The 72,089-nt window shown below is 45.3% G+C and overlaps 3 protein-coding genes and 2 long non-coding RNA genes across 5 annotated transcripts; 4 read left to right on the forward strand and 1 right to left on the reverse strand.

The window, feature by feature from the left end:
• The first annotated feature begins 7,684 nt into the window (after positions 1-7,684).
• On the forward strand, positions 7,685-11,248 carry LOC131119978 (uncharacterized). The gene is made up of 2 exons (XM_058064911.1): positions 7,685-7,904; positions 9,646-11,248. The coding sequence occupies exon 2, from the start codon at positions 9,646-9,648 to the stop codon at positions 11,245-11,247; it is 1,602 nt and encodes a 533-aa protein (XP_057920894.1). The 5' UTR covers positions 7,685-7,904; the 3' UTR covers position 11,248.
• Positions 11,249-11,574: 326 nt separating this feature from the next.
• LOC131119977 (uncharacterized) lies at positions 11,575-13,832 on the forward strand. The gene has a single exon (XM_058064910.1). It carries the CDS (start codon positions 11,683-11,685, stop codon positions 13,753-13,755), a length of 2,073 nt encoding a protein of 690 aa, XP_057920893.1. The 5' UTR covers positions 11,575-11,682; the 3' UTR covers positions 13,756-13,832.
• A 12,868-nt stretch (positions 13,833-26,700) lies between these two features.
• Positions 26,701-28,238, forward strand: LOC131113253 (uncharacterized). The gene is made up of 3 exons (XR_009121476.1): positions 26,701-27,598; positions 27,720-27,807; positions 28,175-28,238. It is a non-coding gene; the product is annotated as an uncharacterized LOC131113253 (long non-coding RNA).
• Positions 28,239-30,018: 1,780 nt separating this feature from the next.
• Positions 30,019-30,743, reverse strand: LOC131119196 (uncharacterized). The gene is made up of 3 exons (XR_009126324.1): positions 30,391-30,743; positions 30,167-30,273; positions 30,019-30,078 (listed from the first exon to the last, which is right to left on the reverse strand). It is a non-coding gene; the product is annotated as an uncharacterized LOC131119196 (long non-coding RNA).
• Positions 30,744-33,916: 3,173 nt separating this feature from the next.
• Positions 33,917-41,989, forward strand: LOC131119207 (uncharacterized). The gene is made up of 2 exons (XM_058064694.1): positions 33,917-34,930; positions 36,710-41,989. Exons 1-2 carry the CDS (start codon positions 34,766-34,768, stop codon positions 41,942-41,944), a joined length of 5,400 nt encoding a protein of 1,799 aa, XP_057920677.1. The 5' UTR covers positions 33,917-34,765; the 3' UTR covers positions 41,945-41,989.
• Positions 41,990-72,089: the final 30,100 nt, after the last annotated feature.

Here is a 72,089-nt window from a genome sequence, read left to right on the forward strand (position 1 = left end):
TACATGGAGATCCACATGTACAATATCAAATGTTATTGTTAATGTATTATATATTATATTATTATATGATATTATTATTATTATATTATTGAAACGTAAAACTATAGAAACAATAAAATATAGTCTAGCTTCAGAATAATACTGATATTGAAAAGTAAAATCACAGAAATACTTACACACATCAGCCGGCATTTGGTTCTCAGAGCTTGCACCTGAGGGTTTGTGGCTCTGGGCGATTTCGCCGGGGAAGAAGAGTTTGCCATTCTAGAAACAAAAAGAGATGCATAATATGTGTCCACATTTACTTAAACATGAATTGCATTCATGGTCAAAATATGGGGAAAAATAGGAAAGCGCTTACCTTTCAGCTTGTTGGAATTTGACCACCTGTTCTTAGGTCAGTGATTCCTGTGGGTGTCGTGTTGGAGGCAAGAGATGACAACAAACTTGTCAGTTATATGGTTTACTCTCAGACCAGTCAGATTACACGGAGCTCCGGGCTCATAAGTCTTCCCCTAACACCTGCAGAGACGTAGGCTTTACTTACAGGTCAGAACAAATGAGTACAGCTAACTGTCCCTGCCCGGCTTTTATTATGCTAAGAAATGTCGGTAGATCTCTGGCGTATCACAGGTGGCCCCCCTCCTTTCCTCGGCCGATGTCTTCTCACCAACTCAAGGCGGGTCCTATGTGTCCTGTGATTTGCCCAAGGCTACTTGGTTGTACTTGATTAAATGTAGTGCATAGTTATATGAGTGAGACACAAAGAATAGGAGACAAACATACATGAGACGCAAAGAATAGGAGACAAACATATATGAGACGCAAAGAATAGGAGACAAACATACATGAGACGCAAAGAATAGGAGACAAACATATATGAAATCCTTCAAGCTGCGTTCACGGTGATGGACAGAGGTAGGAAAAAAATGATCGAATGACCTCTTTTATACGTGATTCTACGACGATGTGATGGGCGTGGAATTCTTGGACACTGGACAGTTGTCATGTATTATTGGATGCTCCACATGTGGGCATGGCACAGCGGCAAACTGTTGTATTTGATTCTGGCGTTGTTTGAAGGTTCAAACGATGCATTCATGGCCCTTTGATCATCTGTTGGAATCTCAGAATGAAACACCTGTGCAGGCCGTCCGTTGCAGCAAAGACACCCGACAGTGTATAAATGGACATTTTGTCATACTGTCGAGACAGTTACATCGATATTACTGCTGCGAAGTAAGTACGTGATTATTTTCCTTTCTAATTAATTTATGTCTCAAATGAAGTGCATTTTACACGAATGCACGTAATGTTTGAGCAAATGTGGGTATATAACATGTGATGTATTTCTTTATAGAATGGCACATTTCTCGTCTCCTGCAAGGTTTATCAGCATAGATGACCCCGAGGTGGACTCCATCAGGAGCCAGTGCCAGGTGTTGAGTGTAAGTATTTGTAATTGCAATCGTAAATGTTTGTATTGTATTGACTGTTAACATGATAAAAATAAGAAACAATGTTATTTATATTGCATAACAAGATCGTGGTATTATATAAGAGCCAAATACGATGTCACTTGAATGAAGTGAGCATGTACCATTTTTGCATATGTGTATAAATTGTAGTAATGTATGAATCTTACAAAAATGTTGTTACTAAAACCAATTGCAAACAGTGTACTGTTACACAGTTAAGTATCATGCTCATTTGTTAATGTCTTCAGGTAAAGGTTGTAATAAGCTATTTAAAACACTGTCGTTAATGATAGCGTCTAGTATTGCAAATAATCTAATTTTTATTGTATTTGTGCAGTATTCATGCAGAGATCGCAGTGTGCCCAGGGTTGAATTAAATCAACAATGTGTGGAGGTGAGCCATGACATTATGGCCTATGTGACCAGGGAGATGGAGCAGAAGGAACGGGAGGAACTCGTGAGCAGGAGACAAAGGGCTGAAATTGCCAAATATAAATTTGGTCTCCAACAAGCTCTGCTAAGAGCTGAGGTGGCTGAGGCAACGTGTCTTTTTGTTGAAGATGGTGAGAAAGTTCATGCATAAATTTATTGTTTTCAATTTCTGATCTATTAATGTGGATTTGTGTATATCACTAAAACTTGTGATGTTTTCAATATACAGAAAAAAGAGAATGTGGCACCCAAACCGGAGAAGAGGAGACAAGTGCCTCCCCCTAGATGTAAAGTGTGTATTTTTGTAAATTTTTTCATCGGTGTTTGTAAATTTGTTGGAAGTTATCGAAATAAATTATATATTAGACAATTTCTCTTGTTTTTTTTGCTCATCAACTACTACACAAACCTGCACACATAATATTCCACCTTTTAAAGGGAGACACTGGTGCCCACGTAATTCTGTAGAAATGGAAGTAAACACACACACACACATATATATATATACAGTGTAATGGTGTTCCAAAACTACAATTTCAGCAAGTAGAAAATGAGATTATTGTTGAACAAAACAAATATGCAATATTTACTTGATGTCTTTAATGTCATAATGGACTATCAAATATAGAAAATATATAAAAATGAGTATCTAAAATGTATTTTCTCTTTAATCTACTTCAGTACTTCCTGTCAATATATGAAACAAGAGTGAATGCAGAGTTTCAGCACACCTGAAGATACACAGGTGCGTAGTAAGCAGGTGTAGCCAACAAAGTGTTCAAAAAGAGGTTCCTGCACACTGTGTTGCTCTCATTCATTAGTTTATTTAGGTAACGTTTCAGTCCGTTTGACCTTCATCAGAAATATTAGCTAGACCTAATATGTCTGATGAAGGTAGACCTAATATGCTAGACTTAATATGTCTGATGAAGGTAGACCTAGTATGCTAGACCTAATATGTCTGATGAAGGTCCAACGGACCGAAACGTTACCTAACTAAAGTAATGAATGAGAGCCACACAGTGTGCGGGAACCTCTTGTTGTATATAATATATAATATATGAAACAAACCATGAAATTTTTTTTGACAAAAATATAAAATATAATATATCTACTAACAGAGTCTGAGAAATCTCTATTTGAAATATATAACCTCAGGGTACATCAACATGAGCATATGAGTATATGGCTGAAATGGATGCAGCATGTGGCTCAAATGCACAAAGAAGGACATTTTGATGACATTCTGACACTTATGGAAACATCAACACATGAACTTCTACACTTAGGGGGCTGTATGTAAGATTGTGGCTATTGTGGCTGTTGCTGTGCCTGCTCATCACATCTGTACTTGAATTGTTGCTCTGACATCGCTTTTCCTTGCTGGAAACAAGGACATCAGTTTTGGTGTCCTTTCACCTCCCTTCTGGCACCTTCCTCTCCTGAAAGAGAGATATGAAAGAAGAGACAAAAGAACCAGTGACAACAAAAAGTGAAGTGCATACTTAAGTATAACTGTGAAACATACAGTAGTTGTTTACAGTCCTTAATGTGTTTAACACAAAAGATCCAAATACTCACCTGTGAGACATTAAACAAGGTAGGCCACCTGTGCTTCATGTCACTGATGCTCATTTGTATGTCGTATGTTCCTCTATGTGCAAAAATTCTGCACATAAAGTCCTTAATGACTGGGCTGTCTCTCTTCTTTAATTGGTGATTAGTTGGTTTTGGTTCAGCTCCTGGAGGATAGCGAGGAAGAATACCACTTCACCACTGTTCCATGTTTTAAGGGAGCAAGGACATCTTAAATGAAGACAGGGTACTTACAGCCACATCCATAAATACTGTGCTTGACTTGGTAATGCTTGAGAAGCTCCCCTTTTGAAGTATCCTCCAATGTGCAGCGCCTACATTGCCAGGCCACGAGCCGCCACCTTAGAAAGGAGCATAAACAGTGTTAGGATGGTTTGTTTTTGAAAGGTTTTCATAAATCCAGATCCAGTAGTACTTTCTGGAACACCTCAAGACTGTATTAGAGGGACGTTGGGTACCTCTTAAGATCCTTAAGAGTGCAGAGGATAGTGCTGCCCTCAATCACTATGCCGACATCAACTGACCCATCTTTCCGCAACAGGTAAATCGCCATCACTTCATCTGCCATCTGCTCTTGAATGCTGGTTGATCCATCCCCAGCATCCTGCAGACATTGTAAAGGCAGCTGTTAAATGCTCACGTTAAACGTGCATCTCACAAGACAAGTAGCACCTCCTGTCTTCTAATGTCCACAGCTGCTTTACACCATACAAAAAACAGCTCCATCTTGGTGTGCAGTAAAGATAAATTAACTGTAAATATAAATGTACTGCTGCTGTGCACTTCGAGATTACATTTGGCCAAACCTTGAAAATCATGAAAAGTACAGTAGTATACCAACCTCAAAGTCCTTGAAAAGGGCACTAGCATGTTCAGCAAGATAGTCAATAAGGAATCGGATGACAACGTCCCTTGTCTGCTCACGTTGGATTCCATCTGCCGGACAGAAACATTGAAGCAGTGCTTTGATTCACAGGAAAAACTTAAGTCTCAAACATTTCAATAGAATTTGCATGAGAGGGAAGTTTGTAAGTAGTGATGTCAGCAAAAAAACTAAAACCTAAAAATTTGCCAGGCGCATGCATATAAGTGGATATTGTGGTGCGGTGTGCAAAGGATGTGAGAGATTGAGGCACAGAAAATTAAGGAAGAAAAACCAAAAACTGTTTAAAAGGGGCTGTATGTAAGATTGTGGCTATTGTGGCTGTTGCTGGAGTGAAATAAAAAACAATCTGTATTGCAACTAGCAGCAGGAACGAAGCGGTAGCATCTGTTGTCACAGTGATATCTGGTTCAGGCTTCTGTGGCTTAAGCGGGTAGGATGGACGACTATTTTGCTTCTTACTTTCAGTCACAGTAACTAAAAGCAGAGGTCATGTCACTCAGGTGCTGTGCTGGTTATTGTTTCACTTTCACCGCCCTGACATTGTGTCTGTGCGCTGTGCACCTACAGAAGGCTTGTTGTCACATCTTTATTTCAAATGAATATGTTTTCTTAGTCTCTGATGACAGACATATTGTGCGATATTTTATTTACTTGATGTGCATTTTGTACATACGTACAGCTCCTTTGAGAAAGAATGGAGGAAAGGATGAGTAATAAATAGGAGGGAGAGTCAGAAAAGATAAATGTCAGCTGTATGATGTGAACAGAGAATGGAGAGAAATGTGAATGAGACAGGTGGAATGATGACTATTGCAGGTAAGGTACAAATTTAATAGGTGGAGGATGGTTTTAATACCTGAAGTAGAATGTTCGTCTGTGCTTGAATTGTTGCTCTGACATCGCTTTTCCTTGCTGGAAACAAGGGCATCAGTTTTGGTGTCCTTTCACCTCCCTTCTGGCACCTTCCTCTCCTGAAAGAGAGATATGAAAGAAGAGACAAAAGAACCAGTGACAACAAAAAGTGAAGTGCATACTTAAGTATAACTGTGAAACATACAGTAGTTGTTTACAGTCCTTAAAGATCCAAATACTCACCTGTGAGACATTAAACAAGGTAGGCCACCTGTGTTTCATGTCACTGATGCTCATTTGTATGTCGTATGTTCCTTTATGTGCAAAAAATTCTGCACATAAAGTCCTTAATGACTGGGCTGTCTCTCTTCTTTAATTGGTGATTAGTTGGTTTTGGTTCAGCTCCTGGAGGATAGCGAGGAAGAATACCACTTCACCACTGTTCCATGTTTTAAGGGAGCAAGGACATCTTAAATGAAGACAGGGTACTTACAGCCACATCCATAAATACTGTGCTTGACTTGATAATGCTTGAGAAGCTCCCCTTCTGAAGTATCCTCCAATGTGCAGCGCCTACATTGCCAGGCCACGGGCCGCCACCTTAAAAAGGAGCATAAACAGTGTTAGGATGGTTTGTTTTTAAAAGTGCTGTCCAATTTCATGTACATCGTTTTTGGATTGCGTTTTAAATCCACAGTTCTAAAGAAAGAATTATAATGCACATTCATTCATGCATTCATTTTCGATTGCTCATCCTCACAAGGGTCGCGAGGGGTGCTGGAGCCTATCCCAGCTGTCTTCGGGCGTGATGCAGGGTACACCCTGGACTGGTGGCCAGCCAATCCCAGGGCACATATAGACAAACAACCATTACCACCCACATTCATACCTATGGACAATTTGAAGTGGCCAATTAACTTAGCATGTTTTTGGAATGTGGGAGGAAACCGTAGTACCCGGAGAAAACCCACGCATGCACGGGGAGAACATGCAAACTCCACACAGAGATGGCCGAGTGTAGAATTGAACTGGCATCTTTTAGCTGTGAGGTCTGCACGCTAATCACTCGCCTGCCAAAAATGCACATTGACATTTGAAGGAAGACGGGGTCGCTATTAGTTTAAAAATTGCAAGTGCTCTACTTACCGATGTATTGTCGTCCATATAACTTGCCGTGTTTCGATACCTTCGGGCTGTTGTTGTGTTGCCGGAAACTGTACCATAGACCTCTCATAACTCCACCCCTTTGGCCGCGAAGGGGGCACGTCATGACGGTCTTTGTCACCAAGCTTAAGCGCTGGACTTAAGCATTTATTTATGTAAGCGATTAAATGATTTTCAGAGGTTTTACTAAGTTAGTAAACTTTATTATTGTTATATTTAATAAGGCTCTGGGTCATTTTCTGAGTGTAGTGTTTTGTACATCATTCTAATCGGTCAGATCCGTTCGACAACCATTTGTTTACGTTTTATTCTGAAGCAGTGCGTTGCGGTGTGTGGAATGCATTGGAACATTTTGCTCTTTATGGAAAAGTGGTTGGCTCTTAAAAGAGCCGTTGTGGTGAATCTACTGCAGATTTGCAGCGATTTCTCGGCGGAAGTTGAGATAGAGCGTCTCATTTCCCCTCTCGTTGAGATGGCAACCGTCGGCAAGCAAGTCGTGGACAGAGACGTTCGAGTGCGGGATGCGCTTCATGCCGCGTTGTCGTAGGAAGCCGCCAAGGACTCGGTTAATCCTTTTCCTCGCATTGTCCAGTCCACGTCCTGTGGGTGCCGTCTGGTAACGCCAGTTCCAACGAGGCAAGATATCCGAAAACATCACCACTGTGCCGGGTAGCAAGTGGATGATGTAGTTGAGATCCGCCATCATTTTAAGGAGAAGCCGGCGGCAATTTTGGCCGCCGAAGCCAAAACTATTGCCGCCAAGGTGGATGAGCAGCAACTGTGGAGGTGTCGCTCCCGTTTGCAGCTTCTGGTGTATAAAAGGCACCAGATGCTCCCACCTCCTGCCGCCTTGTCCATGCCAGGTGACTTGGCAAGGGAGGCCGAAATTCGGATCTCGGCGGTGCAGCCTGACGTGTCTTTCCAGCCGGGTCACAATGGAGCTGCCGATGAGCCACAACTTTGTCCTCTGCGTCCCGTTCATCGTTATGCCGATAGTCGCACTTGCAGCTTATTTATACAGTGAGCACGCAATGCCATTGGTTAGTTTTCCCTCCGTTCGTCCACGTAAACATTGTTTGGTTTAATGCGCCCAATTTCAAATTACATTCATTCCGCCAATAGCTGATCGATTGATAGGTGTGAGGCACGATTGGTCAATTTAAAAAATATTGACCCGCCCAACTTTCACATTACATTCAATCAGACGATCGCTGATAGGTTGTTTGTTTGGTGACTTACGATTGGTCATTTATCCAAAGGTGGAGCCTGACAGGTTGGTTTTGTGAGCTACGATTGGTCAGTTCTTCCACGGTGTGGTGCATGGTGCTATAAATGCTGCTTCGCGTGCCCGCTCCCCCCCTTTCTGCTCGACCGAACAGAAAACTTTTCGAGAGAACGCTTTTTGCATTGCCTCAGACAAAGACAAAGACAAAGGACCTACATTCGACGGAAACTGCAGTTTGCCGTTGTGTTGGACTTCATCTGCTGACATAGAGGTGAGTTTTTTTTTTTAATAGACTTAGTAAACTGAAATATATTCATTTGTAAGAATGAGCGCCATCGCAGGAATGCACGTCCGGTTGGAGCTTAACTCCATTTTGTTTTTTCTTCGGCTTTTTCTCCACATGTGTATAATTTTATGTGTTTTTATCTTGTGGTTGGTGTCGCCGCAAGGTAACTGCATGTTTGGGATACACTAACGGTCGGAACTTAACTCAATATAGCTCAAGTTATATTCGGTGGTGCTGCACGTAGGCCGCTTGTTCAGGATACACGAACGGTCGGAGCTTAACGCTGTATAGCGAAAATTATATTCGTTGTTGCCGCACCGTTAGCGGGCAAATTGGCGGCACTGATGACAAAGGCCCCGAAATGGCGGCGTCGTAAATGGCGTCGTTGATGCCACAGGCCCCAAAATGGCGGTCGCCCCCCCCGCGCCATCTTATCGCAGCGGGCGGGGAGAAAATAAATTCTCACGGATGTTAAAAGTATGGGAGTATTTTACACCTAAAGGTAACGATTTTGTGACCTGTGCTAAATGGAGATAGGGTACCATAAAAGCACCATTAAGCACCTGGGATTTGCTTGTGTGGAGAAGCCACCGCACCGTAGGTTTTCAACTTGTTTAGCTTTCTCTGTTTCCAATGATTTTAACCCCGTCATTCATCTAAACCACTACCGCGTTGCGGAGAAGACGTCCACCTTACGTTTTCTTCATTTTTCTTGTTTCCAATGATTAATCCCGTCATTCAGCCAAAGGGCCACACCCAAGTGTGCATGTGCCCACTCAAACGCACACAATATGAGGGGGGTGGGGGAAGATAGTGCTCTTGCAGTAAAACACACAGCTGGTGTTTATTTATTTATGTTGTTTTCTGCATAATAGTTGTATTTATTGACAAAGTTTGATTTATCATTTTATCTCTGTGTGGAGTTTGCATTTATTCTGTGCGTGTGTTTCACCGTGTACCCCCTCCCCCACTGGCGACTCCAAATTGTCCATAGGCATTAATGTGACTGTCAATGGTTGTCTCTGTGACCCATGCTTGGCTGGTGAGCAGGGTGTAGTCCACCTCTTACCAGAATACAGCGGGGGTAGGCTCCAGCATTCCCACGACCCTTGTGAGGATAAGCAGCACAGAAAATAAATGGATTTATTCATTCATTTTCTACCGCTGCTGCAGGAGTCTATCCCAGTTGTATTCAGGCGAGAGGCGGGTACATCCTGGTTGTCAACCAATCACAGGGCACATAGAGACAACCATTTATACTCACTTTCATTTGACCCCCACCCCACACACACACTCCATATTGTCTGTGGCCATGAATGTTACTGTGAATGGTTGTCTATGTGCCCTGTGTTTTGCTGGTGACCGGGATGTAGTCCACCTCTCGCCTGAATATAGCTGGGGTAGGCTCCAGCATGCCGGCGACCCGTGAGGATAGGCAGTACGTAAAATGTATGGCTATGTTCATTCATTTTCTACTGCTGCTGCTGGAGTCTATCCCAGTTGTATTCGGGCGAGAGGGGTACATCCTGGTTGCCAGCCAATCACAGGGCACATATAGACAACCATTCACACCCACTTTCTTGCCTATGGACAATATGGCATCGCCAATGGGGGGCACGGAGAAAACCCACGCACACACGGGGTAACCAGAGAGCATGGAAAAGAGCATTTAGAAGCTTAAGTATATGGCGTGTGAACTGACATTGATTTCATTGTTTTCTTTTAGATGCCACGAAAGAAGGGTTTCCGTATGCGACGCACACCCAGGGCTGCCCAAGCTGTTGACTGTGCAGTTGCAACAAAAGGTAGGGAAGAAGTATCTTCACTGTCACCAGTGGAGGTACCAACAGGTGGGTTACAAAAGGTGGTCAAAGGGTCATTTCATCAAGGCAATACAAGGTTTAAGTATGCAGCAACACAGTGTATGGCGATTGCTTTTTGTGCCACTGCTTTACACAGTATTAAAAATGTCTTGTTGTGGGATACTGCTGATCTTGACATGGCTGTTGTTGAAGGTGATCAGTTGTATGCTACTCTAAGGGAACGTCACGTAATTAGTCACCCATCACACTTTTTGTGTGCCACAGAATTGCCCAAACAGGAGGTGATTGCTGGACACAAATTTGAGTTTTGTGTGAAGGATGATTATGCTTTAGGTGATGTCAATGTAGTTTCTGGCTATTATATTGAAAACGGGATTCATGTCACTTTGCATGATGCTTTGCACACAATGTTTGGCAAGTACAGCACATGCATTCTTACAGTTTGTCAAAGTAGTTGTGCCATCGTTTGTGATGCTGGTCAGTATTGTCTGGTGGATTCGCACTCGCGTAGCTGTAATGGCATGGTGTGCAGTGATGGAACCAGTGTTGTTCTGTGTTTTGGTGGTCTTGATGCCCTTGCTAATCACATTAGCAATTTGGCTGCAGGGTTTGGTGGAGCAGAGAAACTTTTTGAAATAGCTGGTGTTGTTGTGACTGTTGTGGCTGACAGGAAACGTCACTTGGAGATGATGACTGGTGATGATGGCAAAAAGTTTAAAATGGCTGACATTTCTAGTACATGTCCATCTGATGTTGAGGTCATCAGTGTTGTTACCACACAGCATGCCTTTTGTCCAATGCTTCAAAATGACTCCAAAGATGTGTGCCAACTTTTGAATATAGATTGTGAAGTCAAAACTGTGCCTGTCAATTTGCGTGTTGGACCCTTGGGAGCTCCCTGTAAAAAGGAGAGCATTGTTGCTGACGGCAACTGTTTTTTCCGTGCCATATCACAAGCGGTGAGTGGCACACAGAAAAATCACAGGAGAATTAGACTCCATGTGGTTAAACATATGGAAAAGCACTGTGAAGATTATGAGAAGCTACTCAGGAGTGAGTACAGTTGTTTGACAGAGTATATTAGTGTTTCCAAAATGAAATATGTCAATAGCTGGGCAACTGAGGTGGAAATTCAGGCTGCAGCGGATAGTTTAGGAATAAATATCTTTACTTTTTACGGTGGTCGTTGGTTGAGATATAGTTCAACGTCAGAATCCAGTCGTGGGATTTATTTGGACAACTCGAGTGGTAATCACTACGAGTGTGTGACATGTGTCAATGAGGGTCAGTTAGGAAGTTGCTTTGGCATTTGTCAGAATGGTACATCTCAGGTCAGTCAGTATGGTACCAGGTCACATCGGCATCAAGTAATTTGCGCTGATAGTGAAGTAGCAGTTGGTTTGAATGATGTTGTTGAAACAGGCAAAGAAAAACATCAGTCCATGGTTCCACGTGTAAGCCCGTCCAAATATCTAAAAAGGAAAAGGGCCCTGGACAACAGATGACGAGGAGTGTTGAAAAGTATAGAAATGATGTCATTCATAAAAATAGAGTTAAAACATCTAGCATCTATAAGTATAGGAATGACAGCTTGCATCGGGACAGGGTCAAGATGTGTAGTGTGAGTAAGTATAGAAGTGACAGCTTGCATCGGGACAGGGTCAAGATGTATAGTGCGAGTAAGTATAGAAGTGACAGCTTGCATCGGGCCAGGGTCATTATGCAGGGCGTCAAAAAATATAAAATGGATACAAGGCACCGGGCCAGTGTCAAACTAGCCAGTATGAAGAAATATCACAGTAATTTAGAACGCAAAATGCGTGTCATTGAAGATGTGAAGGCACGAAGGCATGCTGCAAAGTTGCGAGAGGAAGAATTTGATGTTGTTGTTGAGAATTTTTTAGAGAAAGTCTGCTGTCTGCTGTGTGTGCCATAGGTTGATGTTTAAACATCAGGTCCTGCAGTGTCACAGAGAGCATTACAGCAAAAGTGCAAGTGCTTCTCTTGTGAACACGTGCATTAATGAGGATTATTTGCACAAATGTAGTGCAGAGTGCACGGTGCCTTGTTTGTTGTTGGAGTCTGGTAGAGGGCAGCTGTGGGTTTGCTACACTTGCCATTACAAGATTAGCAAAGGGGAATTCCCACCTGAATGTGTGGCAAATAATTTGGGGGTGGACCCGATTCCTCCTGAGCTGGCTTGCTTAAACAGCTTAGAGCAACACTTAATTGCACTAAATATCCCCTTCATGAAAATGCTAGCTTTGCCTAAAGGGGGGCAAAATGGTGTCCATGGGCCTGTGACTTGTGTTCCGGCCAATGTTGTAGAAACGACAAATTTGTTGCCACGGTCAAATATGGAAGGCTCTATGCTCCGTGTCAAACTCAAAAGGAAGCTGACTTACAAAGGACACTACGAGTACCATTTTGTTGACAGCATGCACATTCGTGAAGCCTTGAGGTATCTGAAAGAGTCTAATGTGCATTATGAAGATATAGAGTACAACGAGGAGTGGGTCAATGACTTTTGTAGGGAACCTGATGCCTCTCAGGTGGAGGACAGTGTTCCTGCAGTAGATGTCACACCGCCTCTAGATGCAGAAGATGAGCTTCTTCATGATAGACAGCAACACTGCATGTTTCAGGACACATGTTTAATGCCAGTTGACATTGGTCAGGAAGCGCTAGATCAGTATTACGACAATATATTGAATGTGGCTCCGGCAGAAGGCAATAATCCTGTGAGGTTGCTTTCTGACCATTCGAATGAAGCTAAATGTTTCCCAGTGTTGTTTCCACGCGGCCGTTTCACGTTTCATGACACTCGACAATATAGGCTGACGGCGTCGCGATATTTCAATAATCGTATCATGCATGCTGATAAGCGGTTTGGGCAGAATGTGGAATACATATTCTATGCTCAGTACTTGTGTGAACTTGTGCAGGTGGTGTCGAGCATTTCCATTGCTTTACGCAAAGGAATTGCTGGTTTGGTGGCAAAAATGGCCAAGGATTTGTTGACCAACGATGAGTCGTTAAAGACATTGTTGGAATGTGACCAGGGCTATCATTTTCTGAAGCCCATCAGAGGCACTCCAGCCTTTTGGCAGAGTACGCAGCGCGATATTTTGGCTTGTGTGCGTCAGCTTGGTGTTCCCACGTGGTTTTGCTCTTTTTCGTCTGCTGATTTACGGTGGCAAAACTTGGTAGACTGTGTTTTGAGGCAAGAGGGTAGAACGCAAACGGCTGCAGAGTTGGAGTGGGCTGACAGGTGTGATTTGTTGAGACGGAATCCTGTGACTGCTGCACGGATGTTTGATTTCCGGTGGCATGTCTTTCTCAGAGAGGTGATAATGTCTTCGAGCCAACCGATTGGCAAAGTTGTAGACTATTTTTACCGGGTGGAATTTCAGCAGCGTGGTTCCCCGCATGTACATTGTTTGTTCTGGGTCGAGAATGCCCCACGTATTGAAGTGAACTCAGATGAAGAAGTCACAAAGTTTATTGATAGATATGTTACTTGTGAATTGCAGCCACAGGATGAAGGATTGACAGAGACAGTGTCTTCCGTACAGCAGCATTCTAAGAGACACTCTAAAACGTGCAAAAAGAAAAACACAGTGTGTCGTTTCGGTTTTCCCAAACCTGTGTCAGGACGAACATTTATTAGCCATCAGTTTGACGGACAGGGACAAAAAACATGCACTTGTCAGGTTAGCCAATCAACCGGTGTTAAAACATGCACATGTCCAAAAGCATCCCAAAATGCCGTAAACATGAAAGCAGAAGAGGCATCGGAAATCATAAAATCCATTAAAACAGCCCTGGCTGACGAGAACCACGCATATCAAAGCGTGGAACATTTGTTCCATAGTCTCGGTATAACACAAAATACTTTTGAGGCCGCACATCGCCGCTTGGGTCGTCGTACGGAAGTCATAATGAAGCGTCAAATCAATGAGGTTTGGATCAATCCATACAGCAAACCTCTGCTTAAAATGCTGGAATGCTAATATGGACATCCAGTATGTCGTTGATGCGTATGCGTGCGCGGTTTATATAATCTCGTATATTTCCAAAGCTGAGAGGGAGATTGGATTGCTGCTGAGTAATGCCCAGAAAGAAGCATCCAAACAGGCAAACGTCAGTGCCAAAGAGGCCTTAAAAAGTCTTGGCAGTGTGTACCTGCACAATAGAGACGTGTGTGCACAAGAGGCCGTTTACCGGGGGACAAATATGCATCTTAAGGAATGCTCGCGCAAAGTAGTTTTTGTTCCAACAGGGGACAATGTGGTCAAAATGAGTTTGCCTGTGAGTGTTTTGCGTCAAAAAGCTTCATCGGCCGAATTAACAACGGAAGACATGTGGATGACCAGCATTGTCGACCGTTATAAAAACAGACCAAACGACGACACGTTTAATGACATGTGCTTGGCACAATTTGCTTCGGAATACCGCATCATTAGCAAAAACGAAAGGTCGGCATCCAAAATAGAACTTAAAAACAACTACGGACATGTGACAAAACGTACACGGACCAAACCTGCCGTCGTACGCTCTGCGCGCTTTTCAGAAACCAAAAACCCAGAGTTGTATTATCGTAGCCTTTTGCAGTTGTATCTGCCATACCGAGTGGATTTGCAGTTAAGACCTGCCAACTGCCCAACATTTGAAGAATTTTATGACAATGGTGCGGTCCGATTAAATGATGGGTCGATGCATTCTGTTCGATTCATAGTGGAAACAAATAAACAACATTTCGACAGCGACGGGGATGAACTGGACAGCATCCAAAGATCTATTGATCACAGCGGTGTTGCTGAGGATGCGTGGTGTCTGCTGTGTCCAGAGCAAGAATTGGAAAGGCTACAATGCGAAGAAGAACGCCGGAAAAAACAACAGTTGGTCGAAGAAGAGGCAGAAGTAATACCTGACTTGGCAAATGAAAATAGAACCGCTCTAAACTTACAAAAGCAAAAGTCAATGAGTCGAAATGATGGCTTGGCATTAATCCGCTCCCTAAATAATACTCAAATGGACATTTTTTACAAAATTAGACAGTGGTGCCTTGATAAAGTAGGTGGGAGAAAACCCGAGCCTTTACACTTATTCATCACAGGTGGTGCCGGGACAGGAAAAAGCCACCTAATTAAAGCCATCCAATATGAGGCTACCAGGTTGTTGTCAACAATGTGTCGGCAACCGGACAATATTTCTGTCTGTCTAGCTGCACCAACAGGGATTGCTGCTTACAATTTGAATGCCACAACAATACACAGCACATTGAGCATCGGCAAGGATACCCGTTTGCCTTACACACCACTGGGTGAGGAAACGGTGAATTCCTTGCGTGCCAAGTTTGCGGACCTCCAAATTTTGATTATTGATGAAATATCGATGGTTGATCACAAGTTGTTGACGTACATTCATGGTAGGCTCCGACAAATTAAGCAAACCGGTGACTATGCTGCATTTGGCAACGTCAGCATCATCGCCGTCGGGGATTTTTACCAGTTACCGCCAGTCAAAGGAAAGCCTCTTTATGTCGAAGACGCCACTTTCAACTTGTGGACAAATCTTTTCAGTGTTGTCGAACTGACAACGATAGTCCGGCAAAAAGATAATCAGTTTGCAGCATTGCTAAATAGACTCCGCAAACATCCAAAAGGCGCGGCGTTGTTGGAAACAGACATAGAACTTTTGAAACAGCGCGAAACGGGTGAGGTCAGCTCCGCATTACATGTGTTTCCAACCAATCAACAAGTGAACGAATACAATCTAAAACAGCTTTTCAGGATCTGTCCGGAGTACACAACAATAAAAGCTGAGGATTTCAGCCAAAACAAAAAATCCGGTAAATTAGAAAGAAAAGTAGGGCACCACAGCAAAGTTTACAACACGTGTTTAGAGGAAACTCTGCACATCGCTAAAGATGCACGTGTAATGCTTTGCAAAAACATTGATATTGACGACGGCTTAGTTAACGGGGTTAGTGGCACTGTCTCTGATGTTCTTTTCCAAAAAAATGACACATTTCCGAGTAAGATCTATATAAAGTTTGATGATGCCAAAGTAGGTCAACAAAGGCGCGCACAAACTGCTGAGTCTGTCACGCTAAAAGACAGTACATTTATTCTGCCAGAGGAAGAAAAAGTAACTAAAAGTGGTGGCATGCGTCGCCAGTTCCCTCTGAAGCTCGCTTGGGCTTGCACGGTACATAAAGTCCAGGGTGTTACCGTGAGCAATGTAGTTGTGTCTCTAGACAGGGTGTTTTCCGCAGGGCAGGCGTATGTTGCATTGAGTCGGGTCACAGCTTTAGACGGTTTGATTATTGAAAAGTTTAATGCCGAAAAGATTTACTGTAATGATGCCATTAAGAATGCTGTAGGTAGGATGCCAGCATTTTTGACAGAAAGTGAACCAACACAAACAAATGTACAACCACCACATTTCACAATTTATTTGATGAATGTCCAAAATTTGACAAAACATGCGTCAGATTTGGCAGCATGTACACAGCACCTGCAGCCTAACTGCATCGCTGTGACAGAAACGTGGCTGCCAACGGCATGTACACCCAGCAGTGTAACCATTCCTGGGTATCATTTCCATAGCCAACCACGATGTTTGTCTTACTCCAGCAGTAACCCTGCTTTGGTAGAATTACAAGGGCAACAGCATGGCGGAGTTGGCATGTACATTGCAGACCACCTGCACTGTAGTGTTGTCTCCGCCCCAAACTTCAACTTGGAAGTTTTACTGGTGAACTGCTCCTCACCCAGTGTGTTAATAGCAGTTGTGTATCGACCACCCTCCTATCCAATGGCGTTGTTTCAAGGTCACCTTGGCACGCTGCTGGATTGGTTGCACCAGAAGTACGCCAGCATTGTCGTACTGGGAGATTTTAATGAAAATTTGTTAAAATCTTCCACTATCAGCACATTCATGGCTAGGAAAGGGTTCTGCCAGTCAGTCAAACATCCTACCACAGAAAAGGGTACACTAATTGACCATGTATATGTCAAAACATCACACTTTGATGTAGAATCGGTTGTGATGCCCACTTATTTCAGTGATCATGAAGGGATTTTGTGCTCTTTTAAACACTAAATTTAAAACGCACACACACGCACATACACATTCCACTTCAGCGTTCTTCTGGCAGTCTTATGGTGTAAGTGTAGTGTATAGTGTAAAATAGGTTTAGGTTCAACCAGTGGACAATTTACAATCCACGAGTTTACTTGCCCACGAGAACGGTGGATTGTATTTGTCAATCACTGAATGAACGTGTAAGTGTAGTGTATAGTGTAAAATAGGTTTAGGTTCAACCAGTGGACAATTTACAATCCACGAGTTTACTTGCCCACGAGAACGGTGGATTGTATTTGTCAACCACGGACTAAAAGTGAAATCACTGGTCATAGTTAAGATCCCAGTTTCTGTCAAACCAGTAAATTAACATGTAAATATTGTAAACATGTAAATATTGTAAACATGTAAATATTGTAAACATGTAAATATTGTAAACATGTAAATATTGTAACATCTGCTTGTATTTTAAATAATGTAAATATGTATATATGTAAATATGTATATATGTAAATATGTATATATGTAAATATGTATATATGTAAATATGTAAATGTGTATATATGTAAATAGTACCTGATGAAATGATCCCAGTGCTGCCTCACTCACCTGTCCTCTTGTCTTGATAGTTACCGCCTGTCTGCCTTAAAGTTAAATACTAAAGGGATTCAAACCTTTTTCAACAGTTATTTTTCTAACCAAATTGTATTAGTCAATCATTGGCGCAAAATTCAACCACTGCCCAAAATTAAGAATCAAAGGGATTAAAACTAAGACTTTTCTGAACACGTTGGTATTTTTCTAACCAGTGGACATTTTCCAATCCGCGAGTTTACTCTTCCGAGAACGGTGGATTGTGTTTGTCAATCACTGGCGAAAAATACGTTTTTTCAGACACGGTAATGCAAACAATGAGGGCAATGTAAATATGTAAATGAATATGTGAATATGTGAATATGTTAATATGTGAATATGTGAATATGTGAATATGTGAATATGTAAATATGCAAATATGTAAATATGTAAATATGTAAATATGTAAATATGTAAATATGTAAATATGTAAAAATGTAAAAATGTAAAAATGTAAAAATGTAAATATGTGAATGTATATTGTGACTAACCTCTGCTCTTGTCTTTCCAGTTGCCGGCTGTCTTCAGTTCCACGCACATGATCTTTATATTAAACATAGTAGCAGTAGAAGTACATGCGTAGATTTAACATAGTAGCAGTGGAAGTACATGCGTAGATTTAACATAGTAGCAGTAGAATAGCATAGAAGTAAAACTAATCCCATAAGTGCATCATACCAACTATTATAATAGCAATGTAGTCGTTTGCATGCATGTGAGTTTTCATCAACAGGACAAGACCCCTCTGACGGTGTGAGTGTCCTCTGACAACTGCTGCATGTGGTAAGATATGGAGCTGTTTTCACTATTCATATTGGTCAAATTCTGTTCATGTGTGAAACACTTGACTTTTTTGCCACTTGACATTATACTCGCATGTGATTTCTCCCGATACGTAAACCGGGCTCCAGACCACAAGTTAAACTTTGCTTAGTAAATAAAATACATCTTGAAATGTTGCCAGTCACATAAAAACAATTTCTTTTTGACCAACTAGCTTTAATTAGCTAGAAGTTGGAAACACCTCCACTATGCTAAATGGGGCACAGAATCTTAGATGAGTTTATGTTCTGCAGGGGAAAAATGTTAACCTGTTAACCAAAATGTATGGGGGCCTTGTGCTTGTGCTACTAAAATTATACATAGAATGCCATGGTACTTGTAGTAAAAAAACCTTCCTCATGCTGTCTTTGACTTTTTATATGATCATAGCAAGTTTACTAACACATTTGCTTTCACTCTTTCTCTGACCTGTAGTGAATGCTGGCTGCTTCCAGAGGAGCTCCCACCGTTGCACCTTGACATCCACCCATTGATGACTAGATAGGATACTGGTGATTCCGGGAACTGGTCATCGTGGGACTGCAACTGCTGATCCTTTCCTCCACCCATTCTTAATCCTCTGTCCTTTCTTCACCACTGTCTACCTACCATCTCTCCATGTCATCCCTCTCAACCCAACCGGTCGAGACAGAAGGCCGCCCCATAGAGCCTGGGTTCTGTCCAAGGTTTCTCAAAGAGTTTTTCCTTGCCTCCGTTGCCAAGTGCTTGCTCGTGTGGGGTTCAGTTGGTTCTCTTTCTAGATAACTTCCATATGATGATTAGAATTGGCACTAAATAAAATAAATTGGCTTGACATAACTGCTTTTGTCATTTCTGCATGTTTAGTACATAACCCCACACGTGTTCATTCATAGTTTAGACAATCTACAATGTCAACTTGGTCTCTGCTGCTATCCTGCAAAACACTCCACCCACTTTGACCCTGGGTAGACCACAGAGATGCTTCACAGACCAAGGACCCAACCAGCAATCATGCTGGTGGACTCCATGTCCACCAGCATGGCACATCAAGATATAGCTGGGATTGGTTCCAGCACACCTATGACCCATGTGGAGGATGAACAGCATAGAAGGATGGTATAATGATGAATGTCAGCATAATTGTGTCCATAATTGACTGTGTGGCAGGGTGCTATGACAGATATTGACAACTCTTTCGAAGGTGGGTATGTGGTCATGTCCTGTTTGATGTCACAACTCCCTAAAAGTCTTGGGACAGACACACTATGTAGAATGTAGTTCTACTTCTCCGGAGGTTGGTGGCGCTATACAGTCTAAGGTGGGTACATGGTCATGTCCTGTCTGTGCCACCATAGAAAAAATCAGACCATATAGGATGGAGTTATACAATTCAAACAGTTGGTGGCGCTATATGTACACAGACTGATTTGGAGACGATCCGACCAAGTTGCGGCAGATATACATTTCAACCAGTTGGTGGCGCTATAGAGTATGTACACACAGTATAACAAACTAGAGATTGACCCAACACCAAAAAAAATTTCAAGACAATCTGACCATGAATCAGGAAGTTACGGCAGATGTACATCTCTGCCTGTTGGTGGCGCTATACAGTATGTACACACACAGTCATAGACCAGAGTGTACCCCAGACCACCAGAAAAAAATTTGAGGCATATCCGACCATGTGGAAGGAAGTTACAGCTGATATGCATTTCCACCAGTTGGTAGCGCTATACAGTCTATGTACACACAGTATAACAGACCAGAGATTGACCCAACACACCAAAAAAAATTTCAAGAGAATCTGACCATGACTCAGGAAGTTACGGCAGATATACATTTCCACCAGTTGGGGGCGCTGTGTTTTGAACATGGGTTCTGGAGCGTTAGGTGCGTCCTGTCATGATAGACGTCTCCACCGAAAATCATAGTGATACGTGCCACGGGTGGCGAGGGATAATGAATTGAAACTTCTAGGTGGCGCTAGTGTGTCAATTTAGATTGGTGTCACATGGGAGCACCACCAGGGCGCTCAGGCCTGGATTCTGACCTTACGTGTAAGATTTCAGCAGCCTGTGACCTTCTGCGGGCAAAATATGAGCCTTCGATGGTCAATGGCGAAGGCTGACCATTCGCCGTGGCCACGCCCACCACATGTGCTTTACACACATCACAGTCCATCGACTGACATCATCAGTCTGTCAGTCAAACTGTGTATTGACTTTGATGTACATTGCTTCAAGGCAAGGCCAGACACCAGGCAGGGCCAGATAAGGTAAAAGTTAAGGTTAAAGTAAAAGTTTGGTGGCGTGCCACGCCCACATCCTAAGTAGCAGCTCAAAATCCTTCGCAATTTAACGTGGGCCATCCGTCTAGTGTCCGTTGATGCTACAACGGACTCATTCGGTCAAACCCCCTAGGAGGAGTTCGTCGAGATACGACCCCTACATCCTCCCCCAAATGGCCGCCGCCACCTAAAATGGCTGACTTCCTGTTGGATTTTGAACATGGGTTCTTTAGACTTTTTTGTGCGTCCTGTCACGAGTGATGTCTCCTCCGAAAATCATGCCCATACGTGCAACGGGAGGCGAGGGATAATTATTTTAAAACTTGTAGGTGGCGCTAGTGAGTCAATTTGGCTTGGTTTCAAATGGGGGCCCCACCAGGGCCCTCAGGCCTGGAATCTGCACCCCCCTTATGAGTTTTCAAGCACATGCGACCTTCTGCGGGCGAATGATGACCCTTTCTTTGTAAATGGCGAGGCCTGAGCATTCGCCGCCAGGCCACGCCCACCACGTGCGCTTTTCCTGCATCATGCTCCATCAACAGGCTTCACCAGGCTGTCAGGCAGTGACCTTGTGACCTTGATGTTAATCTGATGAATCTCCTGGCTGAAAAGGCCTCATGTAGATGACACGCATTTAGCCTGTCGCCAATAGGTGGCGCTGCGACGAAATCAGGAAGTGACCTACGGGGACCTTCGGGGCGGGGCCATGATCACATGTACCAAGTATGATGAAGATCTGACCACGTGGAGCCAAGTTATTCACGTCTACAGTTACGCTCAGCGTGCAAGGCCCGGGCAGATGAAAAAGGGCAAATTTTGGGGGCGTGCCACGCCCACATCGTACGGAATATCCCAAAATCCTTCGCAATTTAACGTCGGCCATCCGTCTAGGGTCCGTTGATGCAACAACGGACTCATTCGGTCAAACCCCCTAGGAGGAGTTCGTCGAGATACGACCCCTACTCCTGGCCCGAAAAAGGCCGCCGCCATCCAAAATGGCCGACTTCCTGTTCATTTTGCAATATGGGTTCTTGAGACTTTTTGGTCCGTCCTGTCACGATAGACGTCTCCACCAAGTTTCGTGACGATCGATGAAACTGGTGGCGGGGGCCAATTTTTTTTTTTATTCAAGGTGGCGCTAGAGAGCCAATTTTGGAACATTATATTTGAAACCCATAAAATATCAAATTTTTCGCCAGACCTGATGCGCTTGGCAAATTTGGTGAGTTTTCGGGCATATTAAGGCCCTCAAAATGGCGCCCAAAGGCGCGGAAGAATAATAATAATTAAAACTGCAAGCAGTGATGAGCGGGCTCGAGCACCCCGACGCGCTCGGGGGTACGCGCGGGTCGGGGGCGCGCGCGCGACCGGACTGGCACGCGGACGCGCCGTACGAAAAACTGCAGCGATGGGATAAGCGGTAGGGGAGTCACGGCACTTGCAATTTTCCGCCAGGAGGGGGCGACGCCGAAGGCGAGGCGGGTGCGAGGTCACGTCCGACGCCCCGAACCGCCATAAAAAAATCCGCGACGACCGTGCGGTTGGTACTTGCGGCGGATATACGTTTCCGCCTGTGGGTGGCGCTATACAGTCTATGCGCCCACACGGTAACGGACCGGAGGGTACCCCGAACCACCCGAAAAAATTAGGTGCCGATCCGACCGTGCGGAAGAAAGTTACGGCTGATATACATTTCCACCAGTTGGTGGCGCTATAGCGTATGTACACACACTGTCATAGACCAGAGGATACCCCGAACCACTGGAAAAAAATTTGGGCAGATCCGACTATGTGGGAGGAAGTTAAGGCAGATATACATTTTGACCAGTTGGTGGCGCTATAGAGTCTATATACACACCCGGTCACAGAGTGGAGGGTGACCCAACCCAGCCAAAAAAATGCGGAGACGATCCGACCATGCATAAGGAAGTTACGGCCGATATACATTTTCGCCAGTTGGTGGCGCTATACAGTCTATGTACACACACAGTCATAGACCAGAGGGTACCCCAAACCACCAGAAAAAATTTGGGGCCGATCCGACTATGTGGAAGGAAGTTACAGCTGATGTACATTTCCACCAGTTGGTGGCGCTATAAAGTCTATGTACACACAGTATAACATACCAGAGATTGACCCAACACACCAAAAAAAATGTCAAGAAAATCTGACAATGAATCAGGAAGTTACGGCAGATATACATTTCCACCAGTTGGAGGCGCTATAGCGTATGTACACACACTGTCATAGACCAGAGGGTACCCCGAACCACCAGAAAAAAATTCGGGCAGATCCGACCATGTGGGAGAAAGTTACGGCAGATATACTTTTCCACCAGTTGGTGGCGCTATAGAGTCTATATACACACACAGTCACAGACTGGAGGGTGACCGAACCCACCCAAAAAAATTTGGAGACGATCCGACCATGTGGAAGGAAGTTACAGGTGATATACATTTCCACCAGTTGGTGGCGCTATACAGTCTATGTACACACAGTATAACAGACCAGAGATTGACCCAACACACCAAAAAAAATTTCAAGACAATCTGACCATGAATCAAGAAGTTACGGCAGATATACATTTCCACCAGTTGGTGGCGCTATAGAGTATATATACATACACAGTCACAGACTGGAGGGTGACCGAACCCACCCAAAAAAAATTGGAGACAATCCGACCATGTATAAGGAAGTTACGGCAGATATACATTTCCACCAGTTGGTGGCGCTGTGTTTTGAACATTGGTTCTGGAGCGTTAGGTACGTCTTGTCATGATAGACGTCTCCACCGAAAATCATAGCGATACGTGCAACAGGTGGCGAGGGATAATGAATTGAAACTTCTAGGTGGCGCTAGTGTGTCAATTTAGATTGGTGTCACATGGGAGCACCACCAGGGTGCTCAGGCCTGGATTCTGACCTTACGTGTAAGATTTCAGCAGCCTGTGACCTTCTGCGGGCGAATGATGACCCTTAATTTGTAAACGGCGAGGCCTGAGCATTCGCCACCAGGCCACGCCCACCACGTGCGCTTTTCCTGCATCATTCTCCATCAACAGGCTTCACCAGGCTGTCAGGCAGTGACCTTGTGACCTCGGTGTTCATCTGATGAATCTCCTGCCAGAAAAGGCCTCATGTAGATAACACGCCTTTAGCCTGTCGCCAATAGGTGGCGCTGCGACGAAATCAGGAAGTGACCTACAGGGACCTTCGGGGCGGGGCCATGATCACATGTACCAAGTATGATGAAGATCTGACCACGTGGAGCCAAGTTATTCACGTCTACAGTTACGCTCAGCGTGCAAGGCCCGGGCAGTTGAAAAAGGGCAAAATTTGGGGGCGTGCCACGCCCACATCGTACGGAATATCCCAAAATCCTTCGCAATTTAACGTCGGCCATCCGTCTCGTGTCCGTTGAAGCAACAACGGACTCATTCGGTCAAACCCCCTAGGAGGAGTTCGTCGAGATACGACCCCAACTTCTGGCCCGAAAAAGGCCGCCGCCATCCAAAATGGCCGACTTCCTGTTCGTTTTCCAATATGGGTTCTTGAGACTTTTTGGTCTGTCCTGTCACGATAGACATCTCCACCAAGTTTCGTGACGATCGGTGAAACTGGTGGCGGGGGCTAATTTTTTTTAAAATTCAAGGTGGCGCTAGAAAGCCAATTTTGGAACATTATATTTGAAACCCATAAAATATAAAATTTTTCGCCAGACCTGATGCGCTCGGCAAATTTGGTGAGTTTTCGGGCATGTTAAGGCCCTCAAAATGGCGCTCAAAGGCGCGGAAGAATAATAATAATAAAAAGAAACGCAACGATTACAATAGGGCTTTCGCACTGGTCAGTGCTCGAGCCCTAATTAAAACTGCAAGCAGTGATGAGCGGGCTCGAGCACCCCGACGCGGTCGGGGGTACGCGCGGGTCGGGGGTACGCGCGGGTCGGGGGCGCGCGCGTGACCGGACGGGCGTGCGGACGCGCCGTACGAAAAACCGTGGCGATCGGATAAGCGGTAAGGGAGTTACACACACTGTCATAGACCAGAGGGTACCCCGAACCACCAGAAAAAAATTTGGGCAGATCCGACCATGTGGGAGGAAGTTACGGCAAATATACATTTCCACCAGTTGGTGGCGCTATAGAGTCTATGGACACGCAGATTCAAAGAGTGGTGGGTGACCCGACCAACCAAAAAAAATTTAGAGACGATCCGACCATGTGGAAGCAAGCTATGGCTATATACATTTCCGCCAGTTGATGGCGCTATAGAGTGTATGTACACACACAGTAATAGACCAGAGGCTACCCCAAACCACCAGAAAAAATTTGGGACCGATCCGACCATGTGGAAGGAAGTTACGGCAGATATACATTTTCACCAGTTGGTGGCGCTATAGAGTCTATGTACACACAGTATAACAGACCAGAGATTGACCCAACCCAGCCAAAAAAATGTGGAGACGATCCGACCATGCATAAGGAAGTTACGGCAGATGTACATTTCCACCAGTTGGTGGCGCTATAGAATCTATATATACACACACAGTCACAGACTGGAGGGTGACCGAACCCACCCAAAAAAATTTGGAGACGATCCGACATTGTGGAAGGAAGTTACAGGTGATATACATTTCCACCAGTTGGTGGCGCTGTGTTTTGAACATGGGTTCTGGAGCGTTAGGTGCGTCCTGTCATGATAGACGTCTCCACCGAAAATCATAGTGATACGTGCAACGGGTGGCGAGGGATAATGAATTGAAACTTCTAGGTGGCGCTAGTGTGTCAATTTAGATTGGTGTCACATGGGAGCACCACCAGGGCGCTCAGGCCTGGATTCTGACCTTACGTGTAAGATTTCAGCAGCCTGTGACCTTCTGCGGGCAAAATATGAGCCTTCGATGGTCAATGGCGAAGGCTGACCATTCGCCGTGGCCACGCCCACCACATGTGCTTTACACACATCACAGTCCATCGACTGACATCATCAGTCTGTCAGTCAAACTGTGTATTGACTTTGATGTACATTGCTTCAAGGCAAGGCCAGACACCAGGCAGGGCCAGATAAGGTAAAAGTTAAGGTTAAAGTAAAAGTTTGGTGGCGTGCCACGCCCACATCCTAAGTAGCAGCCCAAAATCCTTCGCAATTTAACGTGGGCCAGCCGTCTAGTGTCCGTTGATGCTACAACGGACTCATTCGGTCAAACCCCCTAGGAGGAGTTCGTCGAGATACGACCCCTACATCCTCCCCCAAATGGCCGCCGCCACCTAAAATGGCCGACTCACATGTACCAAGTATGATGAAGTCATACTTGTGCGCCAGTTGGTGGCGCTATAGAGTCTATGTACACGCAGTATAACAGACCAGAGATTGGGTCACCCGGGCAAAAAAAAATTGAGAACATATGCTACTTAAACCTTATTAAGTGTGTGAAATAGAAAAAAAGACTGGGTTTGTCAAATTAACCATGTTGTGGAATATCTAATGATGGATGCAAGCTAAAAACATTTAAACAAAGTCATGTACAAACAAAATAAAAAGTTTAATTATGTAAATTGAAATAACCATCAAAGTGAACAAATACAAAAGGCAAGAACACTATGATTTATCATTCAACAAACTTTTTTCCTGTTTATCCTCACAAGGGTTGCGGGGGCATGTACATATAGTCAAACAACCATTCACACACATTCATACCTATGGACAATTTGGAGTGGCCAATTAACCTAGCATGTTTTTGGAATGGGGGGGTGGTTATTTCTGCCTTGGTCTCTTCTCCGGACGGGGTTTTTCGGGACATCTTCGCTGTCTTCCTGTTGTCGTTTCGTCGCCAGTCTGAGTCTCTGAGTCCCGCATGTCTGTTTATAGGAGAATTGATGAAATAACAGATGAGTGACATCTACTGGTGAAACGCTGGAACAACCATTGCATGAACGGCCATCAATCACGTAAATAATATCATCAGAATCATATGTTTTACTACACATAAAATGACAATATTGCAACATCAACACAATACATAAAATTTAATCTATTAAATATGAAATATCTCACCATTTCGTTCTTTCCCCTCCGCTGCGTCAACTCGTTGGTTGGCCTCTGCCAAGGCTTCTTTGAGTTGACTGATGGTGTTTTTTTGTTTTTTTAATAGTTCAGCCCTTCTTTGCCTCTCGTCGACCTGTCTGGCAGCGAAACCCAGAAAAGTCTCGGCCAGCACGCAGCTTTGCGAAAATAGGTCCTCGCGGGACACACACTGGTCCTGGGACGAGTACTGTTAAAACAAACATATTATTAACAGTCATTGATAGTAACGCATGGTAACATGCAACACAATGTTTCATATGACAAAATGAAGTGTACATGGAGATCCACATGTACAATATCAAATGTTATTGTTAATATTATTGAACCGTAAAACTATAGAAACAATAAAATATAGTCTAGCTTCAGAATAATAATGATATTGAAAAGTAAAATCACAGAAATACTTACACACATCAGCCGGCATTTGGTTCTCAGAGCTTGCACCTGAGGGTTTGTGGCTCTGGGCGATTTCGCCGGGGAAGAAAAGTTTGCCATTCTAGAAACAAAAAGAGATGCATAATATGTGACGATGTCCACATTTACTTAAACATGAATTGCATTCATGGTCAAAATATGGGGAAAAATAGGAAAGCGCTTACCTTTCAGCTGCGTTCACGGTGATAGACAGAGGTAGGAAAAAAATGATCGAATGACCTCTTTTATACGTGATTCTACGACGATGTGATGGGCGTGGAATTCTTGGACACTGGACAGTTGTCATGTATTATTGGATGCTCCAAATGTGGGCATGGCACAGCGGCAAACTGTTGTATTTGATTCTGGCGTTGTTTGAAGGTTCAAACGATGCATTCATGGCCCTTTGATCATCTGTTGGAATCTCAGAATGAAACACCTGTGCAGGCCGTCCGTTGCAGCAAAGACACCCGACAGTGTATAAATGGACATTTTGTCATACTGTCGAGACAGTTACATCGATATTACTGCTGCGAAGTAAGTACTTGATTATTTTCCTTTCTAATTAATTTATGTCTCAAATGAAGTGCATTTTACACGAATGCACGTAATGTTTGAGCAAATGTGGGTATATAACATGTGATGTATTTCTTTATAGAATGGCACATTTCTCGTCTCCTGCAAGGTTTATCAGCATAGATGACCCCGAGGTGGACTCCATCAGGAGCCAGTGCCAGGTGTTGAGTGTAAGTATTTGTAATTGCAATCGTAAATGTTTGTATTGTATTGACTGTTAACATGATAAAAATAAGAAACAATGTTATTTATATTGCATAACAAGATCGTGGTATTATATAAGAGCCAAATACGATGTCACTTGAATGAAGTGAGCATGTACCATTTTTGCATATGTGTATAAATTGTAGTAATGTATGAATCTTACAAAAATGTTGTTACTAAAACCAATTGCAAACAGTGTACTGTTACACAGTTAAGTATCATGCTCATTTGTTAATGTCTTCAGGTAAAGGTTGTAATAAGCTATTTAAAACACTGTCGTTAATGATAGCGTCTAGTATTGCAAATAATCTAATTTTTATTGTATTTGTGCAGTATTCATGCAGAGATCGCAGTGTGCCCAGGGTTGAATTAAATCAACAATGTGTGGAGGTGAGCCGTGACATTATGGCCTATGTGACCAGGGAGATGGAGCAGAAGGAACGGGAGGAACTCGTGAGCAGGAGACAAAGGGCTGAAATTGCCAAATATAAATTTGGTCTCCAACAAGCTCTGCTAAGAGCTGAGGTGGCTGAGGCAACGTGTCTTTTTGTTGAAGATGGTGAGAAAGTTCATGCATAAATTTATTGTTTTCAATTTCTGATCTATTAATGTGGATTTGTGTGTATCACTAAAACTTGTGATGTTTTCAATATACAGAAAAAAGAGAATGTGGCACCCAAACCGGAGAAGAGGAGACAAGTGCCTCCCCCTAGATGTAAAGTGTGTATTTGTGTACATTTTTTCATCGGTGTTTGTAAATTTGTTGGAAGTTATCGAAATAAATTATATATTAGACAATTTCTCTTGTTTTTTTTGCTCATCAACTACTACACAAACCTGCACACATAATATTCCACCTTTTAAAGGGAGACACTGGTGCCCACGTAATTCTGTAGAAATGGAAGTAAACACACACACACACATATATATATACAGTGTAATGGTGTTCCAAAACTACAATTTCAGCAAGTAGAAAATGAGATTATTGTTGAACAAAACAAATATGCAATATTTACTTGATGTCTTTAATGTCATAATGGACTATCAAATATAGAAAATATATAAAAATGAGTATCTAAAATGTATTTTCTCTTTAATCTACTTCAGTACTTCCTGTCAATATATGAAACAAGAGTGAATGCAGAGTTTCAGCACACCTGAAGATACACAGGTGCGTAGGAAGCAGGTGTAGCCAACAAAGTGTTCAAAAAGAGGTTCCTGCACACTGTGTTGCTCTCATTCATTAGTTTATTTAGGTAACGTTTCAGTCCGTTTGACCTTCATCAGAAATATTAGCTAGACCTAATATGTCTGATGAAGGTAGACCTAATATGCTAGACTTAATATGTCTGATGAAGGTAGCCCTAGTATGCTAGACTTAATATGTCTGATGAAGGTAGACCTAATATGCTAGACTTAATATGTCTGATGAAGGTAGACCTAATATGCTAGACTTAATATGTCTGATGAAGATCCAACGGACCGAAACGTTACCTAACTAAAGTAATGAATGAGAGCCACACAGTGTGTGGGAACCTCTTGTTGTATATAATATATGAAACAAACCATGAAAAATTTTTTGACAAAAATATAAAATATAATATATCTACTAACAGAGTCTGAGAAATCTCTATTTGAAATATATAACCTCAGGGTACATCAACATGAGCATATGAGTATATGGCTGAAATGGATGCAGCATGTGGCTCAAATGCACAAAGAAGGACATTTTGATGACATTCTGACACTTATGGAAACATCAACACATGAACTCCTACACTTAGGGGGCTGTATGTAAGATTGTGGCTATTGTGGCTGTTGCTGTGTCTGCTCATCACATCTGTGCTTGAATTGTTGCTCTGACATCGCTTTTCCTTGCTGGAAACAAGGACATCAGTTTTGGTGTCCTTTCACCTCCCTTCTGGCACCTTCCTCTCCTGAAAGAGAGATATGAAAGAAGAGACAAAAGAACCAGTGACAACAAAAAGTGAAGTGCATACTTAAGTATAACTGTGAAACATACAGTAGTTGTTTACAGTCCATAATGTGTTTAACACAAAAGATCCAAATACTCACCTGTGAGACATTAAACAAGGTAGGCCACCTGTGTTTCATGTCACTGATGCTCATTTGTATGTCGTATGTTCCTCTATGTGCAAAATTTCTGCACATAAAGTCCTTAATGACTGGGCTGTCTCTCTTCTTTAATTGGTGATTAGTTGGTTTTGGTTCAGCTCCTGGAGGATAGCGAGGATGAATACCACTTCACCACTGTTCCATGTTTTAAGGGAGCAAGGACATCTTAAATGAAGACAGGGTACTTACAGCCACATCCATAAATACTGTGCTTGACTTGGTAATGCTTGAGAAGCTCCCCTTTTGAAGTATCCTCCAATGTGCAGCGCCTACATTGCCAGGCCACGGGCCGCCACCTTAAAAAGGAGCATAAACAGTGTCAGGATGGTTTGTTTTTGAAAGGTTTTCATAAATCCAGATCCAGTAGTACTTTCTGGAACACCTCAAGACTGTATTAGAGGGGCGTTGGGTACCTCTTAAGATCCTTAAGAGTGCAGAGGATAGTGCTGCCCTCAATCACTATGCCGACATCAACTGACCCATCTTTCCGCAACAGGTAAATCGCCATCACTTCATCTGCCATCTGCTCTTGAATGCTGGTTGATCCATCCCCAGCATCCTGCAGACATTGTAAAGGCAGCTGTTAAATGCTCACGTTAAACGTGCATCTCACAAGACAAGTAGCACCTCCTGTCTTCTAATGTCCACAGCTGCTTTACACCATACAAAAAACAGCTCCATCTTGGTGTGCAGTAAAGATAAATTAACTGTAAATATAAATGTACTGCTGCTGTGCACTTCGAGATTACATTTGGCCAAACCTTGAAAATCATGAAAAGTACAGTCGTATACCAACCTCAAAGTCCTTGAAAAGGGCACTGGCATGTTCAGCAAGATAGTCAATAAGGAATCGGATGACAACGTCCCTTGTCTGCTCACGTTGGATTCCATCTGCCGGACAGAAACATTGAAGCAGTGCTTTGATTCACAGGAAAAACTTAAGTCTCAAACATTTCAATAGAATTTGCATGAGAGGGAAGTTTGTAAGTAGTGATGTCAGCAAAAAAACTAAAACCTAAAAATTTGCCAGGCGCATGAATATAAGTGGATATTGTGGTGCGGTGTGCAAAGGATGTGAGAGATTGAGGCACAGAAAATTAAGGAAGAAAAACCAAAAACTGTTTAAAAGGGGCTGTATGTAAGATTGTGGCTATTGTGGCTGTTGCTGGAGTGAAATAAAAAACAATCTGTATTGCAACTAGCAGCAGGAACGAAGCGGTAGCATCTGTTGTCACAGTGATATCTGGTTCAGGCTTCTGTGGCTTAAGCGGGTAGGATGGACGACTATTTTGCTTCTTACTTTCAGTCACAGTAACTAAAAGCAGAGGTCATGTCACTCAGGTGCTGTGCTGGTTATTGTTTCACTTTCACCGCCCTGACATTGTGTCTGTGTGCTGTGCACCTACAGAAGGCTTGTTGTCACATCTTTATTTCAAATGAATATGTTTTCTTAGTCTCTGATGACAGACATATTGTGCGATATTTTATTTACTTGATGTGCATTTTGTACATACGTACAGCTCCTTTGAGAAAGAATGGAGGAAAGGATGAGTAATAAATAGGAGGGAGAGTCAGAAAAGATAAATGTCAGCTGTATGATGTGAACAGAGAATGGAGAGAAATGTGAATGAGACAGGTGGAATGATGACTATTGCAGGTAAGGTACAAATTTAATAGGTGGAGGATGGTTTTAATACCTGAAGTAGAATGTTCGTCTGTGCTTGAATTGTTGCTCTGACATCGCTTTTCCTTGCTGGAAACAAGGACATCAGTTTTGGTGTCCTTTCACCTCCCTTCTGGCACCTTCCTCTCCTGAAAGAGAGATATGAAAGAAGAGACAAAAGAACCAGTGACAACAAAAAGTGAAGTGCATACTTAAGTATAACTGTGAAACATACAGTAGTTGTTTACAGTCCTTAATGTGTTTAACACAAAAGATCCAAATACTCACCTGTGAGACATTAAACAAGGTAGGCCACCTGTGTTTCATGTCACTGATGCTCATTTGTATGTCGTATGTTCCTTTATGTGCAAAAAATTCTGCACATAAAGTCCTTAATGACTGGGCTGTCTCTCTTCTTTAATTGGTGATTAGTTGGTTTTGGTTCAGCTCCTGGAGGATAGCGAGGAAGAATACCACTTCACCACTGTTCCATGTTTTAAGGGAGCAAGGACATCTTAAATGAAGACAGGGTACTTACAGCCACATCCATAAATACTGTGCTTGACTTGATAATGCTTGAGAAGCTCCCCTTTTGAAGTATCCTCCAATGTGCAGCGCCTACATTGCCAGGCCACGGGCCGCCACCTTAAAAAGGAGCATAAACAGTGTCAGGATGGTTTGTTTTCAAAAGTGCTGTCCAATTTCATGTACATCGTTTTTGGATTGCGTTTTAAATCCACAGTTCTAAAGAAAGAATTATAATGCACATTCATTCATGCATTCATTTTCGATTGCTCATCCTCACAAGGGTCGCGAGGGGTGCTGGAGCCTATCCCAGCTGTCTTCGGGCGTGATGCAGGGTACACCCTGGACTGGTGGCCAGCCAATCCCAGGGCACATATAGACAAACAACCATTACCACCCACATTCATACCTATGGACAATTTGAAGTGGCCAATTAACTTAGCATGTTTTTGGAATGTGGGAGGAAACCGTAGTACCCGGAGAAAACCCACGCATGCACGGGGAGAACATGCAAACTCCACACAGAGATGGCCGAGTGTAGAATTGAACTGGCATCTTTTAGCTGTGAGGTCTGCACGCTAATCACTCGCCTGCCAAAAATGCACATTGACATTAATTATATCTCCAAATATAATTACAGGAAAACATGCAGTAATTCATAATTCGAATTAATATTTCGTATATAAAACCATGAATAAATAATTTGAATGAATACTGTTGCCCATCTCTGTGTGGAGTTTGCATGTTCTCCCCGTGCATGCGTGGGTTTTCTCCGGGTACTCCGGTTTCCTCCCACATTCCAAAAACATGCAAATTTAATTCCAAGTAGACTCCAGCACCCCCCGCGACCTTCGTGGGGGTGAGCGGTAGAAAACGAATGTTGAATACTCTTGTACTATAATTGTAATGAGCTCCGGAAGTACCTCGGCTGTTCCCACAAGAGCTTCCCATCGGAGCATATCGACATCACGTCATGTTACAAAAAAAATGTAAAACTAAGCAAAACACGGCGTACACACATAAAGAGAGCGCGGTTAAAAGCTTAACTTTTTCGGTTCGATGGTCCGTTACCTGTTAAAGTATGTTCGCCCAACGAACCATGTTAGCTGAGCAATTTGGTGGCTAGCAAACATAGCTAAAGTTAGCTTATGCACAACAGAATAGCGGTGACATTAAAAAACAACACCCAGCGTATTTGAAGGAAGACGGGGTCGCTATTAGTTTAAAAATTGCAAGTGCTGTACTTACCGATGTATTGTCGTCCATATAACTTGCCGTGTTTCGATACCTTCGGGCTGTTGTTGTGTTGCCGGAAACTGTACCATAGACCTCTCATAACTCCACCCCTTTGGCCGCGAAGGGGGCACGTCATGACGGTCTACGTCACCAAGCTTAAGCGCTGGACTTAAGCATTTATTTATGTAAGCGATTAAATGATTTTCAGAGGTTTTACTAAGTTAGTAAACTTTATTATTGTTATATTTAATAAGGCTCTGGGTCATTTTCTGAGTGTAGTGTTTTGTACATCATTCTAATCGGTCAGATCCGTTCGACAACCATTTGTTTACGTTTTATTCTGAAGCAGTGCGTTGCGGTGTGTGGAATGCATTGGAACATTTTGCTCTTTATGGAAAAGTGGTTGGCTCTTAAAAGAGCCGTTGTGGTGAATCTACTGCAGATTTGCAGCGATTTCTCGGCGGAAGTTGAGATATAGCGTCTCATTTCCCCTCTCGTTGAGATGGCAACCGTCGGCAAGCAAGTCGTGGACAGAGACGTTCGAGTGCGGGATGCGCTTCATGCCGCGTTGTCGTAGGAAGCCGCCAAGGACTCGGTTAATCCTTTTCCTCGCATTGTCCAGTCCACGTCCTGTGGGTGCCGTCTGGTAACGCCAGTTCCAACGAGGCAAGATATCCGAAAACATCACCACTGTGCCGGGTAGCAAGTGGATGATGTAGTCGAGATCCGCCATCATTTTAAGGAGAAGCCGGCGGCAATTTTGGCCGCCGAAGCCAAAACTATTGCCGCCAAGGTGGATGAGCAGCAACTGTGGAGGTGTCGCTCCCGTTTGCAGCTTCTGGTGTATAAAAGGCACCAGATGCTCCCACCTCCTGCCGCCTTGTCCATGCCAGGTGACTTGGCAAGGGAGGCCGAAATTCGGATCTCGGCGGTGCAGCCTGACGTGTCTTTCCAGCCGGGTCACAATGGAGCTGCCGATGAGCCACAACGTTGTCCTCTGCGTCCCGTTCATCGTTATGCCGATAGTCGCACTTGCAGCTTATTTATACAGTGAGCACGCAATGCCATTGGTTAGTTTTCCCTCCGTTCGTCCACGTAAACATTGTTTGGTTTAATGCGCCCAATTTCAAATTACATTCATTCCGCCAATAGCTGATCGATTGATAGGTGAGTGAGGCACGATTGGTCAATTTAAAAAATATTGACCCGCCCAACTTTCACATTACATTCAATCAGACGATCGCTGATAGGTTGTTTGTTTGGTGACTTACGATTGGTCATTTATCCAAAGGCGGAGCCTGACAGGTTGGTTTTGTGAGCTACGATTGGTCAGTTCTTCCACGGTGTGGTGCATGGTGCTATAAATGCTGCTTCGCGTGCCCGCTCCCCCCCCTTTCTGCTCGAGCGAACAGAAAACTTTTCGAGAGAACGCTTTTTGCATTGCCTCAGACAAAGACAAAGACAAAGGACCTACATTCGACGGAAACTGCAGTTTGCCGTTGTGTTGGACTTCATCTGCTGACATAGAGGTGAGTTTTTTTAAATAGACTTAGTAAACTGAAATATATTCATTTGTAAGAATGAGCGCCATTGCAGGATTGCACGTCCGGTTGGAGCTTAACTCCATTTTGTTTTTTCTTCGGCTTTTTCTCCACATGTGTATAATTTTATGTGTTTTTATCTTGTCGTTGGTGTCGCCGCAAGGTAACTGCATGTTTGGGATACACTAACGGTCGGAACTTAACTCAATATAGCTCAAGTTATATTCGGTGGTGCTGCACGTAGGCCGCTTGTTCAGGATACACGAACGGTCGGAGCTTAACGCTGTATAGCGAAAATTATATTCGTTGTTGCCGCACCTTAAACGAGCCGTTAGCGGGCAAATTGGCGGCACTGATGACAAAGGCCCCGAAATGGCGGCGTCGTAAATGGCGTCGTTGATGCCACAGGCCCCAAAATGGCGGTCGCCCCCCCCCCCCCCCCCCCCCCCCCCCGCGCCATCTTATCGCAGCAGGCGGGGAGAAAATAAATTCTCACGGATGTTAAAAGTATGGGAGTATTTTACACCTAAAGGTAACGATTTTGTGACCTGTGCTAAATGGAGATAGGGTACCATAAAAGCACCATTAAGCACCTGGGATTTGCTTGTGTGGAGAAGCCACCGCACCGTAGGTTTTCAACTTGTTTAGCTTTCTCTGTTTCCAATGATTTTAACCCCGTCATTCATCTAAACCACTACCGCGTTGCGGAGAAGACGTCCACCTTACGTTTTCTTCATTTTTCTTGTTTCCAATGATTAATCCCGTCATTCAGCCAAAGGGCCACACCCAAGTGTGCATGTGCCCACTCAAACGCACACAATATGAGGGGGGTGGGGGAAGATAGTGCTCTTGCAGTAAAACACACAGCTGGTGTTTATTTATTTATGTTGTTTTCTGCATAATAGTTGTATTTATTGACAAAGTTTGATTTATCATTTTATCTCTGTGTGGAGTTTGCATTTATTCTGTGCGTGTGTTTCACCGTGTACCCCCTCCCCCACTGGCGACTCCAAATTGTCCATAGGCATTAATGTGACTGTCAATGGTTGTCTCTGTGACCCATGCTTGGCTGGTGAGCAGGGTGTAGTCCACCTCTTGCCAGAATACAGCGGGGGTAGGCTCCAGCATTCCCACGACCCTTGTGAGGATAAGCAGCACAGAAAATAAATGGATTTATTCATTCATTTTCTACCGCTGCTGCAGGAGTCTATCCCAGTTGTATTCAGGCGAGAGGCGGGTACATCCTGGTTGTCAACCAATCACAGGGCACATAGAGACAACCATTTATACTCACTTTCATTTGACCCCCACCCCACACACACACTCCATATTGTCTGTGGCCATGAATGTGACTGTGAATGGTTGTCTATGTGCCCTGTGTTTTGCTGGTGACCGGGATGTAGTCCACCTCTCGCCTGAATATAGCTGGGGTAGGCTCCAGCATGCCGGCGACCCGTGAGGATAGGCAGTACGTAAAATGTATGGCTATGTTCATTCATTTTCTACTGCTGCTGCTGGAGTCTATCCCAGTTGTATTCGGGCGAGAGGGGTACATCCTGGTTGCCAGCCAATCACAGGGCACATATAGACATAGACATATAGACCATTCACACCCACTTTCTTGCCTATGGACAATATGGCATCGCCAATGGGGGGCACGGAGAAAACCCACGCACACACGGGGTAACCAGAGAGCATGGAAAAGAGCATTTAGAAGCTTAAGTACATGGCATGTGAACTGACATTGATTTCATTGTTTTCTTTTAGATGCCACGAAAGAAGGGTTTCCGTATGCGACGCACACCCAAGGCTGCCCAAGCTGTTGACTGTGCAGTTGCAACAAAAGGTAGGGAAGAAGTATCTTCACTGTCACCAGTGGAGGTACCAACAGGTGGGTTACAAAAGGTGGTCAAAGGGTCATTTCATCAAGGCAATACAAGGTTTAAGTATGCAGGAACACAGTGTATGGCGATTGCCTTTTGTGCCACTGCTTTACACAGTATTAAAAATGTCTTGTTGTGGGATACTGCTGATCTTGACATGGCTGTTGTTGAAGGTGATCAGTTGTATGCTACTCTAAGGGAACGTCACTTAATAAGTCACCCATCCCACTTTTTGTGTGCCACAGAATTGCCCAAACAGGAGGTGATTGCTGGACACAAATTTGAGTTTTGTGTGAAGGATGATTATGCTTTAGGTGATGTCAATGTAGTTTCCAGCTATTATATTGAAAACGGGATTCATGTCACTTTGCATGATGCTTTGCACACAATGTTTGGCAAGTACAGCACATGCATTCTTACAGTTTGTCAAAGTAGTTGTGCCATCATTTGTGATGCTGGTCAGTATTGTCTGGTGGATTCGCACTCGCGTAGCTGTAATGGCATGGTGTGCAGTGATGGAACCAGTGTTGTTCTGTGTTTTGGTGGTCTTGATGCCCTTGCTAATCACATTAGCAATTTGGCTGCAGGGTTTGGTGGAGCAGAGAAACTTTTTGAAATAGCTGGTGTTGTTGTGACTGTTGTGGCTGACAGGAAACGTCACTTGGAGATGATGACTGGTGATGATGGCAAAAAGTTTAAAATGGCTGACATTTCTAGTACATGTGCATCTGATGTTGAGGTCATCAGTGTTGTTACCACACAGCATGCCTTTTGTCCAATGCTTCAAAATGACTCCAAAGATGTGTGCCAACTTCTGAATATAGATTGTGAAGTCAAAACTGTGCCTGTCAATTTGCGTGTTGGACCCTTGGGAGCTCCCTGTAAAAAGGAGAGCATTGTTGCTGACGGCAACTGTTTTTTCCGTGCCATATCACAAGCGGTGAGTGGCACACAGAAAAATCACAGGAGAATTAGACTCCATGTGGTTAAACATATGGAAAAGCACTGTGGAGATTATGAGAAGCTTCTCAGGAGTGAGTACAGTTGTTTGACAGAGTATATTAGTGTTTCCAAAATGAAATATGTCAATAGCTGGGCAACTGAGGTGGAAATTCAGGCTGCAGCGGATAGTTTAGGAATAAATATCTTTACTTTTTACGGTGGTCGTTGGTTGAGATATAGTTCAAGGTCAGAATCCAGTCGTGGGATTTATTTGGACAACTCGAGTGGTAATCACTACGAGTGTGTGACATGTGTCAATGAGGGTCAGTTAGGAAGTTGCTTTGGCATTTGTCAGAATGGTACATCTCAGGTCAGTCAGTATGGTACCAGGTCACATCGGCATCAAGTAATTTGCGCTGATAGTGAAGTAGCAGTTGGTTTGAATGATGTTGTTGAAACAGGCAAAGAAAAACATCAGTCCATGGTTCCACGTGTAAGCCCGTCCAAATATCTAAAAAGGAAAAGGGCCCTGGACAACAGATGTAAATATGTCGCTGACATGAGCATAAGGGAGACAAAGAAGGTAATGACTATGAAGAATTACAGAGAACAAGCAGTCTTTAGGCAGAGAAAGAAGACGAGGAGTGTTGAAAAGTATAGAAATGATGTCATTCATAAAAATAGAGTTAAAACATCTAGCATCTATAAGTATAGGAATGACAGCTTGCATCGGGACAGGGTCAAGATGTGTAGTGTGAGTAAGTATAGACGTGACAGCTTGCATCGGGACAGGGTCAAGATGTGTAGTGTGAGTAAGTATAGAAGTGACAGCTTGCATCGGGACAGGGTCAAGTTGTGTAGTGTGAGTAAGTATAGAAGTGACAGCTTGCATCGGGACAGGGTCAAGATGTATAGTGCGAGTAAGTATAGAAGTGACAGCTTGCATCGGGCCAGGGTCGTTATGCAGGGCGTCAAAAAATATAAAATGGATACAAGGCACCGGGCCAGTGTCAAACTAGCCAGTATGAAGAAATATCACAGTAATTTAGAACGCAAAATGCGTGTCATTGCAGATGTGAAGGCACGAAGGCATGCTGCAAAGTTGCGAGAGGAAGAATTTGATGTTGTTGTTGAGAATTTTTTAGAGAAAGTGAAGAATGGGCCCCAATTTGTCTGCTGTGTGTGCCATAGGTTGATGTTTAAACATCAGGTCCTGCAGTGTCACAGAGAGCATTACAGCAAAAGTGCAAGTGCTTCTCTTGTGAACACGTGCATTAATGAGGATTATTTGCACAAATGTAGTGCAGAGTGCACGGTGCCTTGTTTGTTGTTGGAGTCTGGTAGAGGGCAGCTGTGGGTTTGCTACACTTGCCATTACAAGATTAGCAAAGGGGAATTCCCACCTGAATGTGTGGCAAATAATTTGGGGGTGGACCCGATTCCTCCTGAGCTGGCTTGCTTAAACAGCTTAGAGCAACACTTAATTGCACTAAATATCCCCTTCATGAAAATGCTAGCTTTGCCTAAAGGGGGGCAAAATGGTGTCCATGGGCCTGTGACTTGTGTTCCAGCCAATGTTGTAGAAACGACAAATTTGTTGCCACGGTCCAATATGGAAGGCTCTATGCTCCGTGTCAAACTCAAAAGGAAGCTGACTTACAAAGGACACTACGAGTACCATTTTGTTGACAGCATGCACATTCGTGAAGCCTTGAGGTATCTGAAAGAGTCTAATGTGCATTATGAAGATATAGAGTACAACGAGGAGTGGGTCAATGACTTTTGTAGGGAACCTGATGCCTCTCAGGTGGAGGACAGTGTTCCTGCAGTAGATGTCACACCGCCTCTAGATGCAGAAGATGAGCTTCTCCATGATAGACAGCAACACTGCATGTTTCAGGACACATGTTTAATGCCAGTTGACATTGGTCAGGAAGCGCTAGATCAGTATTACGACAATATATTGAATGTGGCTCCGGCAGAAGGCAATAATCCTGTGAGGTTGCTTTCTGACCATTCGAATGAAGCTAGGTGTTTCCCAGTGTTGTTTCCACGCGGCCGTTTCACGTTTCATGACACTCGACAATATAGGCTGACGGCGTCGCGATATTTCAATAATCGTATCATGCATGCTGATAAGCGGTTTGGGCAGAATGTGGAATACATATTCTATGCTCAGTACTTGTGTGAACTTGTGCAGGTGGTGTCGAGCATTTCCATTGCTTTACGCAAAGGAATTGCTGGTTTGGTGGCAAAAATGGCCAAGGATTTGTTGACCAACGATGAGTCGTTAAAGACATTGTTGGAATGTGATCAGGGCTATCGTTTTCTGAAGCCCATCAGAGGCACTCCAGCCTTTTGGCAGAGTACGCAGCGTGATATTTTGGCTTGTGTGCGTCAGCTTGGTGTTCCCACGTGGTTTTGCTCTTTTTCGTCTGCTGATTTACGGTGGCAAAACTTGGTAGACTGTGTTTTGAGGCAAGAGGGTAGAACGCAAACGGCTGCAGAGTTGGAGTGGGCTGACAGGTGTGATTTGTTGAGACGGAATCCTGTGACTGCTGCACGGATGTTTGATTTCCGGTGGCATGTCTTTCTCAGAGAGGTGATAATGTCTTCGAGCCAACCGATTGGCAAAGTTGTAGACTATTTTTACCGGGTGGAATTTCAGCAGCGTGGTTCCCCGCATGTACATTGTTTGTTCTGGGTCGAGAATGCCCCACGTATTGAAGTGAACTCAGATGAAGAAGTCACAAAGTTTATTGATAGATATGTTACTTGTGAATTGCAGCCACAGGATGAAGGATTGACAGAGACAGTGTCTTCCGTACAGCAGCATTCAAAGAGACACTCTAAAACATGCAAAAAGAAAAACACAGTGTGTCGTTTCGGTTTTCCCAAACCTGTGTCAGGACGAACATTTATTAGCCATCAGTTTGACGGACAGGGACAAAAAACATGCACTTGTCAGGTTAGCCAATCAACCGGTGTTAAAACATGCACATGTCCAAAAGCATCCCAAAATGCCGTAAACATGAAAGCAGAAGAGGCGTCGAAAATCATAAAATCCATTAAAACAGCCCTGGCTGACGAGAACCACGCATATCAAAGCGTGGAACATTTGTTCCATAGTCTCGGTATAACACAAAATACTTTTGAGGCCGCACATCGCCGCGTGGGTCGTCGTACGGAAGTCATAATGAAGCGTCAAATCAATGAGGTTTGGATCAATCCATACAGCAAACCTCTGCTTAAATGCTGGAATGCTAATATGGACATCCAGTATGTCGTTGATGCGTATGCGTGCGTGGTTTATATAATCTCGTATATTTCCAAAGCTGAGAGGGAGATTGGATTGCTGCTGAGTAATGCCCAGAAAGAAGCATCCAAACAGGCAAACGTCAGTGCCAAAGAGGCCTTAAAAAGTCTTGGCAGTGTGTACCTGCACAATAGAGACGTGTGTGCACAAGAGGCCGTTTACCGGGTGACAAATATGCATCTTAAGGAATGCTCGCGCAAAGTAGTTTTTGTTCCAACAGGGGACAATGTGGTCAAAATGAGTTTGCCTGTGAGTGTTTTGCGTCAAAAAGCTTCATCGGCCGAATTAACAACGGAAGACATGTGGATGACCAGCATTGTCGACCGTTATAAAAACAGACCAAATGACGACACGTTTAATGACATGTGCTTGGCACAATTTGCTTCGGAATACCGCATCATTAGCAAAAACGAAAGGTCGGCATCCAAAATAGAACTTAAAAACAACTACGGACATGTGACAAAACGTACACGGACCAAACCTGCCGTCGTACGCTCTGCGCGCTTTTCAGAAACCAAAAACCCAGAGTTGTATTATCGTAGCCTTTTGCAGTTGTATCTGCCATACCGAGTGGATTTGCAGTTAAGACCTGCCAACTGCCCAACATTTGAAGAATTTTATGACAATGGTGCGGTCCGATTAAATGATGGGTCGATGCATTCTGTTCGATCCATAGTGGAAACAAATAACATTTCGACAGCGACGGGGATGAACTGGACAGCATCCAAAGATCTATTGATCACAGCGGTGTTGCTGAGGATGCGTGGTGTCTGCTGTGTCCAGAGCAAGAATTGGAAAGGCTACAATGCGAAGAAGAACGCCGGAAAAAACAACAGTTGGTCGAAGAAGAGGCAGAAGTAATACCTGACTTGGCAAATGAAAATAGAACCGCTCTGAACTTACAAAAGCAAAAGTCAATGAGTCGAAATGATGGCTTGGCATTAATCCGCTCCCTAAATAATACTCAAATGGACATTTTTTACAAAATTAGACAGTGGTGCCTTGATAAAGTAGGTGGGAGAAAACCCGAGCCTTTACACTTATTCATCACAGGTGGTGCCGGGACAGGAAAAAGCCACCTAATTAAAGCCATCCAATATGAGGCTACCAGGTTGTTGTCAACAATGTGTCGGCAACCGGACAATATTTCTGTCTGTCTAGCTGCACCAACAGGGATTGCTGCTTACAATTTGAATGCCACAACAATACACAGCACATTGAGCATCGGCAAGGATACCCGTTTGCCTTACACACCACTGGGTGAGGAAACGGTGAATTCCTTGCGTGCCAAGTTTGCGGACCTCCAAATTTTGATTATTGATGAAATATCGATGGTTGATCACAAGTTGTTGACGTACATTCATGGTAGGCTCCGACAAATTAAGCAAACCGGTGACTATGCTGCATTTGGCAACGTCAGCATCATCGCCGTCGGGGATTTTTACCAGTTACCGCCAGTCAAAGGAAAGCCTCTTTATGTCGAAGACGCCACTTTCAACTTGTGGACAAATCTTTTCAGTGTTGTCGAACTGACAACGATAGTCCGGCAAAAAGATAATCAGTTTGCAGCATTGCTAAATAGACTCCGCAAACATCCAAAAGGCGCGGCGTTGTTGGAAACAGACATAGAACTTTTGAAACAGCGCGAAACGGGTGAGGTCAGCTCCGCATTACATGTGTTTCCAACCAATCAACAAGTGAACGAATACAATCTAAAACAGCTTTTCAGGATCTGTCCGGAGTACACAACAATAAAAGCTGAGGATTTCAGCCAAAACAAAAAATCCGGTAAATTAGAAAGAAAAGTAGGGCACCACAGCAAAGTTTACAACACGTGTTTAGAGGAAACTCTGCACATCGCTAAAGATGCACGTGTAATGCTTTGCAAAAACATCGATATTGACGACGGCTTAGTTAACGGGGTTAGTGGCACTGTCTCTGATGTTCTTTTCCAAAAGGATGACACATTTCCGAGTAAGATCTATATAAAGTTTGATGATGCCAAAGTAGGTCAACAAAGGCGCGCACAAACTGCTGAGTCTGTCACGCTAAAAGACAGTACATTTATTCTGCCAGAGGAAGAAAAAGTAACTAAAAGTGGTGGCATGCGTCGCCAGTTCCCTCTGAAGCTCGCTTGGGCTTGCACGGTACATAAAGTCCAGGGTGTTACCGTGAGCAATGTAGTTGTGTCTCTAGACAGGGTGTTTTCCGCAGGGCAGGCGTATGTTGCATTGAGTCGGGTCACAGCTTTAGACGGTTTGATTATTGAAAAGTTTAATGCCGAAAAGATTTACTGTAATGATGCCATTAAGAATGCTGTAGGTAGGATGCCAGCATTTTTGACAGAAAGTGAACCAACACAAACAAATGTACAACCACCACATTTCACAATTTATTTGATGAATGTCCAAAATTTGACAAAACATGCGTCAGATTTGGCAGCATGTACACAGCACCTGCAGCCTAACTGCATCGCTGTGACAGAAACGTGGCTGCCAACGGCATGTACACCCAGCAGTGTAACCATTCCTGGGTATCATTTCCATAGCCAACCACGATGTTTGTCTTACTCCAGCAGTAACCCTGCTTTGGTAGAATTACAAGGGCAACAGCATGGCGGAGTTGGCATGTACATTGCAGACCACCTGCACTGTAGTGTTGTCTCCGCCCCAAACTTCAACTTGGAAGTTTTACTGGTGAACTGCTCCTCACCCAGTGTGTTAATAGCAGTTGTGTATCGACCACCCTCCTATCCAATGGCGTTGTTTCAAGGTCACCTTGGCACGCTGCTGGATTGGTTGCACCAGAAGTACGCCAGCATTGTCGTACTGGGAGATTTTAATGAAAATTTGTTAAAATCTTCCACTATCAGCACATTCATGGCTAGGAAAGGGTTCTGCCAGTCAGTCAAACATCCTACCACAGAAAAGGGTACACTAATTGACCATGTATATGTCAAAACATCACACTTTGATGTAGAATCGGTTGTGATGCCCACTTATTTCAGTGATCATGAAGGGATTTTGTGCTCTTTTAAACACTAAATTTAAAACGCACACACATACACATTCCACTTCAACATTCTTCTGGCAGTCTTATGGTGTAAGTGTAGTGTATAGTGTAAAATAGGTTTAGGTTCAACCAGTGGACAATTTACAATCCACGAGTTTACTTGCCCACGAGAACGGTGGATTGTATTTGTCAATCACTGAATGAACGTGAAAGTGTAGTGTATAGTGTAAAATAGGTTTAGGTTCAACCAGTGGACAATTTACAATCCACGAGTTTACTTGCCCACGAGAACGGTGGATTGTATTTGTCAATCACGGAATAAAAGTGAAATCACTGGTCATAGTTAAGATCCCAGTTTCTGTCAAACCAGTAAATTAACATGTACATAATGTAAACATGTAAATATTGTAAACATGTAAATATTGTAAACATGTAAATATTGTAACATCTGCATGTATTTTAAATAGTGTAAATGTGTATATATGTAAATATGTATATATGTAAATATGTATATATGTAAATATGTATATATGTAAATATGTAAATGTGTATATATGTAAATAGTACCTGATGAAATGATCCCAGTGCTGCCTCACTCACCTGTCCTCTTGTCTTGATAGTTACCGCCTGTCTGCCTTAAAGTAAAATACTAAAGGGATTCAAACCTTTTTCAACAGTTATTTTTCTAACCAAATTGTATTAGTCAAGCACTGGCGCAAAATTCAACCACTGCCCAAAATTAAGAATCAAAGGGATTAAAACTAAGACTTTTCTGAACACGTTGGTATTTTTCTAACCAGTGGACATTTTCCAATCCGCGAGTTTACTCTTCCGAGAACGGTGGATTGTGTTTGTCAATCACTGGCGAAAAATACGTTTTTTCAGACACGGTAATGCAAACAATGAGGGCAATGTAAATATGTAAATGAATATGTGAATATGTGAATATGTGAATATGTAAAAATGTAAAAATGTAAATATGTAAATATGTAAACATGTAAACATGTAAATATGTAAATATGTAAATATGTGAATGTATATTGTGACTAACCTCTGCTCTTGTCTTTCCAGTTGCCGGCTGTCTTCAGTTCCACGCACATGATCTTTATATTAAACATAGTAGCAGTAGAAGTGCATGCGTAGATTTAACATAGTAGCAGTAGAAGTACATGCGTAGATTTAACATAGTAGCAGTAGAATAGCATAGAAGTAAAACTAATCCCATAAGTGCATCATACCAACTATTATAATAGCAATGTAGTCGTTTGCATGCATGTGAGTTTTCATCAACAGGACAAGACCCCTCTGACGGTGTGAGTGTCCTCTGACAACTGCTGCATGTGGTAAGATATGGAGCTGTTTTCACTATTCATATTGGTCAAATTCTGTTCATGTGTTAGGGTTAGGGTTCATGTGATTTCTCCCGATACGTAAACCGGGCTCCAGACCACAAGTTAAACTTTGCTTAGTAAATAAAATACATCTTGAAATGTTGCCAGTCACATAAAAACAATTTCTTTTTGACCAACTAGCTTTAATTAGCTGGAAGTTGGAAACACCTCCACTATGCTAAATGGGGCACAGAATCTTAGATGAGTTTATGTTCTGCAGGGGAAAAATGTTAACCTGTTAACCAAAATGTATGGGGGCCTTGTGCTTGTGCTACTAAAATTATACATAGAATGCCATGGTACTTGTAGTAAAAAAAACCTTCCTCATGCTGTCTTCTTTGACTTTTTATATGATCATAGCAAGTTTACTAACACATTTGCTTTCACTCTTTCTCTGACCTGTAGTGAATGCTGGCTGCTTCCAGAGGAGCACCCACCGTTGCACCTTGACATCCACCCATTGATGACTAGATAGGATACTGGTGATTCCGGGAACTGGTCATCGTGGGACTGCAACTGCTGATCCTTTCCTCCACCCATTCTTAACCCTCTGTTCTTTCTTCACCGCTGTCTACCTACCATCTCTCCATGTCATCCCTCTCAACCCAACCGGTCGAGACAGAAGGCCGCCCCATAGAGCCTGGGTTCTGTCCAAGGTTTCTCAAAGAGTTTTTCCTTGCCTCCGTTGCCAAGTGCTTGCTCGTGTGGGGTTCAGTTGGTTCTCTTTCTAGATAACTTCCATATGATGATTAGAATTGGCACTAAATAAAATAAATTGGCTTGACATAACTGCTTTTGTCATTTCTGCATGTTTAGTACATAACCCCACACGTGTTCATTCATAGTTTAGACAATCTACAATGTCAACTCGGTCTCTGCTGCTATCCTGCAAAACACTCCACCCACTTTGACCCTGGGTAGACCACAGAGATGCTTCACAGACCAAGGACCCAACCAGCAATCGTGATGGAGTCCACCAGCATGGCACATCAAGATATAGCTGGGATTGGTTCCAGCACACCTATGACCCATGTGGAGGATGAACAGCATAGAAGGATGGTATAATGATGAATGTCAGCATAATTGTGTCCATAATTGACTGTGTGGCAGGGTGCTATGACAGATATTGACAACTCTTTCAAAGGTGGGTATGTGCTCATGTCCTGTTTGATGTCACAACTCCCTAAAAGTCTTGGGACAGACAGACTATGTAGAATGTAGTTCTACTTTTCCGGAGGTTGGTGGCGCTATACAGTCTAAGGTGGGTACATGGTCATGTCCTGTCTGCCACCATAGAAAAAATCAGACCATATAGGATGGAGTTATACAATTCAAACAGTTGGTGGCGCTATATGTACACAGACTGATTTGGAGACGATCCGACCATGTGGAAGGAAGTTGCGGCAGATATACATTTCAACCAGTTGGTGGCGCTATAGTGTATGTACACACAGTATAACAAACTAGAGATTGACCCAACACACCAAAAAAAATTTCAAGACAATCTGACCATGAATCAGGAAGTTACGGCAGATGTACATCTCTGCCTGTTGGTGGCGCTATACAGTATGTGCACACACAGTCATAGACCAGAGTGTACCCCAGACCACCAGAAAAAATTTGAGGCATATCCGACCATGTGGAAGGAAGTTACAGCTGATATACATTTCCACCAGTTGGTGGTGCTATACAGTCTATGTACACACAGTATAACAGACCAGCGATTGACCCAGCACACCAAAAAAAAATTTCAAGAGAATCTGATCTTGACTCAGGAAGTTACGGCAGATATACATTTCCACCAGTTGGTGGCGCTGTGTTTTGAACATGGGTTCTGGAGCGTTAGGTGCGTCCTGTCATGATAGACGTCTCCACCGAAAATCATAGTGATACGTGCAACGGGTGGCGAGGGATAATGAATTGAAACTTCTAGGTGGCGCTAGTGTGTCAATTTAGATTGGTGTCACATGGGAGCACCACCAGGGCGCTCAGGCCTGGATTCTGACCTTACGTGTAAGATTTCAGCAGCCTGTGACCTTCTGCGGGCGAAATATGAGCCTTCGATGGTCAATGGCGAAGGCTGACCATTCGCCGTGGCCACGCCCACCACATGTGCTTTACACACATCACAGTCCATCGACTGACATCATCAGTCTGTCAGTCAAAATGTGTATTGACTTTGATGTACATTGCTTCAAGGCAAGGCCAGACACCAGGTAGGGCCAGATAAGGTAAAAGTTAAGGTTAAGGTAAAAGTTTGGTGGCGTGCCACGCCCACATCCTAAGTAGCAGCCCAAAATCCTTCGCAATTTAACGTGGGCCATCCGTCTAGTGTCCGTTGATGCTACAACGGACTCATTTAGTCAAACCCCCTCGGAGGAGTTCGTCGAGATACGACCTCTACTGCCGCCCCCAAATGGCCGCCGCCACCTAAAATGGCCGACTTCCTGTTGGTTTTTGAACATGGGTTCTTGAGACTTTTTTGTGCGTCCTGTCACGAGTGATGTCTCTTCCGAAAATCATGCCCATACGTGCAACGGGAGGCGAGGGATAATTATTTTAAAACTTCTAGGTGGCGCTAGTGAGTCAATTTGGCTTGGTTTCAAATGGGGGCCCCACCAGGGCCCTCAGGCCTGGAATCTGCCCCCCCGTATGAGTTTTCAAGCACATGCGACCTTCTGCGGGCGAATGATGACCCTTTCTTTGTAAACGGCGAGGCCTGAGCATTCGCCGCCAGGCCACGCCCACCACGTGCGCTTTTCCTGCATCATGGTCCATCAACAGGCTTCACCAGGCTGTCAGGCAGTGACCTTGTGACCTCGGTGTTCATCTGATGAATCTCCTGGCAGAAAAGGCCTCATGTAGATCACACGCATTTAGCCTGTCGCCAATAGGTGGCGCTGCGACGAAATCAGGAAGTGACCTACGGGGACCTTCGGGGCGGGGCCATGATCACATGTACCAAGTATGATGAAGATCTGACCACGTGGAGCCAAGTTATTCACGTCTACAGTTACGCTCAGCGTGCAAGGCCCAGGCAGATGAAAAAGGGCAAAATTTGGGGGCGTGCCACGCCCACATCGTACGGAATATCCCAAAATCCTTCGCAATTTAACGTCGGCCATCCGTCTAGTGTCCGTTGATGCTACAACGGACTCATTCGGTCAAACCCCCTAGGAGGAGTTCGTCGAGATACGACCCCAACTTCTGGGCCGAAAAAGGCCGCCGCCATCCAAAATGGCCGACTTCCTGTTCGTTTTGCAATATGGGTTCTTGAGACTTTTTGGTTCGTCCTGTCACGATAGACGTCTCCACCAAGTTTCGTGACGATCGATGAAACTGGTGGCGGGGGCCAATTTTTTTTTAATTTCAAGGTGGCGCTAGAGAGCCAATTTTGGAACATTATATTTGAAACCCATAAAATATCAAATTTTTTGCCAGACCTGATGCGCTCGGCAAATTTGGTGAGTTTTCGGGCATGTTAAGGCCCTCAAAATGGCGCTCAAAGGCGCGGAAGAATAATAATAATAATAAGAAAAAGAAACGGAACGATTACAATAGGGCTTTCGCACTGGTCAGTGCTCGAGCCCTAATTAAAACTGCAAGCAGTGATGAGCGGGCTCGAGCACCCTGACGCGGTCGGGGGTACGCGCTGGTCGGGGGCGCGCGCGTGTCCGGACGGGCGCGCGGACGCGCCGTACGAAAAACCGCGGCGATGGGATAAGCGGTAAGGGAGTTACGGCACTTGCAATTTTCCGCCAGGAGGGGGCGACGCCAGCGGCGAGGCGGGTGCGCGGTCACGTCCCGTCCGACGCCCCGAACCGCCATAAAAAAATTTGCGACAATCGGACCGTGCGGTAGGTACTTCCGGCGGATATTCGTTTCCGCCTGTGGGTGGCGCTATACAGTCTATGCGCCCACACGGTAACGGATCGGAGGGTACACCGAAGCACCAGAAAAAATTAGGTGCCGATCCGACCGTGCGGAAGGAAGTTACGGCAGATATACATTTCCACCAGTTGGTGGCGCTATAGCGTATGTACACACACTGTCATAGACCAGACGGTACCCCGAACCACCGGAAAAAAATTCGGGCAGATTCGACCATGTGGGAGGAAGTTACGGCTATATACATTTCCACCAATTGGTGGCGCTATAGAGTCTATGTACACACACAGTCATAGACCAGAGGGTACCCCAAACCACCAGAAAAAAATTGGGACCGATCCGACCATGTGGAAGGAAGTTACAGCTGATATACATTTCCACCAGTTGGTGGCGCTATAGCGTATGTACACACACTGTCATAGACCAGAGGGTACCCCGAACCACCAGAAAAAAATTTGGCCAGATCCGACCATGTGGGACAAAGTTATGGCAGATATACATTTCCACCAGTTGGTGGCGCTATACAGTCTATGTACACACACAGTCATAGACCAGAGGGTACCCCAACCGCCAGAAAAAATTTGGTGCCGATCCGACCATGTGGAAGGAAGTTACGGCAGCTATACATTTTCACCAGTTGGTGGCGCTATAGAGTCTATGTACACACACAGTCATAGACCAGAGGGTACCCCAAACCACCAGAAAAAATTTGGGGCCGATCCGACCATGTGGAAGAAAGTTACAGCTGATATACATTTCCACCAGTTGGTGGCGCTATACAGTCTATGTAAACACAGTATAACAGACCAGAGATTGACCCAACACACCAAAAAAAAATTCAAGACAATCTGACCATGAATCAGGAAGTTACCGCAGATATACATTTCCACCAGTTGGTGGCGCTGTGTTTTGAACATGGGTTCTGGAGCGTTAGGTGCGTCCTGTCATGATAGACGTCTCCACCGAAAATCATAGTGATACGTGCCACGGGTGGCGAGGGATAATGAATTGAAACTTCTAGGTGGCGCTAGTGTGTCAATTTAGATTGGTGTCACATGGGAGCACCACCAGGGCGCTCAGGCCTGGATTATGACCTTACGTGTAAGATTTCAGCAGCCTGTGACCTTCTGCGGGCAAAATATGAGCCTTCGATGGTCAATGGCGAAGGCTGACCATTCGCCGTGGCCACGCCCACCACATGTGCTTTATACACATCACAGTCCATCGACTGACATCATCAGTCTGTCAGTCAAACTGTGTATTGACTTTGATGTACATTGCTTCAAGGCAAGGCCAGACACCAGGCAGGGTCAGATAAGGTAAAAGTTAAGGATAAAGTAAAAGTTTGGTGGCGTGCCACGCCCACATCCTATGGAGCAGCCCAAAATCCTTCGCAATTTAACGTGGGCCATCCGTCTAGTGTCTGTTGATGCTACAACGGACTCATTCGGTCAAACCCCCTAGGAGGAGTTCGTCGAGATACGACCCCTACATCCTCCCCCAAATGGCCGCCGCCACCTAAAATGGCCGACTTCCTGTTGGTTTTTGAACATGGGTTCTTGAGACTTTTTTGTGCGTCCTGTCACGAGTGATGTCTCCTCCGAAAATCATGCCCATACGTGCAACGGGAGGCGAGGGATAATTATTTTAAAACTTGTAGGTGGCGCTAGTGAGTCAATTTGGCTTGGTTTCAAATGGGGGCCCCACCAGGGCCCTCAGGCCTGGAATCTGCCCCCCCTTATGAGTTTTCAAGCACATGCGACCTTCTGCGGGCGAATGATGACCCTTTCTTTGTAAACGGCGAGGCCTGAGCATTCGCCGCCAGGCCACGCCCACCACGTGCGCTTTTCCTGCATCATGCTCCATCAACAGGCTTCACCAGGCTGTCAGGCAGTGACCTTGTGACCTCGGTGTTCATCTGATGAATCTCCTGCCAGAAAAAGCCTCATGTAGATGACACGCCTTTAGCCTGTCGCCAATAGGTGGCGCTGCGACGAAATCAGGAAGTGACCTACGGGGACCTTCGGGGCGGGGCCATGATCACATGTACCAAGTATGATGAAGATCTGACCATGTGGAGGCAAGTTATTCACGTCTACAGTTACGCTCGGCGTGCAAGGCCCGGGCAGATGAAAAAGGGCAAAATTTGGGGGCGTGCCACGCCCACATCGTACGGAATATCCCAAAATCCTTCGCAATTTAACGTCGGCCAGCCGTCTAGTGTCCGTTGATGCAACAACGGACTCATTCGGTCAAACCCCCTAGGAGGAGTTCGTCGAGATACGACCCCAACTTCTGGCCCGAAAAAGGCCGGCGCCATCCAAAATGGCCGACTTCCTGTTCGTTTTACAATATGGGTTCTTGAGACTTTTTGGTCCGTCCTGTCACGATAGACGTCTCCACAAAGTTTCGTGACGATAGGTGAAACTGGTGTCGGGGGCCAATTTTTTCAAAAATAAAAGGTGGCGCTAGAGAGTCAATTTTGGAACATTGTTTTCGGGACCCCCACCAGATCGAAATTTTCGGCAGACCTGACGCGCTTGCAAAATTTGGTGAGTTTTCGGGCATGTTCAGGCCCTCAAAATGGCCGTCGAATCTGCAGAATAATAATAATAATAATAATAATAATAATAATAATAATAAACATTACGATTACAATAGGGCTTTCGCACTGGTCAGTGCTCGAGCCCTAAAAAGAAACGGAACGATTACAATAGGGCTTTCGCACTGGTCAGTGCTCGAGCCCTAATTAAAACTGCAAGCAGTGATGAGCGGGCTCGAGCACCCCGACGCGGTCGGGGGTACGCGCGGGACGGGGGTACGCGCGGGTCGGGGGCGCGCGCGTGTCCGGACGGGCGCGCGGACGCGCCGTTCGAAAAACTGTGGCGATGGGATAAGCGGTAAGGGAGTTACGGCACTTGCAATTTTCCGCCAGGAGGGGGCGACGCCGGCGGCGAGGCGGGTGCGCGGTCACGTCCCGTCCGACGCCCCGAACCGCCATAAGAAAATTAGCGACGATCGGACCGTGCGGTAGGTACTTGCGGCGGATATACCTTTCCGCCTGTGGGTGGCGCTATACAGTCTATGCGCCCACACGGTAACGGACCGGAGGGTACCCCGAACCACCAGAAAAAATTAGGTGCCGATCCGACCGTGCGGAAGGAAGTTACGGCTGATATACATTTCCACCAGTTGGTGGCGCTATAGCGTATGTACACACACTGTCATAGACCAGAGGGTACCCCGAACCACCGGAAAAAAATTCGGGCAGATCCGACCATGTGGGAGGAAGTTACGGCAGATATACATTTCCACCAGTTGGTGGCGCTATAGAGTCTATGGACACGCAGATTGAAAGAGTGGAGGGTGACCCGACCGACCAAAAAAAATTTTAGAGACTATCCGACCATGTGGAAGGAAGTTACAGCTATATACATTTCCACCAGTTGGTGGCGCTATAGAGTCTATGTACACACACAGTCATAGACCAGACGGTACCCCAAACCACCAGAAAAAATTTGGGACCGATCCGACCATGTGGAAGGAAGTTACGGCAGATATACATTTTCACCAGTTGGTGGCGCTATAGAGTCTATGTACACACACAGTCATAGACCAGAGGGTACCCCAAACCACCAGAAAAAATTTGGGGCCGATCCGACCATGTGGAAGGAAGTTACAGCTGATATACAATTCTACCAGTTGGTGGCGCTATAGCGTATGTACACACACTGTCATAGACCAGAGGGTACCCCGAACCACCGGGAAAAAATTTGGGCATATCCGACCATGTGGGAGGAAGTTACGGCAGATATACATTTCCACCAGTTGGTGGCGCTATAGAGTCTATGGACACGCAGATTCAAAGAGTGGAGGGTGACCCGACTGACCAAAAAAAATTTAGAGACGATCAGACCATGTGGAAGGAAGTTACAGCTATATACATTTCCACCAGTTGGTGGCGCTATAGAGTCTATGTACACACACAGTCATAGACCAGAGGGTACCCCAAACCACCAAAAAAAATTTAGAGACGATCCGACCATGTGGAAGGAAGTTACAGCTGATATACATTTCCACCAATTGGTGGCGCTATACAGTCTATGTACACACAGTATAACAGACCAGAGATTGACCCAACACACCAAAAAAAAAATTCAAGACAATCTGACCATGAATCAGGAAGTTACGGCATATATACATTTCCACCAGTTGGTGGCGCTGTGTTTTGAACATGGGTTCTGGAGCGTTAGGTGCGTCCTGTCATGATAGACGTCTCCACCGAAAATCATAGTGATATGTGCAACGGGTGGCGAGGGATAATGAATTGAAACTTCTAGGTGGCGCTAGTGTGTCAATTTAGATTGGTGTCACATGGGAGCACCACCAGGGCGCTCAGGCCTGGATTCTGACCTTACGTGTAAGATTTCAGCAGCCTGTGACCTTCTGCGGGCAAAATATGAGCCTTCGATGGTCAATGGCGAAGGCTGACCATTCGCCATGGCCACGCCCACCACATGTGCTTTACACACATCACAGTCCATCGACTGACATCATCAGTCTGTCAGTCAAACTGTGTATTGACTTTGATGTACATTGCTTCAAGGCAAGGCCAGACACCAGGCAGGGCCAGATAAGGTAAAAGTTAAGGTTAAAGTAAAGGTTTGGTGGCGTGCCACGCCCACATCCTAAGTAGCAGCCCAAAATCCTTCGCAATTTAACGTGGGCCATCCGTCTAGTGTCCGTTGATGCTACAAGGGACTCATTCGGTCAAACCCCCTAGGAGGAGTTCGTCGAGATACGACCCCAACTTCTGGCCCGAAAAAGGCCGGCGCCATCCAAAATGGCCGACTTCCTGTTCGTTTTGCAATATGGGTTCTTGAGACTTTTTGGTCCGTCCTGTCACGATAGACGTCTCCACCAAGTTTCGTGACGATCGGTGAAACTGGTGGCGGGGGCCAATTTTTTTTAAATTTCAAGGTGGCGCTAGAGAGCCAATTTTGGAACATTATATTTGAAACCCATAAAATATCAAATTTTTCGCCAGACCTGATGCGCTCGCAAAATTTGGTGAGTTTTCGGGCATGTTAAGGCCCTCAAAATGGCGCTCAAAGGCGGAGAAGAATAATAATAATAATAATAATTAAAACTGCAAGCAGTGATGAGCGGGCTCGAGCACCCCGACGCGGTCGGGGGTACGCGCGGGTCGGGGGTACGCGCGGGTCGGGGGCGCGCGCGTGTCCGGACGGGCGCGCGGACGAGCCGTACGAAAAACCGCGGCGATGGGATAAGCGGTAAGGGAGTTACGGCACTTGCAATTTTCTGCCAGGAGGGGGCGACACCGGCGGCGAGGCGGATGTGCGGTCACGTCCCGTCCGACGCCCCGAACCGCCATAAAAAAATTTGCGACGATCGGACCGTGCGGTAGGTACTTGTGGCGGATATACGTTTCCGCCTGTTGGTGGCGCTATACAGTCTATGCGCCCACACGGTAACGGACCGGAGGGTACCCCGAACCACCAGAAAAAATTTGGGACTGATCCGACCATGTGGAAGGAAGTTACAGCTGATATACATTTCCACCAGTTGGTGGCGCTATAGCGTATGTACACACACAGTCATAGACCAGAGGGTACCCCGAACCACCAGAAAGAAATTCGGGCAGATCCAACCATGTGGGAGGAAGTTACGGCAGATATACATTTCCACCAGTTGGTGGCGCTAGAGAGTCTATGTACACACACAGTCATAGACCAGAGGGTACCCCAAACCACCAGAAAAAAATTGGGACCGATCCGACCATGTGGAAGGAAGTTACGGCACATATACATTTTCACCAGTTGGTGGCGCTATAGAGTGTATGTACACACCCAGTCACAGAGTGGGGGGTGACCCAACTCAGCAAAAAAAATTTGGGACCGATCCGACCATGTGGAAGGAAGTTACAGCTGATATACATTTCCACCAGTTGGTGGCGCTATAGCGTATGTACACACACAGTCATAGACCAGAGGATACCTTGAACCACCAGAAAAAAATTTGGGCAGATCCGACCATGTGGGAGAAAGTTACGGCAGATATACATTTCCACCAGTTGGTGGCGCTATACAGTCTATGTATACACACTGTCATAGACCAGAGGGTACCCCAAACCGCCAGAAAAAATTTGGTGCCGATCCGACCATGCGGAAGGAAGTTACGGCAGATATACATTTCCACCAGTTGGTGGCGCTATAGCATATGTACACACACTGTCATAGACCAGAGGGTACCCCGAACCACCAGAAAAAAATTCGGGCAGATCCGACCATGTGGGAGGAAGTTATGGCAGATATACATTTCCACCAGTTGGTGGCGCTATACAGTCTATGTACACACACAGTCATAGATCAGAGGGTACCCCAGACCACCAGAAAAAATTTGGGCCTGATTTGACCATGTGGAAGGAAGTTACGGCTATATACATTTCCACCAGTTGGTGGCGCTATAGAGTCTATGTACACACACAGTCATAGACCAGAGGGTACCCCAGACCACCAGAAAAAATTTGGAGATGATCCGACCATGTGGAAGGAAGTTACAGGTGATGTACATTTCCACCAGTTGGTGGCGCTATACAGTCTATGTACACACAGTATAACAGACCAGAGATTGACCCAACACACCAAAAAAAATTTCAAGACAATCTGACCATGAATCAGGAAGTTACGGCAGATATACATTTCCACCAGTTGGTGGCGCTGTGTTTTGAACATGGGTTCTGGAGCGTTAGGTGCGTCCTGTCATGATAGACGTCTCCACCGAAAATCATAGTGATACGTGCAACGGGTGGCGAGGGATAATGAATTGAAACTTCTAGGTGGCGCTAGTGAGTCAATTTGGCTTGGTTTCAAATGGGGGCCCCACCAGGGCCCTCAGGCCTGGAATCTGCCCCCCCTTATGAGTTTTCAAGCACATGCGACCTTCTGCGGGCGAATGATGACCCTTTCTTTGTAAACGGCGAGGCCTGAGCATTCGCCGCCAGGCCACGCCCACCACGTGCGCTTTTCCTGCATCATGGTCCATCAACAGGCTTCACCAGGCTGTCAGGCAGTGACCTTGTGACCTCGGTGTTCATCTGATGAATCTCCTGGCAGAAAAGGCCTCATGTAGATGACACGCCTTTAGCCTGTCGCCGATAGGTGGCGCTGCGACGAAATCAGGAAGTGACCTACGGGGACGTTCGGGGCGGGGCCATGATCACATGTACCAAGTATGATGAAGATCTGACCACGTGGAGCCAAGTTATTCACGTCTACAGTTACGCTCAGCGTGCAAGGCCCGGACAGATGAAAAAGGGCAAAATTTGGGGGCGTGCCACGCCCACATCGTATGGAATATCCCAAAATCCTTCGCAATTTAACGTCGGCCATCCGTCTAGTGTCCGTTGATGCAAGAACGGACTCATTCGGTCAAACCCCCTAGGAGGAGTTCGTCGAGATACGACCCCAACTTCTGGCCCGAAAAAGGCCGGCGCCATCCAAAATGGCCGACTTCCTGTTCGTTTTCCAATATGGGTTTTTGAGACTTTTTGGTCCGTCCTGTCACGCTAGACGTCTCCACCAAGTTTCGTGACGATCGGTGAAACTGGTGGCGGGGGCCAATTTTTTTTAAATTTCAAGGTGGCGCTAGAGAGCCAATTTTGGAACATTATATTTGAAACCCATAAAATATCAAATTTTTCGCCAGACCTGATGCGCTCGCCAAATTTGGTGAGTTTTCGGGCATGTTAAGGCCCTCAAAATGGCGCTCAAAGGCGGAGAAGAATAATAATAATTAAAACTGCAAGCAGTGATGAGCGGGCTCGAGCACCCCGACGCGGTCGGGGGTACGCGTGGGTCGGGGGTACGCGTGGGTCGGGGGTACGCGTGGGTCGGGGGCGCGCGCGTGTCCGGACGGGCGCGCGGACGCGCCGTACGAAAAACCGCGGCGATGGGATAAGCGGTAAGGGAGTTACGGCACTTGCAATTTTCCGCCAGGAGGGGGCGACGCCGGCGGCGAGGCGGGTGCGCGGTCACGTCCCGTCCGGCGCCCCGAACCGCCATAAAAAAATTTGCGACGATCGGACCGTGCGGTAGGTACTTGCGGCGGATATACGTTTCCGCCTGTGGGTGGCGCTATCCAGTCTATGCGCCCACACGGTAATGGACCGGAGGGTACCCCGAACCACCAGAAAAAATTAGGTGCCAATCCGACCGTGCGGAAGGAAGTTACGGCTGATATACATTTCCACCAGTTGGTGGCGCTATAGGGTATGTACACACACTGTCATAGACCAGAGGGTACCCCGAACCGCCAGAAAAAAATTCGGGCAGATCCGACCATGTGGGAGGAAGTTACGGCAGATATACATTTTCACCAGTTGGTGGCGCTATAGAGTCTATGGACACGCAGATTCAAAGAGTGGAGGGTGACCCGATCGACCAAAAAAAAATTTAGAGACGATCCGACCATGTGGAAGGAAGTTACGGCTATATACATTTCCACCAGTTGGTGGCGCTAGAGAGTCTATGTATACACACAGTCATAGACGAGAGGGTACCCCGAACCACCAAAAAAAATTTAGAGACGATGCGACCATGTGGAAGGAAGTTATGGCTATATACATTTCCACCAGTTGGTGGCGCTATAGAGTATATGTATACACAAAGTCATAGACCAGAGGGTACCCCGAAACACCAGAAAAAATTTGGGGCTGATGCGACCATATGGAAGGAAGTTACAGCTGATATACATTTCCACCAGTTGGTGGCGCTATAGTGTATGTACACACACAGTCATAGACCAGAGGGTACCCCAAACCACCAGAAAAAAATTGGGGCAGATCGGACCAAGTGGGAGGAAGTTACGGCAGATATGCATTTTCACCAGTTGGTGGCGCTATAGAGTCTATGTACACACCCAGTCATAGACCGGAGGGTATCCCAAACCACCAGAAAAAATTTGGGGCAGATCCGACCATGTGGAAGGAAGTTACAGCTGATATACATTTCCACCAGTTGTGGCGCTATAGAGTCTATGTACACACACAGTCACAGACTGGAGGGTGACCGAACCCACCCAAAGAAATTTGGAGACGATCCGACCATGTGGAAGGAAGTTACAGGTGATATACATTTCCACCAGTTGGTGGCGCTGTGTTTTGAACATGGGTTCTGTAGCGTTAGGTGCGTCCTGTCATGATAGACGTCTCCACCGAAAATCATAGTGATACGTGCCACGGGTGGCGAGGGATAATGAATTGAAACTTCTAGGTGGCGCTAGTGTGTCAACTTAGATTGGTGTCACATGGGAGCACCACCAGGGCGCTCAGGCCTGGATTCTGACCTTACGTGTAAGATTTCAGCAGCCTGTGACCTTCTGCGGGCAAAATATGAGCCTTCGATGGTCAATGGCGAAGGCTGACCATTCGCCGTGGCCACGCCCACCACATGTGCTTTACACACATCACAGTCCATCAACTGACATCATCAGTCTGTCAGTCAAACTGTGTATTGACTTTGATGTACATTGCTTCAAGGCAAGGCCAGACACCAGGCAGGGCCAGATAAGGTAAAAGTTAAGGTTAAAGTAAAAGTTTGGTGGCGTGCCACGCCCACATCCTAAGTAGCAGCCCAAAATCCTTCGCAATTTAACGTGGGCCATCCGTCTAGTGTCCGTTGATGCTACAACGGACTCATTCGGTCAAACCGCCTAGGAGGAGTTCGTCGAGATACGACCCCTACATCCTCCCACAAATGGCCGCCGCCACCTAAAATGGCCGACTTCCTGTTGGTTTTTGAACATGGGTTCTTGAGACTTTTTTGTGCGTCCTGTCACGAGTGATGTCTCCTCCGAAAATCATGCCCATACGTGCAACGGGAGGCGGGGGATAATTATTTTAAAACTTGTAGGTGGCGCTAGTGAGTCAATTTGGCTTGGTTTCAAATGGGGGCCCCACCAGGGCCCTCAGGCCTGGAATCTGCCCCCCCTTATGAGTTTTCAAGCACATGCGACCTTCTGCGGGCGAATGATGACCCTTTCTTTGTAAACGGCGAGGCCTGAGCATTCGCCGCCAGGCCACGCCCACCACGTGCGCTTTTCCTGCATCATGGTCCATCAACAGGCTTCACCAGGCTGTCAGGCAGTGACCTTGTGACCTCGGTGTTCCTCTGATGAATCTCCTGCCAGAAAAGGCCTCATGTAGATGACACGCCTTTAGCCTGTCGCCAATAGGTGGCGCTGCGACGAAATCAGGAAGTGACCTACGGGGACCTTCGGGGCGGGGCCATGATCACATGTACCAAGTATGATGAAGATCTGACCATGTGGAAGCAAGTTATTCACGTCTACAGTTACGCTCAGCGTGCAAGGCCCGGGCAGATGAAAAAGGGCAAAATTTGGGGGCGTGCCACGCCCACATCGTACGGAATATCCCAAAATCCTTCGCAATTTAACGTCGGCCATCCGTCTAGTGTCCGTTGATGCAACAACGGACTCATTCGGTCAAACCCCCTAGGAGGAGTTCGTCGAGATACGACCCCAACTTCTGGCCCGAAAAAGGCCGCTGCCATCCAAAATGGCCGACTTCCTGTTCGTTTTACAATATGGGTTCTTGAGACTTTTTGGTCCGTCCTGTCACGATAGACGTCTCCACAAAGTTTCGTGACGATAGGTGAAACTGGTGTCGGGGGCCAATTTTTTCAAAAATAAAAGGTGGCGCTAGAGAGTCAATTTTGGAACATTGTTTTCGGGACCCCCACCAGATCGCAATTTTCGGCAGACCTGACGCGCTTGCAAAATTTGGTGAGTTTTCGGGCATGTTCAGGCCCTCAAAATGGCCGTCGAATCGGCAGAATAATAATAATAATAATAATTAAAACTGCAAGCAGTGATGAGCGGGCTCGAGCACCCCGACGCGGTCGGGGGTACGTGCGGGTCGTGGGTATGCGCGGGTCGGGGGCGCGCGTGTCCGGACGGGCGCGCGGACGCGCCGTACCAAAAACCGCGGCGATGGGATAAGCGGTAAGGGAGTTACGGCACTTGCAATTTTCCGCCAGGACGGGGCGACGCCGGCGGCGAGGCGGGTGCGCGGTCACGTCCCGTCCGGCGCCCCGAACCGCCATAAAAAAATTCGCGACGATCGGACCGCGCGGTAGGTACTTGCCGCGGATATACGTTTTTGCCTGTGGGTGGCGCTATACAGTCTATGCGCCCACACGGTAACGGACCGGAGGGTACCCCGAACCACCAGAAAAAATTAGGTGCCGATCCGACCGTGCGGAAGGAAGTTACGGCTGATATACATTTCCACCAGTTGGTGGCGCTATAGCGTATGTACACACACTGTCATAGACCAGAGGGTACCCCGAACCGCCGGAAAAAAATTCGGGCAGATCCGACCATGTGGGAGGAAGTTACGGCAGATATACATTTCCACCAGTTGGTGGCGCTATACAGTCTATGTACACACACAGTCATAGACCAGAGGGTACCCCAAACCACCAGAAAAAAATTTGGGGCCGATGCGACCATGTGGAAAGAAGTTACAGCTGATATACATTTCCACCAGTTGGTGGCGCTATAGTGTATGCACACACACTGTCATAGACCAGAGGGTACCCCAAACCACCAGAAAAAAATTTGGGCAGATCGGACCAAGTGGGAGGAAGTTACGGCAGATATACATTTCCACCAGTTGTGGCGCTATTGAGTCTATATACACACACAGTCACAGACTGGAGGGTGACCGAACCCACCCAAAAAAATTTGGAGACGATCCGACCATGTGGAAGGAAGTTACAGCTGATATACATGTCCACCAGTTGGTGGCGCTATAGAGTCTATGGACACGCTGATTCAAAGAGTGGTGGGTGACCCGACCGACCAAAAAAAATTTAGAGACAATCCGACCATGTGGAAGGAAGCTATGGCTATATACATTTCCGCCAGTTGGTGGCGCTATAGAGTCTATGTATACACACAGTCATAGACCAGAGGGTACCCCAAACCACCAGAAAAAATTTGGGACCGATCCGACCATGTGGAAGGAAGTTACGGCAGATATACATTTTCACCAGTTGGTGGCGCTATAGAGTCTATGTACACACACAGTCACAGAGTGGAGGGTGACCCAACCCAGCAAAAAAAATTTGGGACCGATCCGACCATGTGGAAGGAAGATACGGCTGATATACTTTTCCACCAGTTGGTGGCGCTATACAGTCCATGTACACACACAGTCATAGACCAGAGGGTACCCCAAACCACCAGAAAAAATTTGGGGCCGATCCGACCATGTGGAAGGAAGTTACAGCTGATGTACATTTCCACCAGTTGGTGGCGCTATACAGTCTATGTACACACAGTATAACAGACCAGAGATTGACCCAACACACCAAAAAAAATTTCAAGACAATCTGACCATGAATCAGGAAGTTACGGCAGATATACATTTCCACCAGTTGGTGGCGCTGTGTTTTGAACATGGGTTCTGGAGGGTTAGGTGCGTCCTGTCATGATAGACGTCTCCACCGAAAATCATAGTGATACGTGCAACGGGTGGCGAGGGATAATGAATTGAAACTTCTAGGTGGCGCTAGTGTGTCAATTTAGATTGGTGTCACATGGGAGCACCACCAGGGCGCTCAGGCCTGGATTCTGACCTTATGTGTAAGATTTCAGCAGCCTGTGACCTTCTGCGGGCAAAATATGAGCCTTCGATGGTCAATGGCGAAGGCTGACCATTCGCCGTGGCCACGCCCACCACATGTGCTTTACACACATCACAGTCCATCAACTGACATCATCAGTCTGTCAGTCAAACTGTGTATTGACTTAGATGTACATTGCTTCAAGGCAAGGCCAGACACCAGGCAGGGCCAGATAAGGTAAAAGTTAAGGTTAAAGTAAAAGTTTGGTGGCGTGCCACGCCCACATCCTAAGTAGCAGCCCAAAATCCTTCGCAATTTAACGTGGACCATCCGTCTAGTGTCCGTTGATGCTACAACGGACTCATTCGGTCAAACCCCCTAGGAGGAGTTCGTCGAGATACGACCCCTACATCCTCCCCCAAATGGCCGCCGCCACCTAAAATGGCCGACTTCCTGTTGGTTTTTGAACATGGGTTCTTGAGACTTTTTTGTGCGTCCTGTCACGAGTGATGTCTCCTCCGAAAATCATGCCCATACGTGCAACGGGAGGCGAGGGATAATTATTTTAAAACTTGTAGGTGGCGCTAGTGAGTCAATTTGGCTTGGTTTCAAATGGGGGCCCCACCAGGGCCCTCAGGCCTGGAATCTGCCCCCCCCTTATGAGTTTTCAAGCACATGCGACCTTCTGCGGGCGAATGATGACCCTTTCTTTGTAAACGGCGAGGCCTGAGCATTCGCCGCCAGGCCACGCCCACCACGTGCGCTTTTCCTGCATTATGCTCCATCAACAGGCTTCACCAGGCTGTCAGGCAGTGACCTTGTGACCTCGGTGTTCATCTGATGAATCTCCTGCCAGAAAAGGCCTCATGTAGATGACACGCCTTTAGCCTGTCGCCAATAGGTGGCGCTGCGACGAAATCAGGAAGTGACCTACGGGGACCTTCGGGGCGGGAACATGATCACATGTACCAAGTATGATGAAGATCTGACCACGTGGAGCCAAGTTATTCACGTCTACAGTTACGCTCAGCGTGCAAGGCCCGGACAGATGAAAAAGGGCAAAATTTGGGGGCGTGCCACGCCCACATCGTATGGAATATCCCAAAATCCTTCGCAATTTAACGTCAGCCATCCGTCTAGTGTCCGTTGATGCAACAACGGACTCATTCGGTCAAACCCCCTAGGAGGAGTTCGTCGAGATACGACCCCAACTTCTGGCCCGAAAAAGGCCGGTGCCATCCAAAATGGCCGACTTCCTGTTCGTTTTCCAATATGGGTTCTTGAGACTTTTTGGTCCGTCCTGTCACGATAGACGTCTCCACCAAGTTTCGTGACGATCGGTGAAAGTGGTGGCGGGGGCTAATTTTTTTTAAATTTCAAGGTGGCGCTAGAGAGCCAATTTTGGGACATTATATTTGAAACCCATAAAATATCAAATTTTTCGCCAGACCTGATGCGCTCGCCAAATTTGGTGAGTTTTCGGGCATGTTCAGGCCCTCAAAAAGGCCGTCATTTCGTCAGAATAATAATAATAATAATAATTAAAACTGCAAGCAGTGATGAGCGGGCTCGAGCACCCCGACGCGGTCGGGGGTACGCGCGGGACGGGGGTACGCGCGGGTCGGGGGCGCGCGCGTGTCCGGACGGGCGCGCGGACGCGCCGTTCGAAAAACTGTGGCGATGGGATAAGCGGTAAGGGAGTTACGGCACTTGCAATTTTCCGCCAGGAGGGGGCGACGCCGGCGGCGAGGCGGGTGCGCGGTCACGTCCCGTCCGACGCCCCGAACCGCCATAAGAAAATTAGCGACGATCGGACCGTGCGGTAGGTACTTGCGGCGGATATACGTTTCCGCCTGTGGGTGGCGCTATACAGTCTATGCGCCCACACGGTAACGGACCGGAGGGTACCCCGAACCACCAGAAAAAATTAGGTGCCGATCCGACCGTGCGGAAGGAAGTTACGGCTGATATACATTTCCACCAGTTGGTGGCGCTATAGCGTATGTACACACACTGTCATAGACCAGAGGGTACCCCGAACCACCGGAAAAAAATTCGGGCAGATCCGACCATGTGGGAGGAAGTTACGGCAGATATACATTTCCACCAGTTGGTGGCGCTATAGAGTCTATGGACACGCAGATTGAAAGAGTGGAGGGTGACCCGACCGACCAAAAAAAAATTTAGAGACTATCCGACCATGTGGAAGGAAGTTACAGCTATATACATTTCCACCAGTTGGTGGCGCTATAGAGTCTATGTACACACACAGTCATAGACCAGACGGTACCCCAAACCACCAGAAAAAATTTGGGACCGATCCGACCATGTGGAAGGAAGTTACGGCAGATATACATTTTCACCAGTTGGTGGCGCTATAGAGTCTATGTACACACACAGTCATAGACCAGAGGGTACCCCAAACCACCAGAAAAAATTTGGGGCCGATCCGACCATGTGGAAGGAAGTTACAGCTGATATACAATTCTACCAGTTGGTGGCGCTATGGCGTATGTACACACACTGTCATAGACCAGAGGGTACCCCGAACCACCGGGAAAAAATTTGGGCAGATCCGACCATGTGGGAGGAAGTTACGGCAGATATACATTTCCACCAGTTGGTGGCGCTATAGAGTCCATGGACACGCAGATTCAAAGAGTGGAGGGGACCCGACTGACCAAAAAAAATTTAGAGACGATCAGACCATGTGGAAGGAAGTTACAGCTATATACATTTCCACCAGTTGGTGGCGCTATAGAGTCTATGTACACACACAGTCATAGACCAGAGGGTACCCCAAACCACCAGAAAGAATTAGGGGCCGATCCGACCATGTGGAAGGAAGTTACAGCTGATATACATTTCCACCAATTGGTGGCGCTATACAGTCTATGTACACACAGTATAACAGACCAGAGATTGACCCAACACAACAAAAAAAAAAATTCAAGACAATCTGACCATGAATCAGGAAGTTACGGCATATATACATTTCCACCAGTTGGTGGCGCTGTGTTTTGAACATGGGTTCTGGAGCGTTAGGTGCGTCCTGTCATGATAGACGTCTCCACCGAAAATCATAGTGATATGTGCAACGGGTGGCGAGGGATAATGAATTGAAACTTCTAGGTGGCGCTAGTGTGTCAATTTAGATTGGTGTCACATGGGAGCACCACCAGGGCGCTCAGGCCTGGATTCTGACCTTACGTGTAAGATTTCAGCAGCCTGTGACCTTCTGCGGGCAAAATATGAGCCTTCGATAGTCAATGGCGAAGGGTGACCATTCGCCATGGCCACGTCCACCACATGTGCTTTACACACATCACAGTCCATCGACTGACATCATCAGTCTGTCAGTCAAACTGTGTATTGACTTTGATGTACATTGCTTCAAGGCAAGGCCAGACACCTGGCAGGGCCAGATAAGGTAAAAGTTAAGGTTAAAGTAAAAGTTTGGTGGCGTGCCACGCCCACATCCTAAGTAGCAGCCCAAAATCCTTCGCAATTTAACGTGGGCCATCCGTCTAGTGTCCGTTGATGCTACAAGGGACTCATTCGGTCAAACCCCCTAGGAGGAGTTCGTCGAGATACGACCCCAACTTCTGGCCCGAAAAAGGCCGGCGCCATCCAAAATGGCCGACTTCCTGTTCGTTTTGCAATATGGGTTCTTGAGACTTTTTGGTCCGTCCTGTCACGATAGACGTCTCCACCAAGTTTCGTGACGATCGGTGAAACTGGTGGCGGGGGCCAATTTTTTTTAAATTTCAAGGTGGCGCTAGAGAGCCAATTTTGGAACATTATATTTGAAACCCATAAAATATCAAATTTTTCGCCAGACCTGATGCGCTCGCAAAATTTGGTGAGTTTTCGGGCATGTTAAGGCCCTCAAAATGGCGCTCAAAGGCGGAGAAGAATAATAATAATAATAATAATAATAAGAAAAAGAAACGGAACGATTACAATAGGGCTTTCGCACTGGTCAGTGCTCGAGCCCTAATAATAAGAAAAAGAAACGGAACGATTACAATAGGGCTTTCGCACTGGTCAGTGCTCGAGCCCTAATAATAAGAAAAAGAAACGGAACGATTACAATAGGGCTTTCGCACTGGTCAGTGCTCGAGCCCTAATAATAAAAAGAAACGGAACGATTACAATAGGGCTTTCGCACTGGTCAGTGCTCGAGCCCTAATAATAATAAACATTACGATAACAATAGGGCTTTCGCACTGGTCAGTGCTCGAGCCCTAATAATAATAATATAATAATAATAAACATTACGATTACAATAGGGCTTTCGCACTGGTCAGTGCTCGAGCCCTAATAATAATAAACATTACGATTACAATAGGGCTTTCGCACTGGTCAGTGCTCGAGCCCTAATAATAATAATAATAAACATTACGATTACAATAGGGCTTTCGCACTGGTCAGTGCTCGAGCCCTAATAATAAACATTACGATTACAATAGGGCTTTCGCACTGGTCAGTGCTCGAGCCCTAATAATAATAAACATTACGATTACAATAGGGCTTTCGCACTGGTCAGTGCTCGAGCCCTAATTAAAACTGCAAGCAGTGATGAGCGGGCTCGAGCACCCCGACGCGGTCGGGGGTACGCGCGGGTCGGGGGTACACGCGGGTCGAGGGCGCGCGCGTGTTCGGACGGGCGTGCGGACGCACCGTACGAAAAACCGCAATGATGGGATAAGCGGTAAGGGAGTTACGGCACTTGCAATTTTCCGCCCGGAGGGGGCGACGCCGGCGGCGAGGCTGGTGCGCGGTCACGTCCCGTCCGGCGCCCCGAACCGCCATAAAAAAATTTGTGACGATCGGACCATGCGGTAGGCACTTGCGGCGGATATACGTTTCCGCCTGTGGGTGGCGCTATACAGTCTATGCGCCCACACGGTAACGGACCGGAGGGTACCCCGAACCACCAGAAAAAATTAGGTGCCGATCCGACCGTGCAGAAGGAAGTTACGGCTGATATACATATCCACCAGTTGGTGGCGCTATAGCGTATGTACACACACTGTCATAGACCAAAGGGTAACCCGAACCACCAGAAAAAAATTCGGGCAGATCCGACCATGTGGGAGGAAGTTACGGCAGATATACATTTCCACCAGTTGGTGGCGCTATAGAGTGTATGTATACACACAGTCATAGACCAGAGGGTACCCCGAACCACCAGAAAAAATTTGGGACCGATCCGACCATGTGGGAGAAATTTACGGCAGATATAAATTTCCACCAGTTGGTGGTGCTATACAGTCTATGTACACACACAGTCATAGACCAGAGGGTACCCCAAACCACCAGAAAAAATTTGGGGCAGATCCGACCATGTGGAAGGAAGTTACAGCTGATATACATTGCCACCAATAGGTGGTGCTATACAGTCTATGTACACACAGTATAACAGACCAGAGATTGACCCAACACACCAAAAAAAATTTCAAGACAATCTCACCATGAATCAGGAAGTTATGGCAGATATACATTTCCACCAGTTGGTGGCGCTATAGAGTCCATATACACACACAGTCACAGACTGGAGGGTGACCGAACCCACCCAAAAAATTAGGAGACGATCCGACCATGCGTGAGGAAGTTACAGCAGATATACATTTCCACCAGTTGGTGGCGCTGTGTTTTGAACATGGGTTCTGGAGCGTTAGGTGCGTCCTGTCATGATAGACGTCTCCACCGAAAATCATAGTGATACGTGCAATGGGTGGCGAGGGATAATGAATTGAAACTTCTAGGTGGCGCTAGTGTGTCAATTTAGATTGGTGTCACATGGGAGCACCAGAAGGCCGCTCAGGCCTGGATTCTGACCTTACGTGTAAGATTTCAGCAGCCTGTGACCTTCTGCGGGCAAAATATGAGCCTTCGATGGTCAATGGCGAAGGCTGACCATTCGCCGTGGCCACGCCCACCACATGTGCTTTACACACATCATATTCCATCGACTGACATCATCAGTCTGTCAGTCAAACTGTGTATTGACTTTGTTGTACATTGCTTCAAGGCAAGGACAGAATCCAAGTATCGTAGTTTGAAGGCGTGCCACGCCCACATCCTAAAGAGCAGCCCAAAATCCATCGGATTTTAACATTGGCTATTTGTGTAGTGTGCATTGATGGAACCCCTTTGGAAGAGTTTGGTTAGATATGACCCCTCGCCCCCAAATGGACGCCGCCAAGCAAAATGGCCGACTTCCTGTCGGTTTTTGAACATGGGTTCTTGAGACTTTTTTGTGCGTCCTGTCACGAGTGATGTCTCCTCCGAAAATCATGCCCATACGTGCAACGGGAGGCGAGGGATAATTATTTTAAAACTTGTAGGTGGCGCTAGTGAGTCAATTTGGCTTGGTTTTATATGGGGGCCCCACCAGGGCGCCTAGGCTTGGATTGTGACCCCCCTATAAGTTTTCAACCACATGCTACATTCTGCAGGCTAATTATGACCCTTTGAGGGTCAATGGCGAGGTTTGAGCATTCACTGCCAGGCCACGCCCACCACGTGTGCTTTATTCAGATCACGGTTCATCAACAGTCTTCACCAGACTGCCAGTCAGGGACCTTGTGACCTTTATGTCCATCTGATCAATCTCCTGCCAGAAGAAGACTAATCGTTAGGCTAGTTGTTGCCAATAGGGGGGGCTGCGCCGAAATCAGGAAGTGACCTATGTGGATCGTTGAGTTGTGGTCATGATCACATGTACCAAGTACGATGAAGATCAGACCACGTGAAGCCATCTCATTAACGTTTACAGTCTGCTCAGCATGCAAGGCGACCCGCCACGCCCACATTTCATGGCGCAACCAAAAATTCCTATCATTTGAACATACCGCACCCCATGCCACTAGGGGTGCGCGAGAGTTGACGGGCACGCGAATCGACGGGCGCTAGGACCCAGCACCAGGCATCGGCGTGTCTGGTAGAAAAAAACAGAGGCGCTCGGAGTGGAATTCACCATGCACCATATTTATCCGGAAGGGGGCGATGTGGAGCGCTCCAGCCGCTTCCTGAGACTTTGTTGTGGGTCCTATAATAATAATGTCTTTACTGGAAACATCCCTTTCCAGCAAATGGGCATATTCAGGTTCTCCCAGTGTTTTTTAACACCCACGAGTATTTCATTGGTGAAGTTCATATGCAAAGTGAGATGATTGAGCAATGTATTTGTTGGTGTGTTTTGTAAAGTCTACTTAAACCTTATTACGTGTGTCAAAATGAATAAAGACCGGCTTTGTAAAAATAACTAACATGTTGTGGAATACCAGATGGTGGATGAAAGCTAAAGAGATTTAAACAAAGTCGCGTATGAACAAAACAAAACACGTTTAATTATGTAACATACAAAAATTCAACAATCCAAAGCACAACATAACAACAACAATTTATTAATAATACAGATAAAAAACGTTCACACTCATATTCATACCTATGGACAATTTGGAGTCGCCAATTAACCTAACATGTTTGTGGAAGGGGGGATGTTTATTTGTTTTTTTTCTGTCTCTTTTCCGGACGTGTTTTTTCTGGATGTTTATCCTGTCTTTCGGTGTTTTTTTCGTCGTCTGTTTGTGTGGCACAGTCACGGTTGTCTGTTTAGAAGAAATAACACGTGAGTGACATCTAGCGGTGAAACACTATAACATTTACCGCATTAACAACTACAATATATCATCAGAATCATACATAATGTTACGCATAAACATGGCAATATTGCAACATCAACACAATATATAACTTGTCATCAATGAAATATGAAATATCTCACCATTTGGGTTCAAACGCTGTTGCCCCTCTGCTGCGTCAATTCGCTGATTCGCCTCTGCCAAGGCTTCCTCAAGCTGGCTGATGGTGGCTTGATTTTTTTCCACCTGTTCCGCCATTAGTTGTTTGCCCCTGACACGTCTGGCAGCGAAGCCTATGAAGGTCTCGGCCAGCACGTAACTTTGTGAATATAAGTCTTCCCGGGACACGCAAGGGTCCTGGCACGCGTACTGTCAAAACAGACAGATAACAACACATTATTCACAGTAATTGATGGTAACCCATGGCATCATGTTTTTTACGACAAAATGAAGTGTACACGGACATCGAAATGCACAATAACAAATATTATTCTGTTGAAATGTAGAACTATAGAAAGAATGCTATATTTTCTAGCATCAGAATAATAATGATATGAACGAATAAAATCATCCAAATACTTACACACAACAATTGGCATTTGGTGCGCAAAGCTTGCACCTCCGGGTTGGTGGATGTGGGCGATTTCGCCGGAGAAGAAGAGCTGGCCATTCTAGACACAAAAAGAGATGATAAAATGTGCAGAAGTTCATATTGACTTAAACATGAATTGCATTCAATGGTCAAAATAAGGGCAAATAATAAGAAAACACTTACCTTTCAGCTGTGTTAATCGTGAGGCGACTTAGGTGGAAATAAAAAGTGACCAAATGGCTTCCTATTTATAATACTGTGTCATGTGACCATGTCATGGGCGTGGCATTGTTGGACACCAGACAGTTAGGCGACATTCTTCGACGCTCCAGATGTGTTGACGTTATTTTAATAAATTGTATAATACACCATCTCTGTTGTTTTTATAATTAATGTGATATTTTTTGCTCATGACAGTAACCATGTGTAATGATGTTGTAACATCACAATCTCAGCAAGTTGTAAATGAAAATGAGATGATTTTTTATTATAGAACTAAACAATTCTGCTCCATTTACTCTGTCTTTAACAGAATGTAATAATGGACTATCAAATAGAGAAAAAATATGAATTTGATGATGTATAATGCATATTTCTTTAATCTTTTTCAGTACTTCAAGTCAATATATGAAACAAACAAAAACCATGAAAAATACGCTAAACATGTATTAGTCTCCTTTGGCAAAGATAAAATATCTATTTCATCTTTGAACAGTAGTGACTTTACAAGAGGTGCCGGGGCCTCAAAGCGTGTGTCGAGTTATTGAGTGGGCACTACCCGGAAGCATGGACCGAGGGGTGATTCATTGAGGGGAGGGGCCTGAATCGATGAGCCCGAAGCCTCGCTGCCCGGCTGTACCACGTGACGGATTCCGGAAAACGTTTAGAATTTGCCGCGATGTTTTCCTATCAGTCGGCGATATAAACCCCTTAGGCTTAAACATTAATATGTGGGGTTTTGTGGTGAGAGTCAGTCTGTTGAGCGTGTGGATAGTTTGTTGATTCATAGTCGACATGTCTCAAAAAAGAGGAATCGCCTAAAACCAAAAATTGTTAATAAAAAAGTATTATTGAATAAAAAAACAATTATCTTTCATATTCTATCCAGGTTACACAAGCATACATCTTTTAGTTACACAAGCACTTTCCCTGAAACCATGGCCGCCAGGTGACATAAAACCATGATGAAGATAGCCATATCACGATACATGGCATTGATGGACAATAAAACATTCAGTATGTTATATATACCGTATATTTAATCTTACACTTTTTAGGTTAATTAAGTGGTTCTATAATGTTTTGTAGTACATAATCATATCCTAGAGCCAAAACAGATCAGCATTTAATGCATCACACATGAAGATCCAGCCGCCTGTAATTCTATCCAAGGCCAGCAGGTGGTTTCGTGTGCACATGAAGCTTGAAGAAATGAATCATTTGTCAAACCAGTTGATTGAAATGGTTCAAAGCCTCACGGGGTGTCATCTCGCCATCATTATTGGACATAGTCTGAGAAATCTACATTTGAATTATATAACCTCAGGGTACATCAACATCAAAATGAGCATATGAGCATCTGGTAGAAATTGTTGCAACACATGGCTGAAATGCAGAAAGAATGACATTTTCATGACCTTAAGACACTTGAATAAACATTAACACATGAAAGTTCTATACTTAGGACGGGTAAACTTCACCAACCAAAAATCACTCAGAAAGCCGCCAACAACATCCATTCATTTTCTACCAGTTTGTCCTTACGTGTGCTGGAGCCTATCCTAGCTGTCTACGGGCGAG

This window comes from Doryrhamphus excisus, chromosome 2, assembly GCF_030265055.1.
Source record: "Doryrhamphus excisus isolate RoL2022-K1 chromosome 2, RoL_Dexc_1.0, whole genome shotgun sequence".
Taxonomy (NCBI): domain Eukaryota; kingdom Metazoa; phylum Chordata; class Actinopteri; order Syngnathiformes; family Syngnathidae; genus Doryrhamphus; species Doryrhamphus excisus.

What these genes read in the sequence shown, in the direction of transcription:
- LOC131119977 (XM_058064910.1), top strand. Translation starts at nt 11,683, where the DNA reads ATGTTTAAACATCAGGTCCTGCAGTGTCACAGAGAGCATTACAGCAAA.
- LOC131119978 (XM_058064911.1), top strand. Translation starts at nt 9,646, where the DNA reads ATGCCACGAAAGAAGGGTTTCCGTATGCGACGCACACCCAGGGCTGCC.
- LOC131119207 (XM_058064694.1), top strand. Translation starts at nt 34,766, where the DNA reads ATGCTGCTTCGCGTGCCCGCTCCCCCCCCTTTCTGCTCGAGCGAACAG. An exon ending in CTTCATCTGCTGACATAGAG is followed by an intron (nt 34,931 to 36,709) that starts GTGAGTTTTTTT and finishes GTTTTCTTTTAG; the next exon opens with ATGCCACGAAAGAAGGGTTT.